The 64,236-nt window shown below is 48.3% G+C and overlaps 19 protein-coding genes across 19 annotated transcripts; 8 read left to right on the forward strand and 11 right to left on the reverse strand.

Annotated features, from left to right (window-relative positions):
* Nucleotides 1–2,187: 2,187 nt before the first annotated feature.
* BJY04DRAFT_192065 (mitochondrial 37S ribosomal protein mS33) lies at nucleotides 2,188–3,168 on the reverse strand. Its single transcript, XM_073711740.1, has 4 exons — nucleotides 2,976–3,168; nucleotides 2,715–2,923; nucleotides 2,617–2,666; nucleotides 2,188–2,561 (listed from the first exon to the last, which is right to left on the reverse strand). The coding sequence occupies exons 1-4, from the start codon at nucleotides 3,012–3,014 to the stop codon at nucleotides 2,530–2,532; spliced, it is 330 nt and encodes a 109-aa protein (XP_073569803.1). The 5' UTR covers nucleotides 3,015–3,168; the 3' UTR covers nucleotides 2,188–2,529.
* BJY04DRAFT_192068 (ribonuclease III) lies at nucleotides 3,169–4,507 on the forward strand. The gene is made up of 2 exons (XM_073711741.1): nucleotides 3,169–3,288; nucleotides 3,343–4,507. The coding sequence occupies exons 1-2, from the start codon at nucleotides 3,220–3,222 to the stop codon at nucleotides 4,339–4,341; spliced, it is 1,068 nt and encodes a 355-aa protein (XP_073569804.1). The 5' UTR covers nucleotides 3,169–3,219; the 3' UTR covers nucleotides 4,342–4,507.
* A 139-nt stretch (nucleotides 4,508–4,646) lies between these two features.
* BJY04DRAFT_83422 (uncharacterized protein) lies at nucleotides 4,647–6,792 on the forward strand. The gene is made up of 2 exons (XM_073721160.1): nucleotides 4,647–4,837; nucleotides 4,917–6,792. Exons 1-2 carry the CDS (start codon nucleotides 4,815–4,817, stop codon nucleotides 6,505–6,507), a joined length of 1,614 nt encoding a protein of 537 aa, XP_073569805.1. The 5' UTR covers nucleotides 4,647–4,814; the 3' UTR covers nucleotides 6,508–6,792.
* Nucleotides 6,793–6,932: 140 nt separating this feature from the next.
* BJY04DRAFT_192070 (ER lumen protein retaining receptor-domain-containing protein) lies at nucleotides 6,933–8,488 on the forward strand. The gene is made up of 6 exons (XM_073711742.1): nucleotides 6,933–7,216; nucleotides 7,287–7,345; nucleotides 7,401–7,467; nucleotides 7,560–7,765; nucleotides 7,811–8,061; nucleotides 8,118–8,488. The coding sequence occupies exons 1-6, from the start codon at nucleotides 7,195–7,197 to the stop codon at nucleotides 8,152–8,154; spliced, it is 642 nt and encodes a 213-aa protein (XP_073569806.1). The 5' UTR covers nucleotides 6,933–7,194; the 3' UTR covers nucleotides 8,155–8,488.
* A 345-nt stretch (nucleotides 8,489–8,833) lies between these two features.
* BJY04DRAFT_208284 (integrase zinc binding domain-containing protein) lies at nucleotides 8,834–10,354 on the reverse strand (the record flags this gene model as incomplete). The annotated part of the gene is made up of 5 exons (XM_073713969.1): nucleotides 8,834–9,284; nucleotides 9,364–9,503; nucleotides 9,571–9,625; nucleotides 9,705–9,827; nucleotides 9,912–10,354. 5 exons carry the CDS (start codon nucleotides 10,352–10,354, stop codon nucleotides 8,834–8,836), a joined length of 1,212 nt encoding a protein of 403 aa, XP_073569807.1.
* A 2,774-nt stretch (nucleotides 10,355–13,128) lies between these two features.
* Nucleotides 13,129–16,535, reverse strand: BJY04DRAFT_83650 (putative cytokinesis regulator (Byr4)). Its single transcript, XM_073721162.1, has 2 exons — nucleotides 13,902–16,535; nucleotides 13,129–13,837 (listed from the first exon to the last, which is right to left on the reverse strand). The coding sequence occupies exons 1-2, from the start codon at nucleotides 16,273–16,275 to the stop codon at nucleotides 13,263–13,265; spliced, it is 2,949 nt and encodes a 982-aa protein (XP_073569808.1). The 5' UTR covers nucleotides 16,276–16,535; the 3' UTR covers nucleotides 13,129–13,262.
* A 1,325-nt stretch (nucleotides 16,536–17,860) lies between these two features.
* On the forward strand, nucleotides 17,861–19,138 carry BJY04DRAFT_219528 (uncharacterized protein; the record flags this gene model as incomplete). Its single annotated transcript, XM_073716602.1, has 4 exons — nucleotides 17,861–18,017; nucleotides 18,081–18,298; nucleotides 18,348–18,654; nucleotides 18,708–19,138. The coding sequence occupies 4 exons, from the start codon at nucleotides 17,861–17,863 to the stop codon at nucleotides 19,136–19,138; spliced, it is 1,113 nt and encodes a 370-aa protein (XP_073569809.1).
* A 126-nt stretch (nucleotides 19,139–19,264) lies between these two features.
* On the reverse strand, nucleotides 19,265–22,235 carry BJY04DRAFT_192096 (putative NADH-ubiquinone oxidoreductase, subunit G). The gene is made up of 7 exons (XM_073711743.1): nucleotides 22,011–22,235; nucleotides 21,928–21,951; nucleotides 21,817–21,868; nucleotides 21,740–21,754; nucleotides 21,659–21,681; nucleotides 19,718–21,599; nucleotides 19,265–19,660 (listed from the first exon to the last, which is right to left on the reverse strand). Exons 1-7 carry the CDS (start codon nucleotides 22,123–22,125, stop codon nucleotides 19,555–19,557), a joined length of 2,217 nt encoding a protein of 738 aa, XP_073569810.1. The 5' UTR covers nucleotides 22,126–22,235; the 3' UTR covers nucleotides 19,265–19,554.
* A 168-nt stretch (nucleotides 22,236–22,403) lies between these two features.
* BJY04DRAFT_192098 (putative ER to Golgi transport protein (Sly41)) lies at nucleotides 22,404–24,956 on the reverse strand. The gene is made up of 2 exons (XM_073711744.1): nucleotides 24,285–24,956; nucleotides 22,404–24,225 (listed from the first exon to the last, which is right to left on the reverse strand). Exons 1-2 carry the CDS (start codon nucleotides 24,642–24,644, stop codon nucleotides 22,966–22,968), a joined length of 1,620 nt encoding a protein of 539 aa, XP_073569811.1. The 5' UTR covers nucleotides 24,645–24,956; the 3' UTR covers nucleotides 22,404–22,965.
* Nucleotides 24,957–25,179: 223 nt separating this feature from the next.
* On the forward strand, nucleotides 25,180–28,124 carry BJY04DRAFT_208288 (uncharacterized protein; the record flags this gene model as incomplete). Its single annotated transcript, XM_073713970.1, has 8 exons — nucleotides 25,180–25,297; nucleotides 25,358–25,924; nucleotides 26,062–26,484; nucleotides 26,515–26,516; nucleotides 26,588–26,666; nucleotides 26,724–26,801; nucleotides 26,854–27,008; nucleotides 27,057–28,124. The coding sequence occupies 8 exons, from the start codon at nucleotides 25,180–25,182 to the stop codon at nucleotides 28,122–28,124; spliced, it is 2,490 nt and encodes an 829-aa protein (XP_073569812.1).
* Nucleotides 28,125–28,592: 468 nt separating this feature from the next.
* On the reverse strand, nucleotides 28,593–31,476 carry BJY04DRAFT_219532 (putative kinesin family protein (KipA); the record flags this gene model as incomplete). The annotated part of the gene is made up of 2 exons (XM_073716603.1): nucleotides 28,593–30,658; nucleotides 30,726–31,476. 2 exons carry the CDS (start codon nucleotides 31,474–31,476, stop codon nucleotides 28,593–28,595), a joined length of 2,817 nt encoding a protein of 938 aa, XP_073569813.1.
* Nucleotides 31,477–33,402: 1,926 nt separating this feature from the next.
* kin28 (TFIIH complex serine/threonine-protein kinase subunit KIN28) lies at nucleotides 33,403–35,014 on the reverse strand. The gene is made up of 2 exons (XM_073721163.1): nucleotides 34,644–35,014; nucleotides 33,403–34,566 (listed from the first exon to the last, which is right to left on the reverse strand). The coding sequence occupies exons 1-2, from the start codon at nucleotides 34,671–34,673 to the stop codon at nucleotides 33,553–33,555; spliced, it is 1,044 nt and encodes a 347-aa protein (XP_073569814.1). The 5' UTR covers nucleotides 34,674–35,014; the 3' UTR covers nucleotides 33,403–33,552.
* A 276-nt stretch (nucleotides 35,015–35,290) lies between these two features.
* Nucleotides 35,291–36,040, forward strand: BJY04DRAFT_219534 (mitochondrial 37S ribosomal protein mS41; the record flags this gene model as incomplete). Its single annotated transcript, XM_073716604.1, has 1 exon — nucleotides 35,291–36,040. The coding sequence occupies one exon, from the start codon at nucleotides 35,291–35,293 to the stop codon at nucleotides 36,038–36,040; it is 750 nt and encodes a 249-aa protein (XP_073569815.1).
* A 435-nt stretch (nucleotides 36,041–36,475) lies between these two features.
* On the reverse strand, nucleotides 36,476–41,038 carry BJY04DRAFT_208291 (cytochrome P450; the record flags this gene model as incomplete). Its single annotated transcript, XM_073713971.1, has 9 exons — nucleotides 36,476–36,556; nucleotides 36,611–37,675; nucleotides 37,730–37,927; nucleotides 37,997–38,193; nucleotides 38,843–39,486; nucleotides 39,588–39,718; nucleotides 39,774–40,366; nucleotides 40,424–40,940; nucleotides 40,997–41,038. 9 exons carry the CDS (start codon nucleotides 41,036–41,038, stop codon nucleotides 36,476–36,478), a joined length of 3,468 nt encoding a protein of 1,155 aa, XP_073569816.1.
* A 234-nt stretch (nucleotides 41,039–41,272) lies between these two features.
* On the forward strand, nucleotides 41,273–48,636 carry stt4 (1-phosphatidylinositol 4-kinase STT4). Its single transcript, XM_073711745.1, has 11 exons — nucleotides 41,273–41,991; nucleotides 42,044–42,230; nucleotides 42,300–44,993; nucleotides 45,043–45,151; nucleotides 45,231–45,368; nucleotides 45,417–45,789; nucleotides 45,849–46,220; nucleotides 46,277–46,532; nucleotides 46,591–46,788; nucleotides 46,834–47,121; nucleotides 47,179–48,636. Exons 1-11 carry the CDS (start codon nucleotides 41,984–41,986, stop codon nucleotides 48,436–48,438), a joined length of 5,883 nt encoding a protein of 1,960 aa, XP_073569817.1. The 5' UTR covers nucleotides 41,273–41,983; the 3' UTR covers nucleotides 48,439–48,636.
* Nucleotides 48,637–49,683: 1,047 nt separating this feature from the next.
* BJY04DRAFT_219538 (uncharacterized protein) lies at nucleotides 49,684–50,598 on the forward strand (the record flags this gene model as incomplete). The annotated part of the gene is made up of 2 exons (XM_073716605.1): nucleotides 49,684–50,491; nucleotides 50,558–50,598. The coding sequence occupies 2 exons, from the start codon at nucleotides 49,684–49,686 to the stop codon at nucleotides 50,596–50,598; spliced, it is 849 nt and encodes a 282-aa protein (XP_073569818.1).
* An 836-nt stretch (nucleotides 50,599–51,434) lies between these two features.
* BJY04DRAFT_84178 (putative YT521-B-like splicing factor) lies at nucleotides 51,435–53,966 on the reverse strand. The gene is made up of 4 exons (XM_073721170.1): nucleotides 53,844–53,966; nucleotides 53,114–53,781; nucleotides 52,500–53,041; nucleotides 51,435–52,424 (listed from the first exon to the last, which is right to left on the reverse strand). The coding sequence occupies exons 2-4, from the start codon at nucleotides 53,700–53,702 to the stop codon at nucleotides 51,897–51,899; spliced, it is 1,659 nt and encodes a 552-aa protein (XP_073569819.1). The 5' UTR covers nucleotides 53,703–53,781; nucleotides 53,844–53,966; the 3' UTR covers nucleotides 51,435–51,896.
* Nucleotides 53,967–59,697: 5,731 nt separating this feature from the next.
* BJY04DRAFT_83723 (uncharacterized protein) lies at nucleotides 59,698–60,059 on the reverse strand. The gene has a single exon (XM_073721166.1). It carries the CDS (start codon nucleotides 59,973–59,975, stop codon nucleotides 59,739–59,741), a length of 237 nt encoding a protein of 78 aa, XP_073569820.1. The 5' UTR covers nucleotides 59,976–60,059; the 3' UTR covers nucleotides 59,698–59,738.
* On the reverse strand, nucleotides 60,060–63,978 carry BJY04DRAFT_83722 (putative ARF GTPase activator (Csx2)). Its single transcript, XM_073721165.1, has 3 exons — nucleotides 61,721–63,978; nucleotides 61,559–61,649; nucleotides 60,060–61,506 (listed from the first exon to the last, which is right to left on the reverse strand). The coding sequence occupies exons 1-3, from the start codon at nucleotides 63,447–63,449 to the stop codon at nucleotides 60,144–60,146; spliced, it is 3,183 nt and encodes a 1,060-aa protein (XP_073569821.1). The 5' UTR covers nucleotides 63,450–63,978; the 3' UTR covers nucleotides 60,060–60,143.
* Between the last annotated feature and the right edge of the window lie 258 nt (nucleotides 63,979–64,236).

The raw sequence follows: 64,236 nt of genomic DNA on the forward strand, positions 1-64,236 counted from the left end.
AGTATACTAGAATATAATATAAATTATTATAGTTTAATAGCTTATAAAAATATTATATAAATAAAATAATAATTATTTACTTTAAAGAGTTATAAGAAAAAAAAAAAAAAACTAACTCATTACCCTAAAGGGCCCTTATTAAAGTAGTTAAAGAAATATTTATTTTATATTAGTTTAATCTTTTATAATATAATTATAAATATATTTAAACTTACTTAAAAAAGCTTTAATAAGTAGGGATAAAATAATAAATAATATAAAAATAAAAGTAACTAGTAAAAAAAACTAAATAAAAATAAGAGTAACTAGTATTATATTTAAATAATAAAATAAGCCTTTTTTATTATATAAAAGTAGCTTTATATGTAATAGGTAATAGCTTAGTATTTTTTTATAATTATAATAATTTAAGGGCCCCCTAATTAATTAATTATATAAGATAAATATATAAAATATAATAATTATTATAAAATTACTAATATACTTTCTTACTATACTTCATAATATAATATAATTAATATATATAGTTATTACCTAGCTAGAATAAGTAATATACTTTTAAATAAAAGTAAAAATAATATTAAGCTAATATATTTATTTCTAGTAAGATAATAAGGATAGATACTAAAATATAACTAAAAAAATAATAATAAGGGTAGTAAAAGTAGTAGTAAATATAATTATAAATAATAATATTATAATAAAAAAATATAATATAATAAATAATATAATATAACATAGGTAGTCCTAATAATATCTAGATAAATAATAACAGGTAATAAAATAATATAATAAAGAAAATAACAGGGATAATATAAAAGAAATAACTTAAATAATAAAAGATTAAAAAAATGAAAAATATTTTTATAATTCTTATTTAATCAATATTTATCTAAGGGATAAAAAATATTTTAAATATTATTTATATATTATAAACTAGCTAAATTAAGCTAAGCTAGTATTCTTAAAAAATTTAAGACTATAAAATAATAAAGGTTATATTTAAATCTTTAAGCCTTAATAAAAAAGAAAAAAAATAATATTAATTATAATAATAATAACTAATAACTAATAATTAATAAATTTATATCTAATTATAATAAAAAGTAACTTATTTAATTAAACTAAAATAATAAAATAAATTAATTAATATTATATTTAATAAATTTAAAGTAAAATTAGTAAAGAAATTATAATTAAAAAAATTGATATAAGAATTTAAAGAGTAGCTAATACTAAAATAAAATTAATAAAATTAAAAAAAAAGGAATCTAGGGTATTTTAATTTAATTGATTAAATAAAATAATAAAAATAATAAAAATATATAAAATAGTACTTAAAATAAAAAAATATATATTAAAATAAAAAGTATTATGGAGCTAAAAAAAGGAAATTTAAAAAAAAGCTAGATAATATTAAAGTTTTAAGTATTAAAATCTTTTATAAATATAATATACTAGTAATATAATTTTAATATTATTATATAAATATAGTTATAATAGTATCTTAGATACTTATATAGTATATAATATATACTAACTATATAATAGTTATAATAATACCTTAGGTACTTATATAGTATATAATATATATTAATTATATAATAATTATAATAGTACCTCAGGCCTTTATATAATAAATAGTATATGCTAGATATATAACTAAATTATAAGAATATAATTTAATAAAAGGAAAGAATAATTATTAAGTTATTATAATTATTATAATATCTTAGGCATGTAATAATAATAGCCTAAGGTATACTTTTATTTGATTAATAAAGTTACTTAACTATGGGAACCTCAATAATTAGTTTAGTATAAATTAAAGCCCTACCTTTAACTAATATATCATGTCTCTACACCCTTTATAGCGCACTGCGGCTATTGACTTACAGGTAGGCTGTCACAATATACATATAATAAATATTAACTGCCTTACCATATATTTAAGAAGGCAGGTAAGTAGTCTAAAGTCTTTATAGCATTTATTAAAGTCCTTACCCAGCAATATAAAGGCTTTGCAATTACTAAATAGATTGCTATTATAACTTTGTATTGAACCCCTTTCATATAATTAGGCATAGTTAGCTGGAGGCCAGTTGACTGTCCCTAATAGTTTGTAGTTATTTTGATAATTCTGATATTCCTTCTATCACTTGTTTAAGAATCTAATGAATTCATATTCTCACTCTTAATCAGAACCATGGTTATCAGATAACATATTTGGTAGTTGTCAGGTCTTTAAGCTGCTTGGCCCAAGGCTATATACATATTAAAAACCTTAAGTAATATGTCTGCCTGCCTGCCCTTGCTAAGGGCAAAATACAGGTATTTCTAGAGGGCACATTGAGCGCCAGTAGCTTTGCCAGAATTAAAATTCGTGTCGAAACCACTGAGATTGAAAACGCTGAATAGGCCAAGTGAAGCTCGTCTAAATAACACAAGCCATGCACAGCAAGCCCAACAGAAACAGGTATTGTACAAGTAATGTTCCGAAGAGTAACATCACGATCTCTGAGGTGCCTCTCATTTCTTCTTCTTGTTGGCTGTTCTTGATTCTGCAAAGTAGTCCGACGTCAGAGCTAGCAATTGATCTCTCAAAGAAATACATACCTGCAGCCGTTCGTTTCTTCTTTGGCCTTCCCTTCCCGCGTAGCTTTGCACTAGTGAAAAGTCAGCGGAATGAACCAGGACAGGCACAGGGGACGCACATCTGGATAGCTTCTTCCCTATCGTCCTCAGCCTCATCAAAAGTTGTCAACCCGACAGAACTACAAGTAGTCCGCAAGTCCTTGAATGATACCGTCTTTCTTGGATACCATGCTGCTAATGTCGGGCCCCGTAGCTTCTGACGCAGTATTTTATTCCCTAATCGGAGGCCCTCGGGATTATAGTTCAGCGAAAAGACCCTACACTGTACCTGATAATACATCAGTGACTGGCATGGTAAGTGAGTAAAAGTAATAGATTACCTTGGCTAGGTCCAAGAGCCGACTGTATTGTGCTGCCATAACAAAATGACAATGACCAGAAATTATGGTTACTCACTTTCAGAAACTACCTTAATCACACGGGTGTCATCGGACAAACTCCTCGTGAAGGCCACGTGACCGAAAAAGGTGATGGTATGGTACGGGATCAGGACTATTTCGCTGATCGGAGGTATCCCGACTGATCAATTATCCGGTTTCTACATCACTTTCTGCTTTATCGGTCATGGACCGCAAGCGGAAGTCGGTTTTCTCATCGCACCATGATGATCGGTCGCCACCACCAACATTGAAGGTCAACCCCTCAACCAACGGTTGTTCCTGTTTGCTGCCGCTGACACCCGTTTAGAAGAAACCTTTCGACCACAGTCTCACCAGACCTCTATTCCGCTCACCATCAGACTCTGATCTGGAAAATGATCTAACCAATCTTCGAATCTTAGTGGAAAAGATTCCTTTTTACTTCGAAAAGTATGCCTATAAGCTCAACCCTGATATCCTGCGGACGGCCAGAGACCTGAATCGCGCACTCAAAGATGCCCCCCTATTTGATAAACATACTACCCGTCGAATCGACTCTGACCCTAGCCCACTACCCGAACGGTCCGGAAGTCACAATGACTACCTACCACCTCTACCCCCTATCATGGATAAAAACCTGGAACTAGCTGTCTTTACACACCCTGGAGTGAATGGGGACTCAAAAGCAAACTATGATAGGCTTGAAATCCTTGGTGATGCCTACATAGAACTCATATCCACGAAGCTCATTTGCAATCGCTTTGAGCAGATACCATCTGGCCGAATCTCCCAGATTAGGGAACTCCTTGTTAAAAATGAGACGCTGGCCCAGTTTGCCACTAATTACGGCCTTGACAGCAGAGCATGCGTACCGCAGGATCACTCGAGCCAACAGAAACGGTGGACCAAAGTTCGAGGCGACATTTTTGAAGCATATGTGGCTGCCGTCATTTTGTCTCATCCCGGTGGCTATTTTGTCGCCGAAGCCTGGCTTTCACAGCTGTGGTCGTCGAAATTGGGAAGTCTGGAGGAATCAAATCCAAACATCCAGTTCAAGCAGATATTAGCAGGCAAGATAATGGGAAAGGGAGCCAAGCTCCGTTACATGGATGAAAGAGAATACGTGCAGCATGAAGGCGGAACACAGACATTCTTTGTTGGGGTGTATTTCACCGGATGGGGATGGGACAATCAACACCTTGGGTCGGGCCAGGGGACAAATAAGAAAGTAGCAGGGAATATGGCGGCTGCACACGCCTTGAAGAATGAAGCATTGATCAATGAAATTGTGACAGCCAAAGCTCAGCACGAAACACAAAAGTTATAGGTTACACTTCCTTCGATTACTCCATTCAACGAATTGTGTGTGGAAGTCTACCTCGCAAGACAACTTAGATATGCGACTGATTGATATATCAATGGCCAAAGCACTCGGCACTAGAATCGATGTCAAAGGCTTCTGTTTTGACTTCTTAAAACGCTTCTGGGTACTCATAATACTATGATTGGAATTTGGCACCATCAGAACTCCTATACTACATACTACTAGCGTACCGTTGAAGAATGATGATTCAGCAGCCGCTTCCGCCCTACGAATTCTAAGGAGTACGGAGTATGCTTTCCGCGGACAAACCCAGAGACTCGCCACTACGACCTCGGACCAACAGGCCAACAAAATTAGTTGACAATTTATCGATACTGGGGCTACATAAGGGTCTTCTTCAGCCGCCCAACCTCTACAGCCTACACGTATGCTTATCACACTAGTCTTTAACAACTGACTCCGAACATCAACCGCAGATGGACTGGGACCGCAATAGAAGGTCTGTCCGTACTTCTGGTTCTACCTTGATTTAACCAAAACCATCTCCTCTTCATTGCAAGCTAATCTTCTGTTTGCAGATTTGATGATCATAGGGGTGGGGAGAGTTACCGCCCAGGAACCTCTCGCGCATACAGCCGCCGAAGCAGGTCGCCGCCGCGAGTACGCTCTCCTCCAAACCGCCTTATTGCTGATACCTGGGTACCTTCCACTGGTCGGACATATAACCGGCCAAGAAGCCGTTCTCCACCTCCGTTCCGACGCCGTTCGCGAAGCCCTCAACCATACAATAGAGACATTGGTACCAACTCGTACACAAAACCGTACAACTCCCGAAGATTTTCACCACGTCGAGACATCAGGCCCAGGTCTCCTGTATTATCAACAAGACGTCCTAGGTCCCCATACACAGAAGATCATGGCCGTCAGGTTGGCTGGAGCCAAGGCAACTCAAACCAGAGGCATCCCAGAGACACGTCACCTGGCCGCGATTATGGATATTCAAGGAAAGAGCGCCGCTTACCTTCAGACGTTCGATATGCACGAGCTAGTTCACCACCCAGACGCATGTCGTCGAATGAGGACGATCCGCGGCCGACTATAACATCTCATGCCAGAAGTCCTTTCTATAATGGGCGAAGAGATATCGCCACTGACCGGTACTCAGGCCAAAGGCGAAGGTCTCAGTCCCCAAACGATTGCATAACAAAGCGCTCTTCTGCCGTTGGCTCTGGTCCTACTTCCAGACGGTCATCGCCTGTTCGAGAAAGGCTCAGTGCAGCACCAGGACTTGGAGGTAATAGAAGTCGATCACCACCCGCGAGTCAGCCGGGTCGGCGCCGTTCCAAAGATTGGGGAATATCATCGGGACATATTGGTCGTACCCCATCCGCCAAAAGCAACCTGAAGACGCCGGAAGCTCAAAGTAGGTCACCCACCACAGAGCAAGCGCTTGGAAAGTTGCCGTTGAAGCAGGATGATCATCAACCCCCTCGACCTCCTGAGTTACAGTCCAGGGTCAGTCACACAAAAACTTCGTATCCTAGCAATGCCCCAAGCCAGCCCAAAGCATTCTCAAACCATTACAACCACAGATCACCGACAACAGGAACTCCACATGGTCCAAAGACTCTACCATCCCACCCCCGCGCGGCCAACATTTCTCTCCTATCGGCTCCTACAAGGCCCCGCGGCGGCCCACTTTCCAAGGATACTGGCTGGGCGGGTGTCCCGATACGCCGCGCAACCTCTAGTACTGCTGGTTCAAATATAACCCCTACTGGCCCTCGAAATAATCAAATCCCAACCCCTGCCGCTGAGGCCCAACGTCCGCGCACTTATGGCCATAACACGGGGGCCGCAGCCTCTTTTTTCCATACACCGAAACAGTCAAAATATCTTCTTTCGCTCAACACAATCATCCCTGGAGGTAAACCCCTCCCTGCAGAAATTCAGTCTAGTACAGAGAAGCGCATCCTTCAGCTGGACACAGATAAAGATCGACTTTTCGAACAGATCGCGGAAAGTCAAAAACGCAAGCGTGCTGGACTGAGAGATTGGGAAAGATTAGATAGGGAAAGCTCTATTTGCGCTCTGAAAAGCGAACTCGCTGAAGGTCATTTGCAGTGTATAGCCGATACCAAAGGTACTTACGGCAAGGCGCTGTTTTGAGACTGACTTTCTCCTCAATCAACACTATCTCTTAGGAGCTACTGGTTTCTCCATGCAATTGGACGGCGGGCGCGTGACGAGAGTACCACGTGAATGAGTGTTGGTTAAAATCGCTGGCTGATGCCAGCTATACGGAGCTCCACAACTACAAGTTAATAACCAACGACAACCGTAAAATACATACACCTGGTCTTCATCATGTGTATACTATATACCTTACGTAGTCAGTACTTCATATCAACCTGCATTAGCCTAGACCACGGAGTAGACATTGAAGGTCGAAGCCCTTTTGACTGGCTGGAACAGTGGCCAATATACAAATCAATCACCTGGACACCCACCGCCCGCGGTCGGGTGGAATCTCTCATTGCCCAGTGCGTGCTCACCCAGGCACTAATGCCTCAGGCTTTACTACCTTAATTAAACCACCTGCAGACTCTAAAGGCTGCGTGTCAACATTACATAACCCGTATCTAACTAGCCCAGGAATCTCGCATACCGCCGCAAAATATTCTACGTATTCCGTGATTTTCGTTATAAGTCAAACCAACTCGGCTTGTAAACAAGTCAATGAGCCATTCGCCTGTCCGAGTTCAAGCTCCATTTCTGAAAGTTCAGCTTTCACTTTTCCAATTCCTGCTGTCACGCAAAAATACCTGAGCTGTCAACAGAAGGATCCTCATCACCATGAATATTTTCAGACTATTAGGTGAGTTTGAGCTGAACATGTTGAATGTGTTGACCATATCACTGGTTCAGTAGTTCTAATACCACGCTAGCTGATTTCTCCCATCTCGCCTCAATTTTCATCCTGCTGCAGAAGATGAAGTCTTCTAGCGTATGCACGCCAGCCGTCTTTTGAGAGGTTGTTTATTATCTAACCGTGATTCTAGAGCTGCTCCGGGTTATCTTTCAAATCACAAGCCCTATATTTGATGGTGTTTGTGACACGATATCTTGGTAGGTTATAATCAAGCTATAATCAATTGGGAGCCATATCACGCCAGAATACCCCAGTCAATCTCTTTGAATTGGTGGCTAACATGTACTAGATTTGTTTTGGGCCTTCACAGATTCGCTATACAACTCGACATTCAAGATTTTATTTATTGGTTCATCTGGATATATTCTCTACCTCATGCTTAATGACTATAAACCCACGCACGACCCGAACCTCGATACTTTCAAAGTACAGTACCTCCTCGCGTCCAGCGCAGTTCTTGCGCTCATATTCCCCCACGACTATAGTATTTCAGAAGTAAGTCAAAGATTGATCATGTCAGGCCTCATCTAACCTGTTTAGATCCTTTGGACTTTTTCAATTTGGTTAGAATCCGTGGCAATTCTCCCTCAGCTATTTATGCTTCAACGGACCGGTGAAGCGGATACCATAACTACGCATTACTTGTTCGCTCTAGGTGCCTATAGAGCCCTGTACATCCCTAACTGGATCTATCGCTACTTCGCCGAAGGACACTTTCAGCCCGTTGCAGTTCTAGCGGGTATTATCCAGACTCTTCTTTATTCCGACTTTTTCTACATATATTATACCAAGTAAGTCATCATCTTCTAGAATATATATGTGTACCAAGTGAGTAACCTGTCGGTAGGATCATGAAAGGCAAAAAGTTCTCTCTTCCCGTCTGAAAGAGTGCTTGTTCACTACGCATATTGTTTTGCGCCCGACCTCTTGCAGACAAGGCATATATTTCGCGCTGCCAACACTTTTAAGCATACCTCCCGGGGTTTTGTAGGTAGCCAGGGAACTTATGACATGTGAAATTTGGCATGCAGAGTGTGCCTGATTCGAGGGGCACGAAGCGAAGCCCGGGGGCGGTGTCACTTTTTTGAATCCATTCTCCAAGTTACTGTCTGCGGCCTCTATTGGTCTCTTTTTTGTGTCGGCCAGGATGACACTTCCGGTCGCCTGATTATATGTATCCATATGATGAAACACCAATAAACCTGCATCCTTTCACTACACCGATAACCACCATTAGTGAGAATCCCCCCCTCCAACGGACACTAGTTATACGGACTGACTCTGGTGGTAAGAACCTCAACCTTGTAGAATGGACTAAATTTGAGTGGCCGCTGACGTATATATTTTCATCAGACTTATCAAAACAGATTACGGATGTTAGCACTGGAGTTTCGAAGGAAAGACAAGTACGGTTCTCATTTGACCACATTTGGACAAGCGGTCTCTAGCCAAGACATGATCACCGCGGCACGAAACTACGGCGCCCCACCCCAATTCCAATCAACTTCCGGACCCCGATTAAATCATGTGATCTACATTGCGACATGGTCTTTTCTCGGGCCACTAGCAGGGAAAATCCCGGTGGCTGGCCGCCGATCCATGCGCCGAATACCCATTTCCATAGTTCAACTGAAGCGATGGGACTGGGAGTTCATTATGAAACGAGTCCAGAGTATTTGGTATGGAAGCTGGGAGATGGCTGAGCATCCCCCCGCTCACAGATCGTACAGCCCCCATACCCAAGCTGGCGTGTCGCTGCGTTTTGCGTCCTGGATCTACCCAGCTGTTTTGCTGATGAAAGTATTCTATCTGGGGCCGCTCCAGGGAGGCCGCTCCAGAAATAGCTGATTGGCGTCTGGATATGGGAGGGGAGGGCAGCTTGGGAGAGCGCGAGGATATTTCTAGGCGAGGTGAGCTTCTCCTTGAGCTTGGCGGCGTCAACCGCCCACCACCGCGGCGGACCTGGCAAGTCGGACATATCTTCACGAAGCGCGATATAAGTTCTTTGGGTACCCTTCCGATATGTCAACGAGTGGGTTCGTGTTTCTCGCAAGGAACGGAGTGTGGGGAATAGTTATAGGTCGACCACCTACCATGAGTACACCTGTCGGACTTGCGCAGAGGTCTTGTCTCGACCCCCATGCTGACACTGCTGATGTGCCTTTGTGAGTATCTTGAATAGCTTCTCTCTAATTGCGACTGGCTTTCCCTCGTGGCAAATCATTCTCCTGCACTGGATATTGAGACAACCTTGTCAGTAACAGTAGGTTTTGGGACACATTTCAGCGCGGCTTACGGACATCTGAAGACGCTCCACCAATTGCCTGGAGTTTGAACATTTTCTTGACCCAGAATCTGGTATTATGATTCAGCGTTTCCAGTTCCCCATGCTGACAAAATGGGGCGGTTGAAGAGAAGGTTTGTGATTGCCTACCGAAATTGGGCAGATTCTATGGCCGTATCCTTGGGATCTATCAGGACTGTTCTTATGTTCCGCGCCCTTTTGGCGTGAATCAAAGCTTTGTCTTGCTTCTTCACAGACAAATCGTCGACATAACTATGCAGAGCATCGTGAGCATAACTCTTGCTGCTATGGTATTGAGGTGAGGCTGGAGTGATATGTTCACACTCGGATTGTTACCTTTTTACTAATTTATCAAATTCTTTGACATTTGGGAAACCCTCTAGAGGAGGGATGATTGGTTCCGAGAGCATCGTGTCCTCGTTCCTAGAATCTTGGCTCTCAAGCTCTGTTTCGGCCAGCGCTTCATGAAGAGGCAGGTAAGGTGATGTCTGGAGGTACCGTGGCTGCGATACACAGTGCGCTGGTGAGTGATGCAGTGATGCGTGGTCTGGGATTTGTGGCATCGCGGTCCCATGTGGGTGATGGGTAGAAACGCCTGTATGGTTGTATGGCAGACTGAAATGCGGCGAGTATGAGCTAAAATGATGCTGAGCGAAATGATAGGGTCCTGCTTCAAACTCGTGGCTATCCCCGTGGCCTCCTGGTGCGGGCAGGGATATATGCGGGTTGATGAAGTAGCTATCTTGCCCCTCATTGCTGCGCCTCTGGATACCGCTCATGACTGCGGAGTTGAGTGGCAGCTGGTCAATTTTGAAGGGTCATTCAATTGCGAGCCCGGTTTCGAGATTCCGGAGAGCTGGCTCTAGCGTTCGCAGGTGGTCACCCGCCGTAATCTATTCGATGATAATGTAAAGCGCGGGTGTCCGTCTTCCTCCAAGGCCGGCACTGGTGAAGATGAAAACGAACCAGTGTTAATACTTAGGGTAATATAGCTTCGAGGGAGGCTGTTGAAACTGGGCATTCGGGTCTTGGGATTGCAACTGTGAGGGCAAGTTCGGTGGACTTCGGGTCAATGGGGAAATGTCTGGAGGGGTGCTTTCCTGGTTCACGATTGAGTGTACAAAAATGGCGGGTATAGGGTTGGATTTAAAGGAAGTATATTTTGGTATGCCACAGGCCCTCGATGTATGGTAGATTCTCCGCCTTGTTTCTTTTGCATCTTGTTCTCTCCCTCTCCCTCTCTTCTTTCTTCCTTCCTTCCTTTCTTTTTTTTATTATTATTTTAGAATCGCCAGTATGCATGTACAATGGACATGATGCCCTGTCGATAATGATGCAAGGTAACCGTCAATCTGTTACAGATATCCAAAGGGGCAAAAGGAAATTCTGGAATTGGAAGTCAAGTCACTACTTTCACCTCTTACAGAATGGGACAAATAGACGGAGATCAGAAGGATCGGGCTGCAAATAGCTGATGAATGCAGGAAGAGCAATTGAGTGGTGAGCAAACAATGAGTTATCGGAAGAAGAGAGAGACACTGCAAAGGGCGTAAATAGAGCGCAAGCTGCAGCAGAATGTGCAAAAAAAAAAGCGGGCGCCGCCATGGATCTGATAAAATTGACCAGGATCAGGCATCTCCAGCAAGCGCATCAGTGGAAGGGGCGGAAAGACCTCAGGTAGTGAAGATGCTTGATAGTGGGTGGTCGTGGCAGCGGGAACCCAACCCTAATTCGCGAAAGCAACCCCCCCACCAACCCGAGGTGCTCAGTACCTAGGCCAAGAGGATGTCTATACTCCTGACGGCATTACCTCGCTCTATCTGGCATTGTTGGCGGTTGTCTGAGCTGGGTCATCGAATAGGTTGTCGATGATGGAGCTGTAGAAGACCATCTGCTGTAAAAGCACCAGCTTTCAATTCGGCATTCCCTGTGAAACAAGGATCATCCCACATCCTGGTTGTAATGCATTCTAGTGCATGCTACTATGGGTTATATGACCAGGGTGCCCCGTCGGGCCTCATTCTCTCCCTCTTGCTTTTCCTGCGGACCGACGCCCTTCCGCATATAGCCCGCCCAGACAACTCGCCCCTGTCAGAAACTACCCCGAGGACAATAGTTCCTCAATCATTGATGCAACCTGCTTTGTTTACTTATTCCTGAGCTACCTTTGCTCCGCCTGACTTGGATGCCCTACCTGCAAAATTGACGTGCAGATGCTCATGTTTCGGCGACGAAAATAGTTCTTTCGAGTTCGCCATATGAGAGATTCTTCTGGTTCTTGCCCAATACCTTCGCGAACCAACAAATTTACTACAAATGACTGATCCTGTCGTCACTGCCCGAAGAGCGGGCACCTTCTATGGCGGTCGGTTCACGCCCTGCACCGCATAGAGCGGGACGGACGGTATCAAAGGGCACTGAGCATCATCATAGGTCGCGCTACATCCATTGGTGTGCTGGCACCTGATTTATCTGGACGAACTCAATTGGTCCGGCGTGGTGTGACTTGCATACAGGCATTGTCAGCACCGACCCAGCACGATGCTTCCGCGAAAACCCACTGCATTGAAAACATGCCAACCCTCGACTTTCTGAGTTTGACGCGTGGTACGTCTTAACGCGGGCGTTCTGGCACAACTAAAATCTTGCCATATCGTTTGCTCCATATCGTTCCGGAATGCAAGCAGGGGGCGAGATGGAGACAAGATTGATGGTTCTCTTTGCTGACGGACCAGGATGTCTTAAGATGTGCATGTCGCCGTATATAGATAGCCGAGCACCTAGACCGCCACAAGGATGGCTGGCTACCCGGTGATAGCGCTTTCACTGGCATTGAACAGCCACCAGGAATCCGTCCCAGCTGTGACATCAAGCGCTTTGACAAAAGAGCTACGGCACGTCGAAAAGAAGAAGAGGAAGAAGACGCAAGGTCAGAAAGGCGAATGAATCAAGTAGTACCACCTTTGATCCAGATGCATTGCGACCCAGTAGGTATGTTCAATTCTGGGGTGACCTCTATCTCTGCGCCACGAACTGAGGAGGCTCTCTGATTTCGTGTCTCGTCTCCATGATCGAACCCATGCTGTCGAAGCACGATGTTACGGCTGTGCCTCTTCTCTGTACCCTGGCCTCAAGGTGTCGTGTATTTGGTACTTTCGAACAAAGGGCACAAAGGTGTTCGGCAACATTCTCACTGAGCCTATCGTGGACTGACAATGCTGGTGCATGGCTAAGGAAAAGGAAGTAGTAGTCAATAATGTCGCACCAATTCCCCAAAGCTCCTGCCGCAGTCGATCAGCTATACCTAAGTAACCTACTAGCAACGATGGCGCCAGAGGAAGGGTCTGTGGTGGATCTGGCGTGCAACAAGAGTTGCCACCCGCTAGAAAAAAGCAAATGGGGCAAGAATTAAACCTCATAATGTCTATTGCATCAGCTCGTACAGCACAATGAAAGTCGCCGCTGAAACAAGGGAGCAGGGATGTAGCCACGCAAAAGGAATATTGATTGCAATGCCAGGACAAAAACCACTGCAACCATCATATTTGTCGCCACACATTATGAGAATCCGAACATGTCAATCGATAGGAGAAGCTTCTTGTAAATTCATGGGTATCATCATTATTGTCTCATTTCGTCTCAACTCAAGTCTTGGCAGGTGGTGTTGGAAACAGCCAAGCCAAATAATCATGCATCGCTGAGCTCTTGAGCCCCAAGCGTGCTGTTGAACCTGACCAAATCCCGGATAGCCCACCTCCAGCTGCTTCCGAAACCAGCGTGGTTATGATTCATCCACTTGTCGACCTTACGTCTCCATTTTTCCTCTTCCGTATGCTGACGTCTAATAAATTCCGGGCCAACATCGAACTCCTCTGTGATGGGCCACTCATCTGACGAGTCCTCGTTGCTCCGGTCATCTCCGCTCACTGTAGGACCAGAATCCTCAAGGGGCCCTGTAGCCCTTTTGCCGGAAGCACCATGCTCCTCCAGATCGGCCAGACTGGAAAAGACATCGTCTTCATCTTCGACCGCAACGACCCCATCTACACCAGGCTGTGAGGGTGCTAGCTTAAGCCAGCACATGCGTTGCGGATCAAAGACCATTCCGCCGACCACTTGTACATTTTGCATCGCTCCTACATGAGTGATCAAGGCGGGGGACGGTTTCGGCGATCTGGGCACAGTTGTATCGAAGCCCTGTATTTGGTTTTCGTTTCCTTCCCAACGGAAAGACGCAGGATTGTAATGCATACCATTCACAGCTTATTATACGTTAGTAGCGTAATCCCACGTAATGCGTATAACAGGGGGCTCGGGGGAGCTTACATTTCGGTTCTTGGACCCCCGCACCAATAGGTTTGATTAACTGAGGTCTGGACCCAGAAATTGAGCCGGATTTTCCCTTTTTGCCCCTTACTGATCCGGTGCTTGAGGGGACGCGTGAAACGTTTTGTGTTTTCCAATTCGAGTTGATCGGCGTAAGCGGATTGTTTTCTCGGAGCTTCGGAATTGACGACATTGACGCGATCCGTTGCTCTCTAGCATTTCGTGATGCATTGGTATCGCGTGCAAACCTAGGAATAGAACCCTGCTGTTGTTGATGTTGGACTGGAGTGCTCATCGTCGACACATGCTGGGTCGGACCTTCCAGCTTTGGAGGCGTCGACTGACTCATGCTCAGCTTGTTTCTTAGTGACCGTGGGACCCCTCGCCAGCTCGGCTGCTTTACAAATCTGCTCTCCGCTACAGTGGAAGTAGGCAGGTCATCGAAGGAAGCTAATTCAGTGCCGTCACCATAGTTCCGGCGACGGGTTGGCCGAGTAAGTGTTCGTTTGGGGGTGGTATTCAGTGCTTCCAAAGTCGTCTCGTTACTGTTGTTGCTTGCACTGTCATGACGATTCGACCGGGGCAAACGGAGAATAGTGCCATGAGAGCTTGTTGTATCACTAGTACCGTCGGAGCTTGTGCGGCGCGTATACCGATAACTCTTGACACTAGCATGATGTGACTGCTTATCAGACACACCAGCGGGTAGGAATGGCGCCTGGGACTTACGGGCGGCTGGTTTCGCGTCTAGCCCCGCACGATCAATAGGCGTCCACAGCCGTGCATTTGTCCATCCCGAGCCCGTTTGGCAGGGTGGACATGGAATGGATGTGGCTGACGCCGGTTGCTGCGAATTTCTCATTGACGGCATCGACCGTTTTGTCTTCAATAAATGCCTCCCAGCCCCACGATCACTCCCGGTGGCAGGATCTTTAGAGTTGCGGCTCCCAGCTAGGCGTCGCGTAGGCGTAAATGCAAGCGATTGTATGGTTGTTGAGGCGGATGTAGGAAGACTTGAATGAGATACATGACCTGGCCTGCGTGGCGAGGTGCGGAACTTTGATAAGGGAGCACCGCTCTCAGATACGGTTTCAAGGTGCGTAGAGCGAGGACGGTCGTGGCCTGAAAGACGTGGAATGCGAGTTTTGGGTGAGACCGCAGCATTTGTGAATGTTAGAGTAGTCGCAGAGCGGCGCGCTGGACTTCCGAGGGGCTCTGTTTTAGATTTGATGTTCGGATTGACTGACGCTTTTCTCAGGTTAAAAGCCTCCCCGCTATTGATCTCAAGGTCAGAGAAGAAGTCGTCCGTGCGAGATTGTTCCTGGAGATTAGTATCAGGCACATGGAGAGGTGCGCCGAGAACAATCCCAACCCCAGGCCGAGCCAAACGTCTACCTAAATTTAGAGGCCCCTCGGGAATCACAAGGCCCTCAAGCCCTTCATCGTCACTTTCACCTGTCAAGTAGCTTGAGGCGCTGGGGCTGACTATCGAGATTGAGGAGCTGGGATTTGAGCGATGGTCTCGCGCGGTGCCGCCAAATCGCACACCGATACTGCCTTCCGACCAGTCAACATCAAGCTCGTCTGGTGTTGGGCTCGATGTTCTCGTGGAGGGGCGGCGTAGTCGAAGCAAGTCATCCGTCGGCAGTTCAAAGTCAATTTCAAAGTTATCGGCCGAGGTTCCTTCTTCAGACGTTGGGTCGCTAATGATGTTAGGTAATTGTGGGCAACGTTGCTTGGTGGCTTTGACTGTTGGGACATCCTGAGCGTCGTTGCCGTCGAAGTCATCGACAAAGTCATTCGAGATCGCGTAAGTATTGAGTTGGCGTGCTACATCGTCTGTTGAGGCGGGCAGCGCTGCTTTCACTGGGCTCGCTGTGTTGGAGCCGAATTGCAGGAGAACCTCGGGAAGAGATGTCTCATGGAACCGCTTCAGCTCTAGGGCGACATCAGGGCTTGGTAGCTCTAAGTCGTCAGACCAATCATCAATAAATTCTCGCTTTGTCTTTTTCCTCCCAAGACGTTTAATTGTACCTCCGACAAGAGCTGATCGGGGTACATTTGCAGGTAATGGGATGCCAGCACCTTTTACGGATGCTATTGCCTCTTCATTCACGAGTTCATCGTCGTCTAGTAGCTGGACTTGCCAATCCTCATCTCCACCAGTCGTGGAATCCAAGTCGGAGCGAGCGGAACGACGTGAGGAAATTGAATCGCGATGCCCAGATCGGCGGACAGATGAGTTCGTCACGGAATTTGCGCTGGAAACAGCGCGAAGCTGGATGTCTTCATAACACTGTAATTCTTCGTCGTCGTCCCAGCATTCAATCGCTCCATCACCATTCGGTCGCACCTCAAGCGCAAAAGGTGCCATAGCGAATCGCTTTCTGGCGCTATTGACAACGTATAGCACGAGCTCATCCGAGGTTTATATAACAGGCATTCGCTTTCTCAAGTATGTTTCGAACGCTCTGGTGCTAATAGAAGGTTACAATAAGGATACAATTTCATGCCGCGCTGTTTTCAGTAACGTTGGCCTCGCGATGTTAAAAGCGAGAATGGATGTAGGCGTGGCGGAGTCACATCAGGCGTAAGGGGTGGTAGATTGACTGCTGGTGGCTTGTGTTCTCGGGTGCAGGTGGTCAGTTGGTACGTTGAAACTCGGTAAATCAGGAAGATACCTGCAGGCGAGGTTGGGTGGGTGGTATGACGGAGCAGACAGGCGAGAAGAGAACGTGGGGAGAGGTAATAGAACTCGAGATGACCTCGGTGTCGAGAATCGTGACGGGACTCGCAATCGTCACGGTGTGTCGTGACAGGGATGGGTGGCTGGTGGAATTGCCATAAGATGATGCTAGCTAGGCGAGCATGTACGGAGAACCCCTTATAATCATGCTAATAGGAGAAGACAAAAGGCAAATATGACCGAAAGCAATCATGCATGGTGAGGTGAGGATACCGACAGACAAGGGACAGACGCTCTCCTTGCTTGGAACTGGTGAGATCTTGAGGGGGTGGATTGAAATGTGGATTAATACTCAGGAGGTCGCGGAGTTCGACTAGTTCTATAACTAGAAAAGTCTCCGGTTGCTCGGACAGTAAGTCAATCCATTTCATACGTGCCCAGCGCCCCAGTCTGGGTACTCATCATGCATCACCCAGAAATGAGATACATTCTATTTCTGCATGAAGTACCTATAATTGAGATGTCTCACCATCATCAGCCTCACTGTCTGACGTATGTTTTGAAGCGCCGGTCCTATTTTCTGGGGGACGCCTCACGCCGCACGCCCCAACCATGACTCGCAGGAATAATACTTAATACTCGTTTTGATTCTGGCACCTGGCCTCTCATGCCTCATAATCTCCTCTGCTGCCACTCGCCGGATTGTCGGCAGCTTCACTTGGGACTCAAGTCGATTTAAGGAGATTCTTCAAAGTAACGGCGACTTGGGTGGCCTACCTACCTACCTAGGTAGGTAGATACGGATAGTATCTCTATGATCATAGTGATGTGACTGAGCCTGTTGCTTATGACTAGGTATAGGTATAGAGTACATAATACAGCATGGTGTACTACTATATGACAACTTCACATTTGGGGTGTTGCATTCTGGAATCACCTGTGGGGTCAGTCCTCTATCACATAGTTAGGTACAGTAGTTGTGATTGACGGTATTTACCAATCACTGCTCACTTCAAACAACCAATTGGTTTTGTGCCTGCTTATAATAGACCACATACACATTCCAGAGCAGCAGAATTCGGAGGATGTTTCTGAAATGATCAACTATGCTTCCGTGCCAAGCCTACAGTCGGTAAGGCTGCAGTCGGCACAAGGCACCAGCTCCCCACAGGAACTGGATAAGATAAGAACTGCTTGGGGCTCTGGAGTCTGAAGTACATCTGTCCTACTAACCAAAATCCTAATGCCATATCCTCATGTGCTATCCAGAAATATGTCTTCCGTCGAAGATAGTAATACACCCCGCGTCTCTCGCGTACGGCGATCAGATGAGACTGACTCCTATGTCATCCTTAACGTCTTGCGCAAAGCGAACACACCTGAAATGATGATCACCGCGACAGAAGGAGAAAGTCCTTACACCGAAACAGGTGAATGACTGCAATATTGCACTTTTTGTCACTTTTGAGGCACTGCTAATGTGACATGCGTAGTGCATTTCTCTCAACTGAGGAAGTTAAGAGCAAAGGGCTATCATGGCACGGACGATGAGTGGAGAGACATAGTTCTCTATGCCCTTGGCCTTTCAGAAGGATTGGGAGTGACTTCAGAAACCTTGACGGGAGTTGAAGCTTCGGCCACTATAAACGGATCAGGAGAAGACGACAAGGAGCTTGTGATAACCATCAGAAAAAGGATACAAACCATCACTGTAGGCCTCTCAGACAACTCACCCTCAAACAGTATCTGACACTCATCAGCGAAAACTGGGCACGATAATCCTTCATCAAGATGACGAGCAGGGAATTGAACTTTTCGAGTGGTTCAATATAGCAATTGCCCGGGCCGACACCCTTGAGAAGCGTGTTGAGTCATTGCTTGCTCGCTCGCGCAAAGCAGAAGATACGATTAAATCGCTCAACGATCAGTTGGAGGAGTTCATTAGCTCGAAGAAAAGTGATGAGCAGCAGCTCATGTCGGACTTTGTTCAGCTGTTGAATGAGAAGAAACTCAAAATCCGCAACCAGCAACGCCTGCTTGCCTCTGCCAGTGTTGACCCTGAAAAACGTAAGAAATCTCATTCTGGCCAATCTTGTGATAAAGTGTTTGACGATGCCAAGTTTCCACACTACAAGCAGCAACAAGTGCGGACAATTCGATGGCGAATGCCAGGGTCAGGGCGTTGAAGCGTTCAGCGACCAGAAACATAGATGGATCTGAGAGCGAAGATGGATTCGAGGAATTGGACGTCGAGAAGGACAAACAGCTGCCAGACGACAAAATAGATGAGGATGGTCGAGCGACCCCTCAACCTATTGAGGACAGCGATAATACCACCACCGACGATGAAAGCCCTGCCCGATCTGTTGAGTTTTGGAAAGAGGACGACAGGCTAAAGCAGAGAGCACCCCGGCAAGTTGTAACCAAATCCCCCCCGCCGAAGCGGGCGCTCCCCTTTACGAGAAAATCCCAGAGAGCGTCGGCCCCCGCAACTAGAGCGCGGCAGGACTCAGACGAAATGGGTGGGGAGACAGATGACGATGAACTATAGGTCATTTTGTCAGTTTACTTCATTTGGTTGCTTGCTACTGTGTTCTCTGGTCACCGGCAGCGTGGGGCATTTTCTTTGGTCATGTAGTGGGCGAAGCTTTATGCATGATAAAATGATTGCTAGTTCTTGAAAGCAGTCTACTATACCCATGGACCTTGACTGCATAATTTAGACCATCCCAGAAAGCTTATCTATTCCCTAAAGCCGATCATTTTAATCTTATGTACAGATTGGTCCCTTTTGATGGCTTTGACCTCGACCAAAAGGGGAAATGGAAACACTTGGAAAAGGCGTAGAAGCAAAAAATACAATTAAACAGAGACCAATAACAATGGTTAGGTGTTACAACAACGCCTGGATAAAACACGAACAAACAAAGTGAGCCACAGTGATCGTGGCACACGAGGTTTTTTTTTTTAACCATACATGTGTTGAGGAGACACTTCACCACCTGTGGATAGGTAGTTTACATCAGGGTTTCCAGAAGCCTTGGCCGCCGAGCAACGAGCCATTGTTGGTGAACTGTGACGTGGTTAGTGACATATGTATCATGAAAAGTTGATATATTGTCGGCCTTACCTTCTCGAGATAGAATCTGTAAAATAGAAATCTTCAATCACCTTCTTGAAAGGTGTGTTGGTTACCTGGGTCCCCTTGTTTTGGTCGACCAATTGAACCTTGCTCAGCTGGACTAGGGAAGCAGGCTCAACAACATCATAGCGACGCATAACGGGACTAATCTCCTCCATACGATCGCGGAGAGCTTCGATATCATCGTAAGCGAGAGGAGTGTTGAGAAATTCGCTGGCGGCACGGATGATCTTCCAGTCGTCACGGGAAGCACCGGGCATTGAGACGGCCGCGCGCGTGACCTGGACGCGGCCTTCTGTGTTGATATAGGTGCCTGATTTTTCAGTATATGCGGCGCCTGGCAAAACAACATCCGCAATTTGGGCACCGCGGTCACCATGGTGTCCCTGGTAGACTACAAATGCGTCATTAGGGATTTCAGACTGGGAAACCTCGTCTGCACCCAATAGCCAAACCATCTTGGGCTTTGTCTGCGCAACCTCTGGAGAAGGCGTGGTGAAGCCGATCTCGTATGCAGCCGCACGAGATGCAGCGCGCTGAAGGACGTTATAACCCTGCCACTCCGACGTGTTGAAGGTGCTGGCATGCTTCTCTACAAAGCTACCCACTGCCTCAAAAATCGCCTTGGCGTTCTCATGCTCAGCTGCAGCACTGCCGACGATGATCATAGGCCGCTTAGCGGAAGCCAGCTTCTTGCCAAATTCACCAGAAAGAGCAGCCTTCAGAGCAGCCACGTCGACACCGAGGTATTCAAAATCGAATGTGCTCTCAAATGACTCTCCCACAAGACCAACCTCAAGATCAGAGCGGAGGTATTGCTTGCGGATGCGAGCGTTGAGAACAGAAGCCTCGTGACGTGGATTTGTTGCGACTAAAAGAATGGCATCTGCCTCCTCAATTCCGTATATCTTAGAGTTGAAGAGGTAGTTCGAACGGATGTCGATACCGTGGGCAATGGGTGAGCTTCCGCCGGGTTGATCCAAAGCGAGATTATCAGAGCCAAGTTTGTTAGCCAGGTCCTTCATGGCAACCATGGTTTCGGCATCCACGAGCTGTCCAGTGATGGCTTTAAACTCGTTTTCCTTTAATTGAAGTTTCCGATGGGCGGAAGCGATCTCACTGAGGGCCTGTTCCCAGGTTACAGGGACAAACTTCCCTTCCTGGCGAATCAAGGGAGTGGTAAGTCTTTGGGTCTTGAGACCATCGCATGCAAAACGAGATTTGTCGTTGATCCATTCCTCATTAATATCATCATTAAGTCTGGGCAAGACACGCATCACCTCCATACCGCGGCTGTCTATCCGGACGTTGGAGCCTAGAGCGTCGTGTACATCAATGGATTCGGTGTGCTTTAGCTCCCACGGGCGAGCACGGAAGGCGTAAGGCTTCGACGTCAGGGCGCCCACGGGGCAGAGATCAATAATGTTACCAGAAAGCTCGGTGTCTAGGTTCCTTTCTAGATAGGTTCCAATTTGCATTTCGTTTCCTCGGCCGGAAGTTCCAAGTTCGGGGGCACCAGCAACATCGTTCATGAATCGGACACAACGAGTGCACTGAATGCACCTATTCATCGATGTCTTAACCAAGGGACCAATATTCTTATCTTCGACAGCACGTTTGCCACCTAGTTCGTGGAAACGTCCGCGGTCTGCACCGTAGCGCATTGACTGATCTTGCAAATCACACTCTCCTCCCTGGTCACAGATTGGGCAATCAAGAGGATGGTTGGCCAGCAAGAACTCCATTACACCCTCTCTGGCTTTATGTACCAATGGGGAATCTGTTTTGACAACCATACCGGGCTGAACCGGCCAAGCACATGATGCAACGGGTTTCGGGGCTCTTTCGACTTCGACGAGACACATACGGCCTAGAACAGTCAAAGGTCAGTGCATTCGCGGTAAAAGGAACACCCAATACGAGACATACAGTTTCCTGCGATCATTAATTTTCTGGAAGATGCATTAGTAACTGAAACTTCAGAGTAGGGGAGGAGGGATAAGGTCGTACTCATGGTAACAGTATCTGCCCGAGAGTGTTAGCTTTTTATCCAAAAATAGAACTGTGTGGCATGTCTTGAGATGTACCTAGGGATTGTCGCTCCAGCCTTCTCACATGCTTGGATAAGAGCTGAGCCAGCTGCGTAGTAGAGTAAGTACCGTTCTCCAGGCACGGTTCACACCGGAGATCAACGTTACCTTCCACTGAGACCTTCTTGCCATCTAAACCGTAAATAGTCAGTAACTGAGCTAAGTAGCTTGAATAGGGGCCAGTTGCGTACCAATTGTGAGTTCCACCTCAGCAGAGCGAGGGATTGTCGTTGCAAAGGTCCTGCCAGCGTTGACCTTTGAGACCCGGGCAGACCGGGCGGCCGCGCGGAAAAGCTGCGGCCGCATATTGTATAAGATGGAGGCAGGAGGGGAGGAAGAAGATTGAGAGGGTGTATGGAGGGGACGTGTACTCAAGCGGCGAATGTGCAGCTTGAGGAGCAGCTGGTATCTCTTGGTCAAAGCACTTTTGGCGTTGGGATTCTCTCCAGCCGGGCCCAGCGTCACTCGCAAATTGCCGCTCCATGATTGGCTCGGGAATTCGGGGCAGCTATTAATCCGGACCAAAGCCTTTTTATTGTTTCTCAGCGAATCTATTTTACATTTCTTTCTTTCTTTTCTCTCCCATCTCATTTCACGGGCATGTTTTATTGTAGGTGGCAGGGCAGTTTTAGTCCCTACTTCCTCTGCATCATGATCCAAGAGCAAGATGCACTGAGCTGGAGCTCCTGAGGGTTGTTCTCACTGGTTTACTGGTAAGAGCGCCTTCTGAAGATCAATCTCCTTTACCACAGCGCGTACATTTTACAGAATAATCCCCCCACATTATTTCCATCTGCGCGCTATCAAATAGAGACTCCTCAGATCAACAAGATCACCAGAACACCGAAAGTCTTGATAATTACCTATGTTTAGTGAGGTTGTTTTTTATACGTATCTGCCACCGCCCACTGGTCTATTATGCGCGCCTGACAGAACAGTGGTATATTATGACATGCTCTAAGCTTTACCTATCCCACGCCTACAAGTAACGATGAACACATACGCGCAGTTGGAAATGCTGCGGGAGTCGAGATTCTTCAAGCCTCTATAATGCCATTGATCCATATGATTGTACAATAAAAAATATTCCTATTCGAACAGAATGAGTAGGCAATGATGAAGCGAATGGCGGAGAACAATTGGGGCTTAGGAGTCACTTGCTTGCCATGTCGTCTGCTGTTTCGTACCCGGCGGCAGCCATGCTTTTGTGCTGCTACTTGCTCGTGGGCGAGCATGGCCAATGCCATCCTCCTTCTTTAAGCTCCCAGGGGTTGGTAATTGATGATCCGGGACATGATGACCGTTTGGCCGGCCTTGAGGGAAAGCGTAGCCATTAGAGTCCCAGGCCTTGTTCGTCGTGCGCGCATTAAGAGGGAGCACTGTGCTTTTGGACTGGAAGTGATCGGCGTTCGCCCTTTGGTCTGCAACGTCGTCATGACTATTGCGATCGTAAAGGTAAAGTCCAAGGAATGTCAAGGCAATACCGAAACCTTGAATGGAGGTAGTGGAGTTGCCAAACCAGACGATGGCAACGACAATCACAAACACCCTCTTGATGAGTGATGCCACAGAATAAGACACTGGCGAAATCATGGAAAGGAGGACAAAGGCCAGGATATTCTGAGCGAAGTGGGACACTCCATTGAAGACAAACTCCAGAAACAGAGCACCATGGTCCAAGGATCCGGCTTTATTGGTGAGGGAGATGGCGCCATCCTGCATCACGTCGAAAAACAAGGGATATCCCTCGGTGACGAACCAGATGGGCAGCGTCAGTAGGAAAGCCAATCCAGAGCAATAGTAGAGAAGGTTTAGTTTGTCCAGTTTCCGACGGCCAGCGGACTGCATATCTGTCTCCGCACGTTCTGCCTCGTTGAAGAGCTTTTTTGAGAAAATATTCTGGGACACAAAAACTAACGCGGCAACCAGGGCGCAGAGGATGCCGAAGAAATTTGTGGAGAATCCAGTGGAGCAGGCAAGCATGACGCCTAGAGTTAGTGGCACCAGTGATAGATATGTTGCCCGGGCATAACGGATGCGAAAGAAGAAACGGTACGCTATAACGGTGAACAAGGGCGAGAGGCCCTTGATAGTATGCACTAGTGAAACAGGGATTTGTGAGGTGGCCATGGAGCTCAGAATATGGCCTGCTAGTTGAAAGACCGCAAGCGGTAGCGCGGTCATTATAACGTCGCGCGATGGGGGACGGATATTGTTTTTGAGTGCCGGTACACTAGTCTTGAGCCACGGTAGCACAGAAGATAGGTACGAAAGTAGCAAGCACCAGAACGATACGAAGGCGAATTGGATAACTGTCAACGTAATTGGCTTTGGTAGCGCGTTCAGGATAGATTTCGAAGAAGTGTTCGTTAACGCCGACGTAGTATACCAGACAAGGCATAGCATCTGCGGAGGAGTAAGCGCTTGCTATCGATGGAGACGCACACGGGGGCATTGGATCGTACTATCAACCTGTAAGAGACAGGGGCTTTGAGAGCTTGCGCTAGATCTTGGGCATTCGCGCTGACACTGCCATTGCGTGTCCTGATTGCACTGATGGTTTCACTGATGCTCTTTCTCGGCTTCCGCTTCTGATCCCGGCCTGGTCGGTAGTTCCAGCGATCACTTGGTGCATACTTGATTGTGGAGTTTGGATGAAAGACTTGCGACTCGTTGGGGTCATGATGCGTATCGTGAAACGGTGGGAATTTGTCAATGGGGCTGGCCATCTGTTGTGAATTGGACACTTTCACCGAGGTTTGCAGGTCCGGTTGTCGTATTGAAGCGCGCCGCCCTGTAGTGCCAGTCACAGTCGTCGTGGTCATTTCCCCTGGAAAGTGAGTGTCCCACGCAAGGAGCGCCCCGCAAACCGAGCGCTTCGCACGACACGACGCAAACTCAGAAATGCGATTCGGAGTCGGGGATGTTAAGTTGTCCGGGGGGCAGTCCTGGGTGATCGATAGCTGAATGAGACGCTGCAAGCGTACGTAGTTCTCGGTCAGGAGTTGCTGTGTATCAGGGTCAATTCAAGGTCCGTGTAGATTGGTGACCTAGAGCTGCAGGGAGTATGCCTTGGAAGAAATCCTGGAACTGAACATACAAGTGACTATTTGGCCAGATTGTCGCATCGTTAACGGTCCTTAGGTAGTCCACCCGACCCGGGAGCGTACGCTTTGGTACTAGTGCGAGGCGAGATGACGAATCCATAATTGGCCAGTCATACTCGAGTAGATAGCAAGCAAGTTGGCAACAGGCAAAATAGCCCCAACTTTCTATCTACCCTCCAAGCAGGTGGTTGTGAATATGTTCTTCAGAGCTAGTACCATCTGCATACTCTACGGTATTCTGTGGGGCATAATAATGCTATATGCACCATCCCACACATCATTATTTCACTCTCCATCCAACACTAAGCTCTTCAATGTTACACTCTCGAACGAATGGCGTATTCTTGGTGTTTTCCGATGCGGGACACGAGGTTAGTACTCGACCCAACTCAAGAACTCGCCCAAAGTACCAACCCAATTTGCGCTTGAAGAAGCTATCTGGGGAGCAGACCCGCTTGAGTACTGGGGCGGATTCAGTAAAATCTCGTTTGAGGAGAGAGCAAACTTCACTAGTCCCCTCGCCAGTGGTGGGCACGTGGAATGGGGTATAGCAAGGGCGAACGTGACAGACAGCCCTGGAGGTAGGAGTAGAGCCACTCTTCAAATAAGTTTTCCAAATGTGGAATGGGGATTTCTTCAATCGGTCTACGGATGGTCAGCACTACAGTATCAGGACTGGAGCCGTGGCTATCTACACTTGAATGGGTCCGATAATCAGACCTTTGCAGTTTTCACAGACGGTATCCTGGAATTCTCCATCGATGGGCAACGGCATTTCGGCGGCGACTTTTACAGCTACCGCAGGGCGCCGCTGATAGTAACCCTCGCTCCCGGCGAGCATGTTATCGAACTACGGCTCATTCGTGATGTTCGAACTATGGGTGGTGAAGGTCATCCCGTGTTAGATGCCGTGCTCGAGGTAGAAGTACGCCATGGAATGCTGGCCATCGATGAGCAAAGCCTTCTAATACCCGAAGCCACTGATTGGAAACTCGGGAGCACTTGGGCGTCAGTAAACGTACAGAACAATGCCGCTGAATGGGTAGAGGTCATTTACCTCGATTCTTTAAATGTCAGTGACATGATCTTCCTCGTTGTAGAAAAATGAATGATAACAGGAACTAGTGTCCCATAGCTCTAGACGCACCTTTGCTCCTTGCACCATTTCAGATTCGACCACTGGCTTTTCAGCTTGCACCAGAAACCGGGACACGCGGTGATGCCATAATCAACATCCACTACCGTGCTTCCCAAGGCATACCCCAGGTCCAGTCGTTTCGTGTGATATTTGAGACAAGATCATTATCTCAGGTACAGAGACTCACTTATAAGCACCCAGCAGGTATTGTTTCCTATGCTACTTTACGCCCACCACCTTCAGATTCCGCCTGTGGCTTTTCCCGAACCAGTGTATCTCTACCTGTTATGATAGGTCTGCATGGAGCGGGCCTCGACGCTGATAGTACACGAGCACGCGAGATGCTGGATGCGGCGTATGGTCTCTGCGCGTGGGTTCTGATCCCTAGCGGCGTTACCTCCTGGAGCGGTGATGATTGGCGTGAGTAGCTTTAAACCCTCTATTTTATAGCTGTGATTAACAACACTTCACTCACAGATATCTGGGGTGTTGCTGACTTAAAGCTGTCCTGGGGGCAATTTAGCCCTGGATGGAGGCTGTCGGCTGGAACGGCCCTGGGGTCTTGGTTGAAGATTGGATGGTTGTTGGCCATTCAAACGGAGGTACATAGAACCTTCTGAGTATACAGTGCTTTCTGCTCACCTAATATGTATGCCAAGGTGCGTGGTTTCTTGCCACGCATTATCCTGATAACGTTTTTGCCGTTGCCCCTGTGTCGGGGTATACATCCATTGAAAGTAAGCCATAGTAGCACTCACTGTCGGCCGTTACTGGTACTTATTATCATAGATTATGTCCCGTATAATATGTGGCACGAATCCGAGCCTCTGCTCTCATCAATCCTCTATCGGTCAAGGGGTAGTTTCAAGCACGAGCTTTTGCTAGACAATGCTGCCGGTATCCCGATATTGCAACAGCATGGAGCGGCTGACACAAATGTTCCTGTTTACAATTCACGTCTTATGCATGACCTACTCGACAGAACAGGCTAGCCATCCGAGTATGTCGAGTTGCCTAATACAAGTCACTGGTTTGACGGTGTCTTAACCTCGAGACTTCTTAGATTCTATGAGAAATCGTTACGGTTGAAAAAGAACAACATCCCAGAGTATTACACTATCAATATACCGCCTTTGGGAGACTCTATCTGCAGAGGAATATGTGTAGACCAGCTACAATCTCCAGATAGGTTTGGTCGACTGCATGTGCAAAGGAACATACGGCAAGGTATTTGGCAACTTCGGACGCAGAACATCCATCGTTTTCACATCGCGGCTAGGGTCTGTGGGTTTCAGAGGCATATTGTCTTGGTCCTTGAGGATGCAGATACCCAGTTCAAGATCACTGCGACGGAGTGCGAATCTACGTGGTTTGTTAGGGACGCCGATGAAAGATGGACGAGTTCCAGGCAAATTCGCTGGCAGGCCATTTCTCAAAGATATGGCCGCCAGGTCGGCGCATTGGATGCCATCTTGCGCACTCTGGGGAGCTTTACTATACGAACATGCTCAGCTGGTACCGACCAGGTAGCCCTCCAAATCTGCCGCAATCTTTTGCAATATTTCGCTGCCGATTCAAGCATCACGGCCGAATGTTCTCCACTCAATGAGACCATGCCTGGAAATGTCATCACCCTATCTTTGGCTAATGAAGTATCCCACTCGACCTTCTCGGGCTATCCAATCCGTGTGTCCAATAGACGTGTGATCATCCATCAAGGATGCTCTCCAGCTCAAATAGAGGCTAGCGAGAACTGGCATATCAGACCTGACCAAAACTGCCAAAAGTTCACCTTTGAACCCAAGCCGGCCATGGGCGCTCTATTTCTCCACCCTTTAGGAAACGAAAGGCTGGAATTGATAATTTGGGGCACAGATTTGGACGGCCTCAAGCAGGTCGCACGTCTCGTCCCTACACTTACAGGCGCCGGACAGCCCGAGTTTGTGATCCTCGGTGGCAATTCCCGGTGGAAGGGCCATGCAGGGCTAGATGCTGCCGGCCATTTGACAAGTTCTGGCAGATCTCCGCAGCATCATATATCGCAAATGGCTGGTAGGTAGTATTATGTATACCTGCTGCCAATCTTGAATAACGGGTCTGAATGGTCTCAAGTGCAACTCTTAGCAGGGGTTCGTTGAAATACAAATAATCCACTAAATTTAAGGACGAAAAAAAGAGCAGCAGAAATGTGCAGAAAACTGGACTGATGATAGTTAAATTGGTCATTGTCTTCATATATGTAATTATCTTCGTTTTCGTCAATAATGAGCTCAAAACGTAGGAAGCTGGGCTTGCAACCGAGATAGTATAAGAACAATAATCATTCAACGAAGCAATAGGCATATAGAAAGACAATTTGGGTATCTGGTGACATAAAAGAAGCGAAGAAAGATAACATCGACATCAAACATCGGGCGCGCAAAAAGATATGGACAAGAACTTGGGGGTATGATAGACACCGAGTCTTGTTCTGAGTTTCGACTCATAGTCATTGCGACGAGTCACACCTTATGAAAGGATAGGCGGAACTAGGCTTCCTGACGATGGTGTGGCAGAGTTGAACTCGGGGGTGCCGTGTTGAGGCCAGCGACGGGGGCGTTGGACTCTGATGTCCTTCGGCTTTCTGGGGCGACTCGGACGCTCCCACGCGAACCTTTTATCAAGTGACCGCTCTCAACTCGATCTTGAATCATTTCATCGAGTATTCGCGATACTTCATCCATACTCTTCCTCTTCGCGCTCGTGTCCACCTCAGCTGGCGGAGTCAGACGGTTAACAGCAGAGTCGGGGACCGGCGATTCCTGAATTGGAGACCCAGGCTTGTCCTTGGTGGTAGCCGCTTGGGTATCCAGGGTGAGTTGAGCCAGGTCACGATGGCGGGCGGCAGACCGGAGGGCTGTGAGCATCCGGTCCTTGTCGTCCAGTTGAAGGCGAAGTTCATTGATTTCCATATCTTTTTCTCGAAGTTGCGCCATGAGGTCGGAGTTGTCTATGGATGAAGTGGTGGATTTGATACCCATAGACATACGGGAGTGACTCGATCGCCGGGCCTGAAGCAAACGCCTCTCCAAGGTTGCAATATACCGGTTCTTATCGGTCAGGTCGGCCTGAAGAGCGGTAATTTGTCTTTGAGCGCTTGCCTTCCCGTCCGCGAACTCGCCCATTGTATCCTCCTCATCGTCATTACCAAGAGGTATATTCATGGAGAAATCTTGGCTATTGACGGAAAGGAATGAAACTGGGCGCATAGATGGATGTCCATATGCCCCCAGTGTTGACTGACTCACGGACGAGCGTAAAGAGCGGGACCCCGGGTCAAGAGAAGATAACCTGGACAGTCGGCCAAGGGCTTGAATGGCACCCTGCGTGTTGACGCCTGTGGATTTCGAACATAGAATGAGGCGATTAAGATGCTCTATACGCTCCTTCAGCGCAGTTCGAGCTAGTTGCATTTCAAGCATCTGCTCCTCATGCCGTTCGTGCGCTTCCTGCTCTAATTTTTGTTCTTCCAGTTTCAACTCCTTTTCTGCTTGAACTTTTGTCTGGCTCTCGAGCTGGCCGCGCAGAGCCTGAATTTCCATTCGATAGCGCTCGAGTAGTACACGACTGCCTGCGTCCCCACCGCCACCGCCAAACGCCTCCTCTGCCCGTTTGGCATGGCTGACAATGTTGTTTTTAGCCCGCGCGGCAAACTTCAGGGTGTTCAAGGTTTCGCCGGCATTTGCATTTGTGGAACTGCTCAATTGCACAGTGCAAAGAATACTGACAAGTGAATTCCCGGATAAGGCTGGCTGTAGTAATCTTGTGAGTTTACTGTCACGGAAAGGCAGGTGCTTTCCCTCCTTATCGGCCGCAGGACCAGACTTGTCTTTCGTCTCTGATAGCCGAGATATGATAGTTCCCAGGGTAAGAAGGCTCTTATTAATGTGCGCACCCTCCGTGCGACGTTCCTTGTCTTCAGCTGCCCGCTCTGAACCGGCAAGATCGATCAGACTGAGCGTCGATACTCGAACACCACCTGGGGCCAGACCTGATCTTCTGTCCTGGGTGGTCCCCGCGGGCACTCGCTCTCTACTCTCGACAACAATCTGAACCACTGCATGGCTTCGCGAGCTACGAGCGTTGAACTGAGTGCTACCGGTCCTTCTTGCATGATCACCCCTTGCGATAACGCGAAGAAGTTGTGTTGGGCTTTGGACAATCTCTTCTTTTAGAGGTGTTGCATACACGCCTCGTTTGCTGTCTTCACGCAGCTTGATCTCTTCTTGCTGGGCAGCAGCTCCCACAGTGGAAGCCGAGAGCAAGTCGTGGATCTTTTCATTGTAGATCTCAAGATAGCTGACCCTAAGCAAGAATTCCCGATGCGGCGTTTCCCTGATAAAGGAGAAGATATCCGTGATAGCCAACGGTATCACTCCAGGAGATGTCGCAGTTCCTTGCATAGAGAACGTCTTTCCAGTTCCTGTCATACCATAAGCGAAAACAGTGCCGTGGTATCCTTCCATGACCCTCCGTACCAGGCGTTTGGCAGCGGAGTCGTAGACACGAGCGTTGTTTTCAATTGCCGAAAAAAGGTTATCTGAACGGCGGAAAGCTGAGTATCAGCGAAGTGCCCTTAAGGACTAGTCCATGAAAACTAGTACATGGATACCAGGACTTACCATAGTAATAATCGCCGCCTTCTTTCCCATTATACACAAGCAAGCCTCTACGGGCATCAACCATCCACTCCGAATTGCCTGAATTTTCGCTGCCGACGTTTGGACGTACTCTCACGCTGACTATAACATTTCCTTTCGTCTCCTTCGACTTGGTAGTATTGGACTTGGATATGCCGGTCGCCTCATCGCCGTCCTCAAACGTGGTGGCGCTTGTTGAGTATGACCCTTCGGCAGATGAGCTCCTGCTCTGTGATGGTGAGCCTTCAAGGTCTGCGTGGGAGATAGATCGACCCTCCCCTCCAGTGCTCAGCAACGAATGAGTCTTCGAGCTTCTTTGGCTGGTTGTCCCAACACTGGGCCGAGAGCCCCTCTTTGACCTCACACTTCCCGATGACTGCAAGCCTTGAGCGGCAGTCATTGAGGATGCCGTGGAAGGGCGACTCCCTGGCCTAGGCGGTTGCGGGAAGGCTGCAATGCTAATTGTTCGCCGCAGAGACTTATCCGGACTACTCGGAACCCTAGCGCCAGATGTTGATCTTGCTGTGCTGACGTTGGTGGATGAGGTAGAGAGCGGAGATTTGCTGATTGTCGGCCTGGGACTGGAAGGAGTGCGCAATTTGGAGGGAGAAGCCGCCCTGGAAGACTCAGATGATGCAGGTAGACTCTTCCTTGATTTCGGAGCTGGGAGCTGGGGCAATGCGCCCAGTGGGGGGCCGGCAGCCGGCTTCGATGGCTGGGGTAGTGTAGACATTTGGGAGCTTGGCGAACAACAACAGCGCAATTTGTGTAGTACGCGATGGATGATGAGAGATCGGAGTTAAATTAAGTTTCCCCTCATGCACGAAATACATATGAGAGTAAACTCTGGCGTGTGGAATCTGCAATACGCGCAAAGTTAGTTGACAAACTGTTCCAGACATAGCTGCAGTATTCCGTCTGCGACCAGACGCGGCATAAGAGCAGAGCTAACAGACTGCCACGCAGCTTTCGTTACTCTGTGTAGGGGTTTGGTCCACGCGGAAGATCCGATTTGTGGGTATTTCATCTTCGTATCGGATATGGAAAATGATAACAAAAGAGGTTGGTGGGGATGAAAGGTCGAACTTCGGACCAGCGCGAGGTTGTTCAGGACTGTAGGTAGATCGAGATTGTTAACTCACCCAGGCGGGAACAGAACAGAAGTGAGCAGCAAAGTCCAATCCTTCAACCGCTTGCCGAGCGTAGCGAAACCTCCAAGTTGGTTATAATATTGAGCACCTGCAATTACGCGCTGTCGATCGGTTGCGGTGGCTGATCGAGCCTTTGCGACTGCAGACGCTGGAGGATCTGAGAGATGGGTTCTGGCAACGAGTGAAGAAGGGGGTGATTGCTGGAATAAATGCAGGAGCTAACTGTCCAGCGGGCTCAAGCAACGAGGACCGTGTCTCGCTGTAAATGGCCAAATAAGGTGGTGCTGTTTGGCCTTGCGAATCGCGAGTGGGATTAGACGGTCGCCCCTGGTCAAGGGCAGCGAGGAAACCTCCAGGGGAGAGGGGGTGGAGGATTCGCGCGTATGCCTCAATCTCGCGATGTTGAGTGGGAAAAGACAGGCTTAAGGAAGCTGTGACCGAGAAGAGTGCTAGATGTATATGACATTGCTGTGATATGTACAGTGGTGGATGAACAGCAATAATGGTCGTCACCCCACACTGGCTGGCTGGAGCTTGAGAGGCCAACTCTGATTCTGACGATGATTTGATTCCCCTGAGATTTGCCGTAACTAACTAACTACTGTACTAAGTTAGTGCTCCTCGACTAGGTAAGGAGCGCCCCCTTTGGAGATTATCTACAAGCTTTTCTTCCTTCACACGCGCTCTCTTTCATTTCCAGTCTTTGCATCTGGAATGTACTCCGTCCAATACTACGTATCTCCTTTCGAACTCATCCCTCTGTTTTATCCTGTCCGACTTCCCCGACAGCTGATATTGAAATCCTGGGAACACTCCGATATCATTCGAGGACTGGATTTCGTATTATGGTAGATACGGTTCACCACGCACGGTGATCTGGTTCACGTAGGTAGATACATATTTTGCGTGGAAACCGGTGCAATTTCAAATTGGGCTGGACCGTTTAGGTCCACCGTCCTGGTGTCTTGGGAGCACATTTTCATCATCTCCGTTGAGCTGTCGTTTTACGAGCTTTTTACTCGATCGGTCATAGATATGTTGATCTCATTTATGCTAATGAAAGAAAAAGTCATTTGTGCCTAGCCAAGTCCAATGAGAGGACAGTCGCGCCTCGACAAGCCCCCATTTTACCCCTGGCGCCAGGCGGAATAGGATACAAGAGAGAAAGGGGGGCCAATCATCGCCGTCCCGTTGTGAACGAGCACAACTCTCACCTGCCCAGGTGCACTTCCTCGGCTTCCTTCTCTTGAACGCCTCAAGGTGGCGTTGTTCCAGTTGCACCATAGCTTTAATGGGCTGCGCCATGATATCCGATATGATTTTCCTACCTTTCAATGTACACAATCCCGACAAACTCATTGTCTCTTCGAGTCTGCCTTTAGAGACGGGTCCAAATGACCTTTTGCTCTTTGATAACTAAAACTATTCTTCGTGTGAGCGCACCACTTTGTATTTTAGCGTGTCGCTTCTCGACTCTGAGCAGTAGTTCTCAGCCGCAGCATATAATAAAATATAATTACCACGTTTTGAGACCACCGAGTACAATGCAAACCCTAGCCTGAGCCTCTTCATTACTCCGTCTGGTTCCAAATCTATAGACCTCAACCTAGAGTCCGACTGCGTCTCGAACTATTCGCTCAAAGGAATCGATGTTTGGACTACCCTCTCATTGCGCTAAAATCTAGTTGTCGCGCAGCATTTTTGAACTGGTCATCAAGTTCTCCGCCACGCCTGGTTAAGTCGTCGCCCATTTTCTTTGTACCCCCGGATTTTTGAGGAAGGTCTTCTTTGTTCGTAGGACTGGGCTCTGTAATCCACCAACTGTGTTGAAGGGCTTGATAGGCGGTGCTCCGCCTCCTTGGATCTAAGGTACACATGGACATGAGCAGGTCTGCGCCAACAGAGCCTGCTGTCGGAAACTGCCTGAGAAAGAAATCCCGGCCCTGCGTGGGCACGAGGTGATTCTTATCGGACGGAATATAGTTCGGCAACTTCGACACACCAGGCCAATTCTCCTCAGTTGGCGTCCCGAAAGCTTCGCAAATCTTGGTGACTTGGTCAAGATCGGAGTTCCCTGCAACGAATGGAACCCGCAAGAGTAGTTCAGCGAAAACCATTCCCACGGACCAGATATCGACGGCCCCAGAATACTGGCGTGCGCCATAGAGAAGTTCAGGTGGCCGGTACCACCGTGTAATAACTTGATGTGTCATGTTCAGATAAGGGTCTGCAAACGATCTTGCTAGGCCGAAATCCGCTAGCTTGACTTCACCGTCTGAGGCAATAAGCAAGTTGTTTGGCTTGATATCGCGATGTAGAACAAAATTCTCGTGACAAAACCAGACACCCCTGGTGAGCATTCCCATCCATGCTTTCACATCGGCAGCACCGTAATGTATATTGCTGTCCTTGATCAGCATCTCTAGATCACCGCGCGGTAAATACTCGAGAACAAGATTCAAATTCTGGTCTTTAGACGAGAAGACATCGTGAAGCGCAATGACGTTGGGATGGGAGAGCTCCTGCAGATACTTCACTTCGCGGATTGCGTCCATTGATAGTCCGTCTCTGTATTCTGTGTTGACTTTGATTTTCTTGATAGCCACGAATGAGGAAGGATTGGATCGAAGGTGACCGAGAAAGACTACGGCGTATGTACCCTCACCTAGTTTCTTTGCTGAAATAACGGTTAGTATGTGCTATCTAGAATGACTTTGAGATGGGAATCGAGTTGAGCCAACAAACGTGCCTTTGATGTACTTGTGTCTGACCTCATCATTCATCTGTTCGGTGATCTCGCGATCAGAGGCAGCATGCTGCGATTGTTGAGACGGAGGTTCATGCCCCTGAGCATTGAGCGAACCCCCGTTGCCAACAATCTTTCGGTGAGCTGTAGCTGAGGGTGAGGGGGGAACCATAGGTGAAACAGCCATTGTCTCTTGAGTCTCGAATAATTTGGGTTGTTGTTTATCCGGGGTATTTTTTTAAGACAGTTGCGCCAAGTAGCCCATAGAGAAGAAGAATGAACTCGATGAAACTCAGTTGTAGCAGTTCCTAAATCAAAGTTACGAAATGCATTGGTCCGAAGGTAAACAAGGCTATGACCTGGACTCGAATTTGATATGCGTCAACTGATTATGTGGAAGGTCGTCGGGATTTCATTAATCCCGGAGAGTTCTCAGCATCCGCCGAAATTTCCTCCGCATCTGATACACCTGGTATACCAACGACGCCCAGGTCGTCTCACCCTATCTTATTTACTGATACTTCTGTCTGGCCCGGAAACAGTTTTCCGCTGAACACTACTCTCTGGTGTCTTGCTCCGAAGGCGAACCCTTCGATCCCTCAGGCAAACTCCGCCCCGAATCAGTAAGAGACCTGAAGAAACAAATCACAATGGCCATGCATCATCCCTATTCAATCACCCGGGCGATCAAGTCCTTCCAGATACCTCGACAACACATACGCGCAATTCACAAGACATCGTCACCCCTAATTTCCGTCCCAAAACCGACGCCGTTTATCCCTGATGTCAAAACCTTCCTCACGGTGATCGGCCGCGACATGACAAAGTTTGAGAGCAAAATTCCCTCCTGGGAAAAACTTTTCACCTCAAGCTCTACCGAGCTGCGAGAAGCAGGAGTCGAACCAGCAAAACTCCGGCGCTACCTCCTCCGACATCGAGAAAGGTTTCGGAAGGGCATATACGGACCAGGCGGAGATCTCGACATTGTCGTGGACGGTGTTGCGCAATTACGAGTGGTAGAAGTTCCCGCCGGTGTATCGGAGTCGGTTGAACCAATTACGAGAAGAGAGCCCGATCCCAAGCGCAGGCTGAGGTATTCTGCTTCTCTAACTCCGGGGATGCGGCGCGTTATCGTGAATCTGCCACCAGATGCCACCGATTATACATACGACCCGTCGAAGCCGCTCAAAAAATACCAAGGCGTGAAAATTTTTGACACCGTCAAGGTCAAGGGGAGATTTTTAAATCCCATCAAGAAATCAAAGGGAACGGCAGCTTTGATCAAAGTCACTCCCAATATGTGGGCGGACAGGCCGGGACGCAAGGTTGATGGTGGCGAGAGACGACAGGCAGAAGTCAGGGCAAAGAAGAGGGCTGACGAAAGAAGGAAGGCTGCCTGAGTTATGCTGGCTTGTCTCTGGGTTTGTAGAATAATGCTTACATGTACTATAGGCTGTTTTCAATCAAAGTGTATTGATCTAGATCCTGTCCTATACATATTTCAAAGTGCCGTATAGAAATCTTCTTTGCCCAAATTTTGAGTTGCAGAAGCTCTCGTAAATCTGCCTCTTCTTGATAAACTGATGAGCTGTAGTCCACGAAAATCCGCATAGGTTGACAGTGGTAGATCACCGGCGTTCTCATGTAAAAGCTGGATCCAGTATTATTAATATATCTGTAAGACCTCTAAATATAGACGGATGAAGCAAAACTAGCTTAAAGTACAATAAGTGTGCATAGTGCAGATATCCTTGTTTCATTCCAAGAGAATGACACAGAATTCAGTTTTCTTCGAGGAGACAGACGTGCTTAGGGCGAGATCTAGCCAAAAAAACTCAAGATAATCCCTCTTTAGTGTCGCGGTCGCGCTTCTCATATTGCACGAACGACTTTCCAGCGGGCCTTGAGAACAAGGACTACGATCAGATTAGCAAGGGTACAGAGCTGTTTCTAGTACAGGTAGTACTTACCGAATAGTCCGTCTCGGGAATACTTTGTTTGTCAGACTCTGAGACAGTGTTGAACTTGAACAGCCTCACAAGAGCCGTAGTGATTGTAACGAGCTGGACATAAGCAAATTGTTCACCAATACACCTGTGTCGCCCGGCTCCAAATGGAAGGTAAGGGCTATTGGTACCCTTGCTGACGAGGCCGTAACCATAGTCAATTTTCTCCTCATCCTCTGCAGTATTGGCGATAGCATTTCCGTCCCAACGGTGGGGATCCCACTTTAGAGGATCCGGGAAGAATTCCTCAGATCGAGCGGTAACGCCAGGTGATGAAAGAACGTTGTGAGAGGTGGGAATGACGTAAGAGGTGCCCGGGACAGGCATAGGACTCTTGACCGCTCTGATGATTGAGTGGATAGGCGCATGGATGCGAAGAGTCTCTTTGATAATCTTGGAGTGGAGCTCCAGCTTCTGCAAGTCATCGTAGGTCAAATATAGGTCGGAGTTCAAGACATTGACCTGCTCCTGATAAAGTTCCTCCACAATATCAGGGTGCCTGGCGAGGTGCAGAAGAATCCACGAGAGCGTCGACGATGAGGAGTGTTGTCCAGCCATCAGGAGTGCGATCATCATGTGAGCAATTTCCTGGTCTGGGACGGGTGTGCCATTCTTGTAAACGCAGGACATGAGGTTCCAAACCATGTCCTCGGAATCTTTCTTATCACCGGCCTGGCGTCGCGCTTTGATAATTTCCGTGTACGTCTCAGTCATCTTTCTCTGGGCAGCGTCGCGTTTCCGGTTGTGCGGAAGGGGGGCATAAGGGAGCATGAAGTTGATCGGGGCGAAGCCCATGTCGAGGTCATGATATAGCTCCGCAAACGTCGAATCAAACTTGTCACGGACTTCCTTTCCTTGAAGCGAGCGCGAAGCGGTATAGATTGTGATCTCGGCAACTGTTTTCGAAACATCGAAGACGCCTTTCACATTATGGAGGATTGGCGATTTTTTTGCAAAGTCCTCGACTTCGGCGGTGATCAACCGAACGTAGGAACGAAGGGCGTCGGAGGTAAGGCCAAATTTCACGAACTGGATGTGATTAATCTAGGCTGTTTGAAAAGAGTTTGATCGAGGTCGTCTTACCTTCTTCTGCTCCATAAGCTTCGCGTTGGGACAATCATACACAACGTGACGTCCAAACACAGGGGTGGTTAAAGGCGAGTAAACCTCCTCGGCACAAACGTCTTTGAGCTTCCCATTCAGAATAAAGTCATTGCCCTTGGTGCCAAGATAAACTGTGGTCTTCTTTCCAAGAAGGATAAAGGTGAAGATATCGCCATACTATATTAGAGAAAATAGGATTAGAGTCAATAGAATTGAGCCCATAGATGCCCCAAAGTACGAATATACCTTTGCGCGGCTGCTGAAGAAGAATTTGTAGGGGTCGATTCCGTAGCTAATGGTGCTGCCGATGAAGGGAAACCAATGGAAAACCAGAGGGGGTTCGTTTGAATTTTTGAAGAGAATTTGTCGCAGTACATTGAGCACAACAGCGAGAACAATAAAAGTAAGAAATCCCAGCCCAGAGAGCGCCCAAACAGAAAGGGCTGAGCAACGTTCACAAACGCTCTCGAGGAGAACGGCGACGAGCCCCATGTTGGTTGGTTTGAATGAATGAAGGTGTGGCTAGCGACTTGAGATTGGCAGGATGTGACGGTGAACCAATATCCTCAACGAAAGCTATCCATTCAAAGGCGCGGGTGCTTTTGGGACCCCGAGAATGCGTAGCACAGGGTTGCGAAGGGTGGCTGCGTTGTCGAACTCGAAGCGTGAAGGTCTGCAACCTGTGGAGTTGGGGAGGAAAAATGTAGGCCCCCCAAAGCCTGATCGGCGCCACACTTGCCCCTGGCCCTGACGGGAATCCTGGAGGTCAACTTTATTAGGTACGGAGACTACGCCACAACAGGGGCTGCAGCCTGCGAGTCATCCTCTTGTCTTTACTAATGTTCCAACTTCCTATATGTCTAGTTAGCAGTACATAGTATATGTTTTGCAAGTAAGGGTGGGATTGACTTATATATGTACCAGCAATAGAGCGCAATTTATTTTGAATTTTTACAGTTCTGCAAATAATTACTAGAGTCCAATGCGTATGTACACCTAAACCCAGCCTATTCCCAAACCCAGGCACCCCAGAAGTAGAACAGTTGCAAGAAACAAAACCCAACTTCATCAAGAAACCCTATTTGTATCGACTTGTTGGGTCCTCTTCAAATAAGACTGGATCACCGCGCTCACCCAAATTGACAAAGTCTTTCGGGCCGCTATTCTCATTGGGAGAACCTCCATGCTGTCGAGCTGGGGCCTTCTGATTGTGCTGGCGCTGATCAGCGATGTTTTTGTGATAGACTTTCACTGGGGCGCCAGCTCCTGCGTTTCGCTGGCTAATTTCCACGTCATTGATACTGCTGAGGAGCGTCCGCTCTCGTGCGATCTTCCTTTTAGAGAAGTCAAGTCTCCTCAAGGTGTCTGTGAGACCGTCTGTACTGTCGGCCAGGCTTGGATACTTGCCTGTCAACCATGGATGCTCAAGACATTCATCCACTGAGATTCTTTTGTCCACGTCGACCGTAAGCATCCTATCTATGAGGTCGAGGGCTGGGTCTCCCACGGAGTCCCAGTATGGGGATGGATAGTCAAAGCGCCCCATCTTTATCTGCTGCGCCAACGTGTAGGGGTTCTCGGGCGTGTAAAGTTCGTCAGAGAAAGGCGGGAAGCCACAAAGACAGATATAGAGTACGACACCGAGTGACCAGATGTCGACGGCCTTGGAGTATTTGCGACGACGGGTTTCCTGTAGTATTTCAGGGGCAACGTCTATCTGGTTAGCACCAGACCAACTAAAATCGGGGCTTTATGTACTTACAACTCGGTGTACCACAACTGTTGATAAAAGGACCTCGATTAGCCATCTTATAGTAAAGCAAGAGGGGTAACTCACAGTGTGGTTGTGAAAGAGTCTTCCCCAATTATCTTAGCCAGTCCAAAGTCTCCAAGTTTTACGCTTAATTGCTTGTCAGCAACAAGTATGTTCTCGGGCTTGATGTCTCGATGAACAATCCCACGGTCATGCTGCCAATCGACTTAGTCCTGACCCACAACATGCGAAGAAGGTGATTGGTTTTACCAGATACTTCAAACCCTCAAAGAGTTGGAGGAAAATGTGGCGAGTTTCGTTTTCGGTGAACTTCTGTTTGCTTATGATCATGTTGAACAGTTCACCTTCAGGCGCAAGTTCTAGCACGAGATATACTCCGTCGCTTTCGTCAAAAGTATCTTTGAGACACAGCAGGTTACGATGGCTGACGCTCATTAGAAGGCCGATTTCCTGCATCAATGCGTCGTTTTGGGACTTTTGCGAATCACCAGTACGCTTCTCAAACATTTTCACCGCGTATTGTGTTCCGGTTGCGCGTTCCACGCAAAGATAGACTGTAGCAAAATGACCCTTGCCGAGTTGCTGTAGGACTCGATACTGCTGTCGAAAGCCATTGATGTTCTTTGTACGGGGACATCTAAAAACGAACCGCACCTCGTCCAGGATGGTGACTTCATCACCGTCTTCGAGTTCACGATGCTTGTTTCGGCCCACGATTGCATCATTGATGAAGGTACCATTGCTGGAAAGATCCTCTAGGATCGCGACGGTATCCCCTCTTCTGTTTTCTGGGAACACCAGAAAATGGCGGTTGGATATAGTGGGAATATTAAGCACCAGATCTGGAGGATACATTTAGAAAGCCAATACCAAGAGCAGGATATAGAAGCAGAACTCACCACACTCTGGATGGCGTCCGACCAAATAACCTCCAGGGCGCCGACCAGGTGCTGGTTTAGAATTGAATTCTTTGCTCTGTTTTTGAGAAGGTTTCTTGACTTTGGGCTTAGAAGTGGGGGGCTCGTCCTCACAGCTATCACGCTTCCGCAAGACTAGAGCATCCCGGACCTTATCGTCAAGTGGAATGAGATAGCCCCAGACTCCCTCCGTAGCTTCATCCTGGACCTCATCGGCGAAGGCTCTCGGCGGGTATACGAATTGTGAAAGGGCTTGGGTATCTCCAGGAGGAGACGAGATCGGCTGGTAGATGTCCGAATTGGAGGGAGACTGGAGGCGTGCTTGACTTGGCGGAGTAGCGGTTACCTCCTTCCGAAGATCCGTAGCGGTCGAGTCAAGATGCGTCAAGGGTGTAGGGAGGTATGACTGTACCACTGGAGTTTGGGATTGCTGCTGCGAGCTGATTCTCTGGGACCGCCTGGGTTTCTTTTGGTCTTGCGGCTCGTGCTCTGCGGAAACCTATGCAAGAAACATCTTAGTAATAGGGAATAGGGTATAGAATAATCGAGACCTACACGGCTGCGTTTGAGCGAGCTTTTCTCAGTGCGTGGTACCATGTTTCCACAGCTCACATTCTACTGAGAAGTGCTGTGGGAGACGAGCAGCTCAACTCGCCCGAATAGCGAGGTAATTATCTATAGCAGAGATAATGAAGAAGAGCTCGATGGGTCTAATGGTATTTAAGGATTGAGGCCGACCGAGAAGCGCAGAGAGGAATCGGTTGGAGAAAAACAAATAAATTAGAGAGACTGGGTAACTCAAAGTTGGAGCTCTCCAGGGCTTGAGCGTGCGCACTGGGATGGTGGTTGACCAATACGAACAAGGAGGGAAATCGCGGCTCTCGGAGGACCAAGTCCAAGTCGCGGCTGCAATAATCAGGTACATTATTCTGCCGCAACTTAAAAAAAAGGGCAGGCAGGTTACGTAGCAATCCGTCATCCTCCAGGATGGAGGAGGTCCCGCCACCATCGACCACGTTGGAGATAGATATGACCGATGAGGACAAAAGCGTCATGAAGAACTAGATGGAACAGCATTTTGACAATCTCGAAGTCATATTCATTGACTAGTTAGCCTATATCTCCTTTCACTCGCAACTGTGGTTGGTGTTCTGGGATCCTCTCGGCGCGTTCGTCTCGATTTTGCGGAGGCCCGAAGGGGATGGATGATATGGATACCGACCTAGCTATACCCCGTACATTTGTAACTTGACGAGCATCCGGTTCTTTCATTGTCTTCACGACCATCATACATTTATCCGGTGGACGAACTCGATGTAGAAGGTCCGACGCGACGGGGCGTGCGTATTCGTCCATCATTATTTACACGGAGGCCGAGGACCTAGGCCGCTCGCTGCATCTATCGCCCCACGTGGATCTTCTCCATAATCATAATATCGGACTCTGCATCGCTCTTGGTCTGTAACCAGGATCAGGGGCTTGCGAGAAAACAGCTCTCAGTCAAGAACACACCACGCTCAAAACCGCGCCTTCAGTCCCGGAATGGATGAGTGCGCTTTACCTGAATCCTCTTCTCGAGGCCACCAACTGACCAAGAAACAGCTTCAGTCCCAATATACGAGCCTCTGCCCTGGAGAAGCTCGCGAAACTAGCCGTCCATACCCCCGAAGACACCCATGAATCCGAAATCGATCATCTTACGAGACAGTGCCAACATCTTCCTCAGCGACCGAACGGTTCACTCAATGGTGTACTACATAATCAATCCCCCGTTTCACGGGTGCCTATGGTTCGTCTGGCCCTGTTCCTGTGAAGGCGATTATAGAATGAAACAGAGAGCATGGGCTAACTCATGAAGGATATACGGGAATTGTCTGTTCTAGTAGCTCTGTGCAAAGCAGCCCCTTCAGTCGGCAAAGAAGAGCATGCGTCACGACTGATTTCACAGCTGTCGCAGTACCTTCCAGAGTCTCATGGCCAGCTCTTCCGTCCATCGCCATTCCTTCACGATATAAAACCTTCGCCATGGGAAGCGCTTTCTTATAACCTTACGTTTGCTCTTCTCCGGTTAGGAACCGAATACCCTTCGTCGCGTCAAATAATTCTTAGCACGGTGGACGAGTACCTGTACAATTGTGCGGAGGCAGTCGCTGCTCTTGTGTCCGGTTCAGACTCTTGCTCTAAAGAAAATGCGCTTGGTGCCCCTCATGAGTCTGTCGATGTCCTGGTCATCTGTGTCTCAATGGTCGGCTTCCTCGAAGCCGCAGCCAAGTTCAGTCCGTTTTGGTCTGCCACTCAAAAGCTCAGAATGGTCGACCACTTGCAATCAATATTCTCAGAGAATTTCATGGTAGCCATTGAGACTGCTTCCTCTATTGTACGCAGTGCGGGGTCCTCGGACCCTACTCTTCGCGATTGGAGGAGGTACGCTCGACGCTATACTACCGAAGGTCGTCCACTAGGGGCCATGCTCTTGCAAGAAGGTTACATGAGATTCATCAAGTCGTGCGTCACGTCCCTCATTGGTGCGCAATATATGTCGGATGATGATCTTCTGGATGATTACGTTTATGGTGTGGGAATTGCTCGAAGTTATGATGCGGCTGAGCTAGCCCTCATCAATCGCTTAACCGGTGTCATCGCGGACGAAATTCAACTCTTGGAGGATGGTTCGGACTACCTGCAAGTTGGCTCGCCGTGGCAACAGCGGCTTGCATTTTCTGTCAAAGCCCTCGCCCTGGTAGGCTACCTCAACTGTATAATTTTAAGTGAGGATACAGCGAACAGCGATGACTTTCTATCATGGTTAGAAGACACCCTTATCGACCCGAATCAAATGTCAAACGAAGAACTCGCAACTATCGCCCTGAAATGCATAACTATTATCTCTCGGATGTCCATCAACAGCGCATCTTCGGGAAGTCGTTCCCTCCTTCGATTCATTGTGGAAGGTGGAATACCTGCAGTGGGCATAGGCTCTGTTGCTGCTCAATGCCTTTCCCAGGTCCTTGGTGTTCTCTCCCAAGATTCTGTCATAACAACACTTTATTCCTTAGGGAATGTTTTAAGTCCTGGCTCTGGGACTGAGAAACCGTATCCCGGACAGTCCATCGGAGAGCCGGCAGGCGTCACCCTCACCCCTTTCCAACAAGCGAAAAATGGTAGCATAACCTCTCTATCTGTAAGCGAGTTGGAAGACAACACACCTTACCGCAGCGTTGTACATGCTATCATCACGATAGCGACTAGCTGTCATGATGAGCAGATCAGTGCATTGGCGCAGTCCATGCTTCTACAGAAGATTGGCAAACTGAACATCATGGTCGATGCATGCATTATCAAAGAGACAGCAGCATTGGCTCTGACTACTGGTCATGCAGAATTTCAATTACTTCTGAAGTTCTATGACCGTGTTTGTCGTGATGGCCTTACTAGGGGCTACGGTATTGTCGTCAATGCGGTCTTGAGCGCTCTGGCTTACCTTTCAGTCTCCCTGGATAGAAGGTCTCCTTTGTACAGACTATATCTTGTCCATCTGTTGGAAAGTATAGTGAACAAAGGCGATGCAACAAATCTCGAGCATGAACGACACCGCGATATTACCTTTGCGCCCGAAGAAATTAGCTTGCTACTAAAGCCGCTAGCGCTACTTATTTCATCCGAAAATGGATCTGTTCAGCACTTGGATTATTATGACCAGGATGTCTCAACCTTGTTTCGTGATGCATGGTTCAATATCGCTATCCATGGAATCTCACTTAACTCGGTTGTCGGCCGAACCCACTTTGAAGAGTTGCGCTTGCTCGCAAAGTATTCTCCCACACTCGTGGCCGAAGACCGCATGGATATGGTTGATAGCGACGTGGAGCTTAATACCGTCCTTAGGCGTGGAAATGTACCACAACGGCTTCTCGAGCAAAAGAAGGCACTGATTGGTGAAATCCCGCATCGCGAACCCGAAATCAAGCGCCTGAGCTATCCCAAAGCGGTTTTTCTGAACGCTGCTCTACTAGTCGAAAATCTTCGTGCATTCTCTGGAGACTGCACTAAACCCTTGAACTACTTCCGGGATCCAGCTTTGGCTGCTACTGATATGGCTAGCTGCATGACATCCATTGCCGAAAAGGTTGTCAGTTGTTACCTCGAATTGACTCTATCTGGAAAGAGAGAGGACTTTTCTGTCTCATACTTGTCCAAAGAATTAGCAGGCTTTTTTGTTGCTTGCTGTCACCGTATAGAGAGAATTCAGAAGGTGGCCATTCTATGCGCAAATAAGATTATACAAGAATGCCCATCAGCCTTGTGTGAAAAACACTCGCTTTTCGCATTGCTTGAGCTCTTGACTGTTGTGTGGTGGTCCTGCCTTGAAGAAGAACTTGACGAGTTTGAGTGGAAGCCATCATTTACCTCTCCAATTGGTCTTGTCCAGGTTGATCTTCCTGACAACTATGGCTACAGAAGGAAAACTCTCGATGTACTACTTGAACGGGCAAGGGCGTGGATAACGGCGGCTATGGACATTTCTTCTCTTGATGTCAAGGGTCTACTTCAGGTACGCAACCTCAAGCCGGTGAATACTCACCGTCAGCTAAGGGAGTCAGACATATTTATCGGCATCCGACGACAGCGATAGCAACGGTGATATTTCAATGGGTCGATCGTTCGCGCTTGAGATGGGGTCTCTCATACCCCAAACTGATCATCGGCTCGGTAAGCCTAGTCATGCTCTGTTGCGGGCATCTTGGAATATGTAATGAGGCTCTGACTAAGGTAACTGACTCCGCAACAGGGTCTATTGAACCTCATGGCTTGACCAAACTCAATGCTGCCTCAACCTTCATCGCACAACACACAGCCAGGCAGAAGTATCGCTGTACCAATAACATTGAAGAGACCAGCTTTGAGCCTTTGACTAACCAAAGCATCGGTGAGTCCAGCGTATACCTACAGCACTTCGAGAGCTAACGGCATCAAGGCTTCAGTTATAATCTCAGCGCAACCCCATTATCGTCTGTAAATTTTAGCGAAGGCTTGGGAAATATCTTATCAAACATTCAAAAAGCAATCATATCGGGAAGTGAGATAACTCTTCCTGAGATTCGCGACACATTGCAGCGTGCTGCTGCTATATTGTGCAGTAGTGATACTGCCCACGCTTCCATTGCTCACTACATAGTCTCGTTGCCCTTTCATATCTTCTCAAAGGAGTCCATAAACATTGGCGTCTCTCTCTGGCTGGGTGTGATTCACGAAAACCCCAAGCTGGAACCAGCTATCCTTTTTGGAATAGTTGAAGAGTGGGAGAAAACGGTATTACAGAGGCAAGGGTTATTTGACCCGTCGTTCAAGTAAGTTTAGCACGTCCACCCCGAACAACTCAATATTGATGTGGATGATTGCCTGTCAGCCATGTCGACCCCATGTACGCTAAAATCGAGCTCCTGCCAACGGACAAGGACTCCATGCTTCAGCAGCAAAGACTGGCACAGAACGTTCTCGCACCACACTTGCAGATTATTCGTTTCTTTGAGAGCCATTTTAACGCCGTGCGCCTAGGCAATGCTCAAACCGAACATCTGTTCTGCCGCTTCATTGACCGTACGATGACAGGCCTTTTGCATGCTAGTAACCACCCACTAGCTAGAGAGCTACACTTTCGCATAATTTGCTTCTGTCTCAGGGTACTCAAGCATTGCACCTCCCTTGATAGTGTTACGCTATGGAGGCATAAACATGCAGTTTTGTCGGCCGCCCTCAGCTGGTTCAACCACCCTCCCAGGTAAGTCATTCTTCTCCATGTTATCAGGGGCGCATCGCTGACATTTAGGTCCTCAGATGGTCCTTTGGAGGTAATCGTCTTCAGCTCAAGGCTGAAGATAAAATCCTGAGTGACGTGGTTACTGCTCTGGGCAAGGTCTCTAACGTTGGGTGCAACACCCGATGGCCTTATACGTCCTTGCAGGCCAAACAGGACCTGCTCCAGGTCCTCTTAGAAAATGAGAGAGCGCGGCTCAAAGTGTGGCTTTTCCCGTTAGATCCTGATCGGAAGCATAACATATCTCAGTCCCCTCTCAGTAAACATCTTACCGAGGTTTGTGCCAGAATTATACTCAACAATAGCTGTCTGCGGTTTCTAATATAGTCTCTAGGAGCATATGCTACGGATCGCATGGGCCGAGAGTCCAGGCTTAGCAATTCAGCTCGCGATGCGATTCCCTTCTGGAAAGTTAAGCAGTGATATACGCAAGTTACTTCTTAACTTTCCTGAAAAGGCCATTGATGAGCCTAGCAGTCTCGAAATCTTGTTTGGGTCCGCGTTGCCGTCCGACATTTCCTTCCAGCTAAAGGTGAGTTTCCACGCCTCTATCTGCGCTTCTAGCTAACACGCGTAGTATCTTTTGTACTGGGCTCCTGTCAATCCCATCGAAGGCTTGACCTATTTCTTGCCTGCGTATGGCAACCATCCATTCATTCTACAATATGCGATGAAAGCTCTAGAGAGCCATTCTCTCGAGGTTCGGTTCTATTTCGTCCCACAATTGATACAAGCGCTTCGCTACGACGCCCTAGGATATGTCGAGCGATATATCCTTGAGACTGCAAAGCAGTCACAGTTGTTTGCGCATCAAGTGATATGGAATATGAAGGCAAACTCATATAAAGACGAGGACTCTCAAGTTGTAAGTGAAAAGAGGAGGTCAACTATGACGTGTCATTTTACTAACGGTGCTCTATAGCCGGATCCTCTTAAGCCTACTCTTGATCGATTCATGGATACCTTGATCACAAGCTTCACTGACGAAGAACGCGACTTCTATCAAAGGGAGTTCTCCTTCTTCAACGAGATCACTGGTATTTCGGGGAAACTTCGTCCTTATATTAAGAAGAGCAAACCGGAAAAGAAGGAGAAAATTGAAGAAGAGCTGCGTAAAATCAAGGTCGAGGTAGGTGTTTATCTTCCCAGCAATCCAGACGGTGTCGTGGTTGGAATCGATCGCAAGTCCGGAAAGCCTCTGCAAAGCCACGCGAAGGCGCCTTATCTGGCGACCTTCAGGATCCAAAAGACCCGAAGACGGCGAGATGAGGATGGTGCCGATGGAGCTGCATCCGACCAGAAGGAGTTGATCAACACGACGCAAAACCGCCACTCAAACTCACATCAGGAAACTTATGAAGTCTGGCAATCGGCTATCTTTAAAGTTGGAGACGATTGTCGTCAGGATATGCTGGCTTTGCAGATGATTGCCGCCTTTCGCAGTATCTTCTCCAATATCGGACTCGATGTGTGGGTGTTCCCGTACCGGGTCACCTCTACGGCACCGGGATGTGGAGTCATTGACGTGCTGCCCAACTCGATCTCTCGGGATATGCTCGGTCGCGAAGCGGTCAATGGATTGTACGACTATTTTGTTTCCAAGTATGGCGGCGAAGACTCGATCCAATTTCAGGAAGCGCGGACGAACTTTGTCAAGAGTATGGCTGCTTACTCTGTTATCTCGTACCTGATGCAGTTCAAGGATCGACATAACGGTAACATTATGTTGGATGATGCTGGTCATATCATCCATATTGATTTTGGGTTCTGCTTCGACATCGCTCCCGGTGGTGTACGCTTCGAGCGCGCGCCATTCAAGCTTACTTCGGAAATGGTAGCCGTGATGAGTGGGACTCCCCACTCTCATGCCAACAGCCATGGTAGCCACAATCCGACACAGACGCAACCTTACCGATGGTTCGAGTCTTTAGTCGTTAAGGCATTCCTAGCGTCCCGACCGTACTGTGCCAAATTGTCCCACATTGTATCTCTGATGCTGGACAGCGGCCTTCCGTGTTTCAAGCCAGAGACCCTGAAAAATTTCCGTGATCGATTTGTCGTTGAGAAAAGTGAGAGGGAAGCGGCGGAATTCATGCGAGAGCTGGTGCGCAAGTCTTATTTGAGCATGTCTACAAAGGGGTATGATCAGTTTCAGCTCCTCACTAACGGCATCCCGTACTAGGATGGCTGTGTATTTGTTTGCTTAAGGGGGGGCAAACACCCAGTATAAGTATGATCTATATACACATGAATATCGTTGTAAGTCTAAGACTACTACCATCCACCAGCACAACCACATTATATCAACATGAATAAACATAATCAGCCCCAGTGTTGTATCGAATCAGGGGCAAAACAAACTGAGAGCCCAGCGAATCCGTGAGGATAGATACTACTCTAGGTGTAGGAGGTTGGAACTATTTAGATGGATTTTTCCTGACGTCATCACTGCTACACCACCGTAAGGTGAAGGCTTCGCCTAACTTATTTGTTGCAAAGGTTGATCGACCCTTGATGGGTTTACTACTCTCTCTTGCTCTTGCTCTTGTATCCTTTTCCGAATCTCGGCATTCCGAGAGTCGGTAGGAGAAGTGAAACTTGAGTGGAGTCTGGACAATGTATGAGACTAGGTGTCGCCAAACGAAGAGAACAAACAGCAGGATACGAGTACCTAGGTAGACCGTGCTGCAATCATCTTGACGTGAGCAGTCCGGAGAAAGCCTAGCCCCGATTTGGCCCACGGTCAGTACCTCTAAGTTAGTAGGTATTTTGTGGGGTAAAAGGAGATCACTGGAGAAGCTGAGCTTCTTTCTTCTTAGACACCTACCTCTCTTTTTGAGTCTTGACTCTCCTTTCATCGCTTAGTTTGCTTTCCTTCTGCTCCCAACCTCCGCTTCCCTCTCGAATAAGAAAGCCACTAAATTGCTGTAGGTATCAAGGTTTGTACTTTGTACCACACTTTTTCTTTTCTGACCTCTCTATATTTCGCCTCCCCGCTCCTCCCTCCCTCCCTCCCTCCCCTTCTCCTCCTACACCCTAATAATTGATCTCCCTTTGTTTCTGATCATCAACATCCCCCGCTTTTTTTTTCCAGCATTCACATTCGGCCTACATTCCCCCCTGCCTGATTGACCTTTTGTACGACATCACGCCACTCGTCTTGTCAAATAGCCCAACTAACCCCCCGGTCGATCTACGCAGCCTTTTGCCTAAGAATTCATCTCCTCTTTGCCTCTCCCAAGCTGTGCTTGTCCGCCTTCGTGCAGCATTTTCTTACCTGGACCATCATTGCTCCTTTGATACTGTCTTCAATCCACCCTCTCAACCTAGGCCCAGGGATTTACTATTTCTACCCTTTTCACTGCACAAACCGCATTCTCAGCCATCTCTTTTCACCTATCATTTCTCTAAACTCTCTCCTGCCAATATGTCCAGCCACAGCTCGACTCCTCCTATTTCAGTCCCCCCTGCCTCCTCGCGCCAGCGTCGAGCATCCATAGCATCACCAGGGCTCTCTTTTCCTGAGTACAGATCGGGCAGCCAAAGTCTAGCTGGTCCTCAAGGCTCCATGGCCAACGCTATGGCCGCGCAGCCAAATCACGGGCGCCGACTATCCATCACAACCTTGGGGCTGTCCGGCTCACCAACGCAACCTTTGCAATATGGGGGTCGGAACTTTCGACAGAGCAGTATCTCCAGCTCTGTGGGATCCAGCCCCGGAAATGCCGAAGAGGCTGTTGCAGAAGATGTTGAGAACTCTCCGCCCGGCGGCCTGCCGAAATCCCCGTTTGCTCGCCGTCTCTCATTCGGTGCTCAAGCATTGCGAGACGCCCGCGCTGGAAGCATTGGCAACGGTAGATACCACCTTTCTTACCCTATGTCACCTGAGACTGGAAAGTGCCGGACAGCATTGTCTGCTGGTGCACCCGGCTCTTCCGTCAACAATAGTGTGTCAGGGAAAACATCTGCAAGTACATATACAGGTCTTCCCCAGAACGATATGTCTAACAAGTCTCGTCGACAAATAGGCGAGGGCTTTAACTGGTCTGAAGCTCTTCGAGCAAGGGCTGAACGCGGTCCTATATCGCCAGCTTCGGTGCAAACCCAACAGGGCCAGCAAGCCCATCACCGCAGGGCAGCGTCCATTGCGTCCATGGATCAGCCGGCTCGGGAAATGCCGAAGCAGCCTAAACAGAACAATAAACCCGACTTTTTCCAGGAGAAGATCCTCCGGGGTGATTTTATGGATTAATCATCTTTGATAACAGAGTGAATTTGTCAAAGCGTGCTTGTCGCGCTAGGCTTGACAATTCCTCGAGATACGGCTACCGCATGTCAGTGATTGGCACCAGTTCTCAGTATATGTCTCAGAGCATACATATCAGGCATACTATGACCCTTATGAATATGGTCTGGGGGGCTCATGTTGCCTTCTCAGTCCAAACAGTAACACCCAGAAACATGTATTCTCCTCTGGAGCTGCTTACAACTGTTTCTACTTTCGAGTCCATTTCATGCCGTTCTGTATTAAGTTACTGGGACACTCACACTCTATTTCTTTTCTATAACTCCAATCGGCTTGGGACAACATCACTGCTGGCCGGAGAACCAAGTCGCACGTGATATCACACCCCTTCCCTTTCGCCTTACTGACTCTCCTTGTTTCATTCGCTGTACTCGGTTGGCGTTGATTTAGTGGATGCTAGTCTGTCATTATCATTGCCTACTATTACTATAACATACCTACCTACATATATGTCATTAGATTGCCCACTGGTTCAACCTCGGCGCGGACTATGAGTCCAATATGCTCTAGTATACATTCAAGTTTCCGTAATTGCCATGTACTATGTAGGCAGGATGTCGTCCACTTATTGTTCCTTTGTCTTCCCCCTTCTATTATCTTTCCTTCCTTGATTACCTTATAAGCTATTCTGAGGCATACCCCCGGGCCTCGAAGTTGACATGATACTTCGTCCGAACGATACTCGTTCTACGGTATCACTGGCCGTTACGGTGTCACATTGCATGAATGCGTAACTATCAAAACGTCGCGTGCCCATTCAATGGGATTCTTGCCCGTCTGGGCTCGAATCGCCAAACCAGGAGGACTTAACACAGTGTTACTTGTTAGACTAATTATAAATGCAAGAAGAGATGCCAGGTCGTGCGCGCGAGCCTGAGGGCTGAGATATCAGGTTTTATTATTTCACACAAGCCATGAGAATAGCAAGACCTGATGAATGCTAACTACTGCCAACTGTATCATTTGAGTCAAAACCATAGGACTAAACCTCTTGTCAAGAAAGATTAGGTATAGTAAGTTTTATCTTCAATGATGCGATTTCAAATCTCGCCACTCATAAGTAAGATAGCTATAATGTGAATTATATTTTCTTTATCTCCGATTCTATACCTCATATACTGTATATATCGCTCATGCTATGTATATTCCATGTCTTCAGGTCTATTCCGTTTTGATGCCGTGTTCGTGTTCGTGGTTATCCGTTTTGATGCCGTTCATTTCTTGTCGTGTTTCGAAGAAATCTCATGGTGGGAGGTGAGATGTGTGTGTGTGTGTGTTTATGTGTATGCGTGGAGTATAAGATATGCGTGTTTCGAAGTTTTGTCAATGTCAAGTTATCCCGATGACTCGGGATGGAAAAGAAGCACCAGCTTCTCTCCAACAGAGAATTCCAGCTCAGTGCCATCGCGTGCGATCTTGACTTCACGATTGGCGTTCCACGGGTTGCGTAACCCTCGGGTGCGGTGGAAGGGCACTCTCTCGGTGGAGAGCCACCGGATCCGAAACGGCTTCCCAATTAGCTGGAGCTCAGCAGTAACCGGCGTTGGTTGATCATCCGCCAACGCTTGATCAGTGCTTTTATGCGGTTGCGCAACCCCCTCTTCATCCTCTGACGTGTCTGCTTCCCAGAAGATTGTGCCCCTTGCTACGTCGTTTATGATGCGGCCGTTCGGGGCTGATGTTGACGCGGGTGTGGGTGTGACGTCTGGGCTGTCGGGTTCGTTGGACAGATTATGATCCGGACGTGGCGGCATCTCAAGGGTTAGGCTTTCATCGTCTTTGATTATTGACATCATCCGAGCATATCCATAGTACTCGCCAGACTTATTTGCGGAGAAGATAAGATATACATTATCTGCATTCTATTTCTGTCGTTAGAACCGACTGACCTTCTTGTTTCCATGGCACATGTTACTCAGAGAGCTGGAAACACTCACCTCAAAAGCCCGGTTGAGGTTCTCTTCATTGTGGGTCTGAGTAGCCCAAATGCCACTTTGCCAACTGATTTCGAGATCCTCAACCGCTAAGCTTTTCAGAATGAAGTAGCGGTTAGGCACCCGTGTGGAGTACGACCCTTCCCGCCCTTCATCCTCTGTAATGTTCGATTTTGACAGCTCTTCCGCCTCTCTGATCGAAGATTGGTCGGAGAGCCCCGTCAATTCGCTATGCGGACCAGGCGACATCAATCCTCGGCGCACCCGACAAACAAGCCGCGCGCCCCGTAATCTAGTATCGTGAAATCTCGACAATGCCGCAACGCAAGCTTCCTCGGATTTGTAGTTTACAAACGCACAGTTGCTTCTTGAGATGAGAAAGACGCTTTCCAAATCCTTCGTGGCGTCTTGTGAAAAATAATCCTTGAGTTCCACGATACTTGTTCCCGGTGCGAGATTTCCGACCCATAGAGCGTTGCCTGATTGCTTTGGTTTTCTCGGTGGACCTTTCGGCGTGTTCGACTTCGGCGGACGGGAGGCAGATTCTGAAAATAGCGAAGTTAGTTGCTTTACCCCTGCTTCCAACATGCCCGTTAATAAAGGCTCAGCATACTTACCAGCTGAAGAGCCCTGCACGGCAGATGAGCGCATGTGCGTTGACCCATCAACGATTGTGATTCGCTTTTGGCCTTCTCTTTCCCGGTCGTCGTTCGCTTTTGGGGTACGTGAATGCGATTGACCACGTGGTTGCGGAGAAGTTGATGATATACTCGAAAGCATCGCATGACGACCCTGTGTCGTCGAATACAGATTCGGATTATAGTAGTTCTGCCCATATACATCCATCTGATTTTGGATCAGCCCGCCGCCAGTGGCACTGGGCGTGATGGACGAATAGCTTGTTCCAACAGGGTGGTAGTTCCCTGCATGATGCTGTTGTTGAACATAAGGCATGTACATGTGAGGATAGGGCGCATTGTAGATCATGTTGGGGTTCGTCGCCGGTGATGGATAAGATTGAAATTGCGGCATCTCATACACGAGCCCGGGGTTGTGACCGACGGGGACATACTGCTGCTGCTGCTGCTGCTGCATGTTCTGCTGGTTGAAACTAGTTGGTCCTGGCGGATAGCCAGGTAAAGCCGATGCCATATTCCCCATTCCGAGCGCCGACGGTGAGTGTCCATAGTTGCCCACCGGGGTCATGAACGGATGCGCCTCCGGATAGTGCTGAACATCGTCGGGTCGAGATGTCTGACGGTAGACTGGGGGTCCTAGGCAAAAACTTTAGCGCACAAACGCTCTCCCATCTATGGTCAGCGTCTTTGGGGAATCAAAAACTCTTACCCTCTTGGCCATGAGCACCGCCAGGGTTATTGTTGCGGTCCCCTGGTTCTGATGGTGCCCGGTTTCTCCCCTTTGCCTCTCGAGCTGCTTTTGGTCGGTTTGGAGGAGTACCGCCGTCCATCGGTTGCGACCTGTCAGTCCTCAAGGTTGACAGTAGGCACAAGCAATATTGACAGGATCAATAACGCTCTACACTATCTCGCCGATTTCTCTGCTGACGTTTAGCTGATGAGAACCGCTTTCTGTCGGAGCACACGGGCATACCTTGTTCAAAGGGCACTCAAGACAAAGTCTCTTCAGTGCGAGACGTGATACAAAGCGAAATGAGGCCTGATGTAAAGATGAGAGAGTGAAAGCCTTAAGCCATGTTAGTGCCAGGTCAATACCAGGTCAAAACACAAAGGTGTGCTGTGCTAATCAGATAATGTGCTAGAACGTGTGCTCGCTCAAGCAAGGCAACAGTTTCACCCTGGCAGCAAGATTCATGCAGTAACGGGATGTGTATAAAGTCTGTGTCCTGACTGAGCGTATGTGTGTGCGTGGTGGAGGCCTCCAAAGGGGAATGCTGGGGGCAAAAAAAAAAAAAAAAAAATAGGAAGAGACTGGGGCTGAGGGTATAGAGCCACATAGTAAAGGACTCGCACAAATCGAGGTGGGAGATGAAAAAGAGTGGAGAAAAGGAAAAGGCACATAGGGGGTTGGATATCAATGGGCTAATTTGGTGCAGAGTGCTCGAAGAGAGGGGCATTATGATCACTGCTGCTGTGGCTAGAGAAGCCACGAAACAGAGCCAAGGTCATGAGAGCTGGGAAGGGATGAAAGGGAAGCTGATGGAAAAGAGCTACCAGCTTTGCGAATCGAACGCCTTCAGTAAAGCTTTCTGTCCCCCATTGGGATGGGAGAGAAAGCGCGTCGAGCGTGCCATGATGATGGACAGCGAGCGTAGGTAGACAATAATGTAGAAAGATGGGCGGCATCTGAAGCCGACAACCCGCACTGTGCATGAGCGCTTGGCTCTTCAGACTTCTGGCTCCTTCTTAACCAACTACCAACAGGAGAATCCAAGGATTGGGCAGGAAAGGCTAGAGAGGATTGAGCCGCTGAGACCAGGAAATTGGGGAGCTCCCCTATTAGGCATGAGGAGGGTTGGAGCTTGTGTTTGTGTTTTGTTGTGCACGCGCCATCTTGATCCTCTTGTTGCATGGGCCCTGGGGTGCATGACAAAGACTGCCAGTAGCACCAGCAGCATGGGGAGGAGAGGGGGAAGAAAAAAAATAAAATAAGAAGAGAAAACAGCAGTGTGTACTCACCTTGTCTAACTAAGAATAGACGGAAGGATGGGCTTTAGGTCCAATTCACTAGAAAGCAAACAGATCAATCTTCCGCAACTGTGCAGAATTTACCAAGGGATTAGTAGTAGCATATCATAATAATGACTTACAGGAACAACGGGTCATATAATAAACAATGTAGGTAGGTGGTTTAGTTACAGTTCGACAGGTGAGAAATGGGATGTTGGTCAAAGAGAGCTTGGAATCGATCTGATTCCGTCTGGGTGAAGGGTGGGACTGATCTGGTCTGTCTCCCCTTGGTCTTGTCCCCTGTGTATAAACGAGCTGCTGGTCCGTCTCTTCTAGTAGTTACCTGACGAGCAGGAAACCGAGATTGAAAAGAAAAGAGAGAAAAAAAAAGAAGAAAAAAAAAAAAAAACGGATAGGGCCGCCCTCCTTCGGTGCCTGTCGTCGTGTCAGCAGATCCCCAGCCAAAGCAGCAGAGTGATTCGTTAAGACCTTGGAGAGCCGGCAAAATAAGCCCTGCACGTCCGGTGTGGGTAAGGCTAGAGAGGTATGGCCCCGGGTAGTGAAACCAATGGGCAAGGTAAATAAAGGAGCAGATGTACCCCAGCGATGGGGCTGGCCGAGTGGGTGGCGCGCAGGCAGTACTCCGAATCCGATAGAGAGCACAGAGTCAACAGACCGAGCGATCTGACTTTTGACTGCTGACTTGTGATCAGACAGTTCGCCTCCGGAGAGCCACAGTAGTAGTAGTGGTGTCAATCTCTATTCTCGTCTCCTTTTTTGTGGCTGTGGCCCGTTCCTGAATGGAGATTACATCCACTCTTGATAGATCGGGGCCCCGTTCCTAGTCCGGGCTTTGCTTTTCAACGGTCCAACTTAGACAGGCATAAGAAAGATCGACAGCGCTGGATCGACGGATTCTGCAGTTGGCCTCTGTAGATGTTTAAAGAACCAGCCACGTCCTCCAGGGAAGTCAACGGTGGCGAATGATATCGATCAAGTACAGAGTCGAGGATAGGGAAGAGAGACGTAGACTACCTCCTGCACAGAATGTTCTTGAAGAGTCTCGAACAGTCAAGGGCGTGATGCACTCTGGTGCAGGCAATATTCGACGAGGCAGGGATGTCGGGATCGAGCCGAGCAGTCAGTTCTTCTTCTTATTATAATATTTGCCTGCGTGTGAGCCCGAATGTCACAACGATAATAGGCACCGAGGCAATGCCGCGAAAAATTGGCGACATAGATGGCTTGATCGTGCAGGCGTGATTGGGTACCGCTGGCGTGTATCTAGGCCGGCCAGATCCACGGAGGCACCGTTTGACAGATGATTTATTTAAGGAAGGAATTTAAATGTGGGCCACTTAGGAAGAAGACGATGGTACGGTACTCCGTAGATCGGGATATCAAGCCTTAAGGTAAGGATGGGAAATAATGCTGTGGGCGAGAGGGAGCAAGCAGCGGACGGTGGCAATCTGCCCACGAGCCATGTGTCTTCGGACTTCCTAAACGGCGTGGGACCGAGTAAGTGGTGGCAATTTCCCTGTGGCTTTTATGCTGGGGATTGACACTCAAATATCCTCATAGATACAGTTTGATAGGCGAAGCACGAGGGCGCCACAGAACCCAGGAGTGAGTGAGTGAGTATTATACTGTACTGTACAGTGTACATAGGTATACTACCCCAAATATCAGCATTCACAGCAATTATCCAAAAATACATACATAAAAAAAAAGGAAAGGAAAGGTAAAATGATACGTGGTAATGGAATTAAAGGAATTTTGTAGGTAACTGAAGAGGAGCTAACGTGGATGGATAGCGGGGACCGACTGTTTCTAGAGCATGCCGGCAGTGGGCACCCATGGAAGAACTAAGAGGCGAGCATTTCTTGTACTCCGTACTGCCCGTGCATCATAGACCGACGGATGGGGAAATAGAGGGAAATAGACCCTAACGGGTCAGACGCTGTGGAATTGCCCAAAAGACGCCATTGCGAGGATAGCGAAGTGGGGTAGAAGGATGGCCTGAGCCTCCACCCCCTACCGTCGGAAGGAAGAAACAAGCGCATCTAGATAGGGTACTGTATGGACATTATTGGAGTCTGAGCAAGCGAGAGAAAGTTGCTGAATTTAGACAAGTTGGAAGATGAATAAAGGACCAGGGACTCGGGAGAAATCAGAAATCAGAAATCATGAACGCGCAGAACGGCAGCAGGGCCGAGGGTTGAGGTTGAATTCCCACTAGGGCTGGTTGAGCTCCATGGGTCTGAGACTCTGGATTCTGTAATCAGTGGTTATCACTGGCCAGACTACTGGAACAGTGGAAGCGAGGAAGGAACTGTCGGAATTTCGAACCTAGGTACAGTGTCAGGAATAATCATATTATTACTACTATATTATGTGCTGTGTAAATTATTTCCCAGACTCTAGATTCTAGAGACTTCGACAGCGAGATTGACCAGAAGAAAACTCGAGATGATTGGCTGAGAGACAATTGCAGTGGCGCAAATTGGGAGCTTCGTGCTTGATCTTCTGATTGGTGGATTCGGTATGAGATGCCGGCCAATCACCGCCAAGCCCACTACTTCGGCCTCATCCTGGCCGGAAGGGGAAGTTCATGATTCAGGCCCATGCCTCCAAGGGAGCAAATGCTCCACATAAGCCCACTATAGCCGGCTGTGGAGCTCTGAAGATTCCGCTGCACTCCGTATACAACGTACATCTTCTCCAGATGCACCCTCCCCCACCACAATGGAGATGGTGAAAAGTTTGATACAAACTCATCTTACTCATCAGGAACAGCGAGGTGTAATTCGGCACATGCATTGCCTTCGTAAGGCACGCATGAAGATCAGGCGATCAGTACCTTGCTAGTAAAGTATGGTCCGTTACTCATTTAGCATTAATCACAAGAATGTAGATTCATGGCAAACTGCAGCAAAGAGCGCGCCACAGAGCACGCCACAGATCACCGCATGTCTGATACGCCACATGACATGCCACTGTCTGTGGCACTGTCTGTGGCACGTCGACACACTAGAGCACAGGGATAGTGCTTCCCAAGGCCTGGAGCAGATGAGTTTCATCGAGAACATGAGTATTTATGTACTCCAGGAGTCCAGAGGGAGGCCATACTTGGTGCCGTGACCTTAATTCCGGAAGCCGCTGCATGTGATTGGCGGGTTGACCAAGCGCAGGTCAACTCGCATCAGCCACATGTTATTAGGTATACTGATTGAAATTATTAAGAAGTGGTAGCTCACGCAGACCCTTTGCGCATGCAAGATGGCAATGACCACCCTCCATTTTGTTTGATGTAGCAGATTTGGCTCCAAAGCAATGGTAGGCCCTAGTAATCAGCATGGGCTTCAAATAGGGCACCACCTGCAGAATGCCCTTCACCACCAATCGGCCTTTCATTTGGCATGGATTCTTTATCCGACCAGTGCTCGGAAATGTTCCTTCGCATGACTAAGGGGCATGGGGTCATCACCATCCCAGCGGGCAGCACACTTACCTAGGTCCTAGTCCTACAGACATACAGGTACTCCGGAGTCCGTACTACTTCTTAGGACAATTTGCCACTCAATGGGTCTTCTAAATCAATCGTCGGGCTATACGTATTTGTTATTATTTAAATCCACAGTAGTCCATCGAAGTCTCCCGAGTCCCGAGTCCCAGAGTCCCAATTATGCAGCCACCAAGAAGACAGAATCATCCGCCTGCCTCACAATAATGCACATACACGCTTTGCTGTCCTGTTGGTCTGACGCTGCAGACCAAGATCAGTCACGGTCTTAGCTAGAGCCCAACTTACTCGTTGATATACCTAACTCGAGAGGACAGCGCCAATGACGTCGCTGGCTGAGGCTCACTGCCGGGTCACGGGACCGCGTAAAGGCCGCCTGCAGCAGCATATGATATCATGATCGCGGCAGATGAAGGTGAGGTCCATGCCCGAGATTTTGCAGGTGGTACCTTCATCACCGCAGCTTCGAGTGGGTTATATTGACTGTCATTGCAATCATTATGAATACTCCGTGCTGAGCAGTAGTAGTGGTGGAAGCTGGAGGAGTAGCAGACTAGCAGTACCTACTAGGCTACCAGTACAGTAGTACTAGGTACCAAGACCCCAAGAGGGCTATGGAAAGACGACCTCAACTTCGATTGGCGGGTTCTCCGGGTGTGCTTGGTAGTACTACTAGGACCTACCAGAAGCCCACTTGGTTCCACTCGGCCATCCAGAGCATACGGAGTACACAGTACTCTGGACTCTGGAGTCTGAGACAACCTACAGATCTTGAATCTCCGGTTCTTGTCCAGAAGCGGATATTTTATAAGGTCCCATCGTACAAAAATGGATCGTGCCTCTTGGGCCCTTTCACACCTGAATGTGAAGGTCGTACTCAGGTACTAGGTGACGGGAGTTCCTACCCAAGCGGACGGGTTGGGTCACCGGCAACCATTCCGAGTCGAGGTTCTTCCTCCGGGAGGAACTACTGTCTGACTATCAACTAGTATCCAGTAGTTAATGTAGCTTAACATTCCTACTGACATGGCTTTGCCCTGTGTGACAGGTAAAGCTACAGTGCAGATGGATCTAATCGGCAGGCCAGAGGGTGTATAATGGTAATAATACTAGTATCATAGGTGCTATGTGCAGGATTAGTGAGTCATGCCAGCCGACCCTCCAAGACTCGTAGAATGTCTGTACGTGAAGTTGAAGCTGCCACTTGCAGCAGCAGTAGCAGCGCATCGGAGTAAAGCAGGATAAAACACGAGGAAGAGCCCTTCTTCCAGTAGCAATAATCATCATGTCTGACTGAAACCCCCTCATTAAGTGTAACCCAGTGTATGAAAAGAAAACGTCAAACGACGACCAATCCGCCAAGCTAGTACAGGACAAGAAGGAAAGGGTATGAATACGTCATGGAAAAAGATGGATATAGGTAACAAGGATAAGGAGGATGAAGAAAGGACTTAAAGAAGCGGGCAGGTAAACAAATCAGCGATCGATCCCCAGCGAGGCAACCTTACCGGCAAATCTAGCGCCGGCACTCCCTCTTTTGTGCAACTTTTCACGCTCTCTGCTGTCCAGCGCACTGGGAGCCTGGTCGCTGCTCGCTCCAGGGTCTCGAATAGTAGGTAGCGAGCTCAACGTATCTGCCGTTGATACAGTAGGGGCTGGATTGCTGAAACCAGACAACCTCGCCGTTCTCTGATTGAGGTATAGCTGGGCAGCCGACGAGAGAGGAATCAGAGGGGGCTGAGAAGGGATTTCGGCACCATTCTGGACGAGGAGTTCCGCAACGGGGAACGGAATAGCCTTGACAGAGGTATTTGATCGGGAGGATATGCTTGATGGTGTTGAGCCGGGGGAAGCCGGATCAGCTGCCGCAAGGGCGAGGAAGACTGCATGAGTGCTGCGCGACCGGTCGGCCACATTCACATTAGCGCGCAAGGCGATACCATAAAGGACACCTTGGATGTCATTCCTCTTGATTGAAGCGAGGAGGGTCTCATCCGGTGTCGGGAACCGAGAGAGAGGAGACGGTAAAGGCTGCACGAATGTCCTTTCAGCATATTTGGCTGTAATAAACCTCAGTCGTTGTTCTCGAGTAGACGTGGCTGTCGGCTTCTGAGATTGGTCTAAACTCGCTTCCCATACCATGTTGCTGACTCGGTTTCCAACCTGCAAGAGGATTTCGACGATGTCGTTCGAGAAAGAATGCACATCCAGGGTAAGGGACCGGATTTTAGAGATATGAGTGCCGAGGGATCGGTGAATGCCGCTGCACTCAATACACAAGACAATCCCCAGGTTTATAGAGACCCACTCAACCTTCGACGTGGAATTGCAATCCGCGCACCAGTGATTACCTTGGTCTGCATCGCGTACCGCTTGGAGAAGCTTCGAAGGGTTGTCTTCATAGCCTTGCGAATCGTTGCGCACATAGCTTGGCCGAGCGCCAACGGTGGTACGACGCGTCACATTGCTAGACATAGATGAATGTGAGTGGTGGGAGACTGAAGAGCTCTTGCCGGTCAGGACAGAGCCAATGTCACGACCCTTGTTCAGGGTGTCACCTTCCGAAGACACTGGTGGTGGGTACGTGCTGCGGCCCTCGACAGCGCTCTGTAAAGCGTTGTTAATCGCCCGAATCCAATTACCCATGTCATCCTCTGAGGTCGCCTGGTAGATACGCTTGAATTGGGGCGTGATCACTTCAAAGCAGAATCGTCGTTCTGCATTCCGAGCTTCTCTCACAGAGGCCATCCGTAGATCTATTGGCTCCATGTGTAGATCGAGTTTCTGCTTCCAGTTGCTGTACTCAGATAGCTTTCCCTGGTCCAGGACAATCCAAAACCTAATGAAAATCAGTAAATGTGTTACTGAAGCAGATTGAACATCGGGCTTACTTGTGCCATGCTTGTTTATTAATGCCCTTGGGATCAATATGCGACCCAGGTCGCGATAACGCCCACAATAGTCCCTCCTTTCTTTGCTGCCCTATGGCGGGTTAGCATCATCTAAACTATTCTCTTTCCTTCCCACGACCAGCAGTGATTTGCAAGACATACCACATGTGTTTCCTGTCGGGTCAAGAGCGGCAGTTCCCGTCGTAGGGTTGTTCGCAATTGTTTGAGTTGAAGTGGATGAATTATTGCTAGTAACGCTTCGTAGCTGCGACCCTGTGCTGTCGGCGCGACTTAGATCTCCCTCGGATTTTTGATTTCCATTGCTGCTACCGACTAACGTCGATGCGGCGCTTGCGCTAGTGGGAGCATCAGGCTCGAGATAAGTGTTGCTGCTCTTCTCCAAGGCCCTTCGCTTCTCCTCCCTTTCTGTTCTCTGGAATTGAAATTCCTTGTCCGCTTGAGTGACCTCATGTATCAGAGCATCAAGTTGCGGTACCATATCGTCCACATTCTTCGCGGCGGCGAGAAAACTCTTCGCTTGGGTATCCGCGTATCTGGTGAGGTGAGAAAGAACCTCTTGTTCTTTACGACCACCATGAAGATCTTGCATGAACGATGAGTAGTCAAATCTCTTCAACTCAAAATTGCGTCGTTTCGCTTGATACTTGGAGTCACTTTCTGCTCGCTTCTTTTCCTTCAACGAGTCTTGTCGCTGTCCAAGATATCGACCAACATAGGCATAATAATCACGACTTTCTTCCTCAAACTCCTTTTTCTTCGCCTCGGCTTGTTTTATGTCATTAGTATAAAGTTTCAGAAGTGGCTCGATTACAAGCCTCTGAAGCTGTAAAGCATTAAGTCGTTCGTAATTCAATATCTGCCGCGAAATTTTCTCAAAGTAGTGGTCCAGTGCCGGCTGTATAGCGTTCGAGTTCGCCGTAGACGCGTCGTTCAAGGCCACAAGGAAGGCTTCCACTGCCTCGTTGCAAACTGCCTGGGCTTGATAAGCAGCCTCGGCCTTTTTCAACACCTTCTTGATCTTTGCCCGCATATTCCCGGTCTTTTGCTCCAACGCCTTCATCGTAGCACGGAATAAAGGACCATCTTCGACCACGCTCATATCTTCGCCCGGTCGTGAATGAGGCAGATCTACCTTCACGGGGGGCGGGGCGACGGAAGTTTGAAGCGCATCATTAGTATCAGGGGGGGTGCCTGGCATGATCTGTATTTGCGTAGTTGACGACGCGTCTGCATCGCTAGAATGCGATAGAACCGAATGCGATGAGGGTACACGGTTGCGGATGGGAATTTGGACGTCTAAATGTGGTGAAGAAACGTGAGGACTTGGGAACGAGCGAACGGTGCTTTGGACCCAAAAAGAAAAGTAAGCGAGCGTGTTCAGACGATTGGCCCTCTGGTCATAGTCTAAGAAGCTGCAACTGTTCCGCCAGCCACCACCCTTATCTTCTGTAGGCTTTGGGGGTTTCCATTTCCAGGACCAGTCAAACTGAACCGAGGGGCTGCCTCCAGTCGAGAAGTCACCAACCAACTGGACATTCGAATTGTTCTGCAGATTGGGGTTTGCGTGAAATTCCCGAGTAACTAGATTATCAAGCTCTTTTGAATTGGGTGCATGCGCAAATGTGAGACCGGTCAAAACGGTGTCGGCTACCTCGGGCAGAGAAGTTGAAACTCCATTGACTGTTGAAGTTGTGACGTTCCCGGTATGGGTTTGTCTGAGGATAAACGTGAATTTGAAAAATAATTCGTCATCATTGGTCAGGCGCAGGAGGAACGAAGGTGTCGGAGCGGAGGGAGGAGAGTCCGGGTCCTGCAGCGTATTTGAGTGGTGAGCCGCAGAACAACGATTTATCATACATGGGCAGAACATCACATAGTCAGAAACCTACCTGTATATATTCGACGGGGCTATCATCGTTGATATCCCTCTTCGCATTGTACCTGGTCGCGGGGAATGAGTTTGGAACCAGATTCAGAAGTACACGGCGCGAATTCGATATCGTCACGGATGCGATCGTTACTGATGAAGTGTGTCAATACCAGTCCATCTAGTGAGCCAGCAGATACACGCACATCTGCTCTGATCCTTGAAGTACAGATTCCCCGAGTCGTCAAGGCGGCTTCCGACAATACCCATGATAGCCAGTTTGATCGTATGAACCGCCGCTCAATAAGATCAATTCCGGAGAGCAGACCGGGACAAATGGAAGGTCACCATCGGCGTTCTGCGCGCCTTCGGTTCGGGGGAAGGATTGGACTGCAGTCGAAGCGGGAAGTCGTAGTCGAGTACCGATTAGCTGCCACCCAGCTCAGATCATGAGCGAGTGGCCCGTGGTGGTCAAAAGCAAGGGTAGAAAGCCGCGAATAACGATCGGCAGAGGTGGAAGGACGTCGCCGGAGCAGGTGTGGGCGAGATAAAACGAGTTAAGTGGGGAAGATGGAGCCACACGACCAGTGTTTTACTCTTTTCTCGCCCTCAAGAAAGTATTCCACGATCGAGGGTTGGAGTAACAGGCGTAGTCCCTAGGTAGGTGAGAGGTCGAGTGAGTGATTCCAGAAAGCAGGCGGTTGGAGGGGACGAGGGGAGGCTGAGCACGCCAGCGGAAGAGGCTCAAGAGAGGAAAGCAGGACAGCTGCAGGGTGAGACGAGGGAAAGG

Source organism: Aspergillus karnatakaensis, assembly GCF_047715665.1.
Source record: "Aspergillus karnatakaensis strain CBS 102800 unplaced genomic scaffold BJY04scaffold_33, whole genome shotgun sequence".
In the NCBI taxonomy this organism is placed as follows: Eukaryota; Fungi; Ascomycota; class Eurotiomycetes; order Eurotiales; family Aspergillaceae; genus Aspergillus; species Aspergillus karnatakaensis.

Coding starts and splice junctions, on each gene's coding strand:
- BJY04DRAFT_192065 (XM_073711740.1), bottom strand. CDS start 3,014: ATGGCAGCACAATACAGTCGGCTCTTGGACCTAGCCAAG. Junction 2,924..2,975: donor GGCTCTTGGACCTAGCCAAG/GTAATCTATTAC, acceptor ATGTATTATCAG/GTACAGTGTAGGGTCTTTTC. Junction 2,562..2,616: donor GAAGAAACGAACGGCTGCAG/GTATGTATTTCT, acceptor ACTACTTTGCAG/AATCAAGAACAGCCAACAAG.
- BJY04DRAFT_192068 (XM_073711741.1), top strand. CDS start 3,220: ATGGACCGCAAGCGGAAGTCGGTTTTCTCATCGCACCATGATGATCGG. Junction 3,289..3,342: donor CGCCACCACCAACATTGAAG/GTCAACCCCTCA, acceptor ACACCCGTTTAG/AAGAAACCTTTCGACCACAG.
- BJY04DRAFT_83422 (XM_073721160.1), top strand. CDS start 4,815: ATGGACTGGGACCGCAATAGAAG. Junction 4,838..4,916: donor GACTGGGACCGCAATAGAAG/GTCTGTCCGTAC, acceptor TTCTGTTTGCAG/ATTTGATGATCATAGGGGTG.
- BJY04DRAFT_192070 (XM_073711742.1), top strand. CDS start 7,195: ATGAATATTTTCAGACTATTAG. Junction 7,217..7,286: donor GAATATTTTCAGACTATTAG/GTGAGTTTGAGC, acceptor ATACCACGCTAG/CTGATTTCTCCCATCTCGCC. Junction 7,468..7,559: donor GTTTGTGACACGATATCTTG/GTAGGTTATAAT, acceptor AACATGTACTAG/ATTTGTTTTGGGCCTTCACA.
- BJY04DRAFT_83650 (XM_073721162.1), bottom strand. CDS start 16,275: ATGGCACCTTTTGCGCTTGAGGTGCGACCGAATGGTGATGGAGCGATT. Junction 13,838..13,901: donor GGGGGTCCAAGAACCGAAAT/GTAAGCTCCCCC, acceptor ACGTATAATAAG/CTGTGAATGGTATGCATTAC.
- BJY04DRAFT_192096 (XM_073711743.1), bottom strand. CDS start 22,125: ATGCGGCCGCAGCTTTTCCGCGCGGCCGCCCGGTCTGCCCGGGTCTCA. Junction 21,952..22,010: donor TGAGGTGGAACTCACAATTG/GTACGCAACTGG, acceptor TTTACGGTTTAG/ATGGCAAGAAGGTCTCAGTG. Junction 21,600..21,658: donor ATTAATGATCGCAGGAAACT/GTATGTCTCGTA, acceptor TGACTGTTCTAG/GCCGTATGTGTCTCGTCGAA.
- BJY04DRAFT_192098 (XM_073711744.1), bottom strand. CDS start 24,644: ATGACCACGACGACTGTGACTGGCACTACAGGGCGGCGCGCTTCAATA. Junction 24,226..24,284: donor CTGTCTCTTACAGGTTGATA/GTACGATCCAAT, acceptor ACTCCTCCGCAG/ATGCTATGCCTTGTCTGGTA.
- kin28 (XM_073721163.1), bottom strand. CDS start 34,673: ATGATGAGGTCAGACACAAGTACATCAAAG. Junction 34,567..34,643: donor CAGACACAAGTACATCAAAG/GCACGTTTGTTG, acceptor ATTTCAGCAAAG/AAACTAGGTGAGGGTACATA.
- stt4 (XM_073711745.1), top strand. Junction 45,152..45,230: donor CCAAACTGATCATCGGCTCG/GTAAGCCTAGTC, acceptor ACTCCGCAACAG/GGTCTATTGAACCTCATGGC. Junction 45,790..45,848: donor TTATTTGACCCGTCGTTCAA/GTAAGTTTAGCA, acceptor ATTGCCTGTCAG/CCATGTCGACCCCATGTACG.
- BJY04DRAFT_84178 (XM_073721170.1), bottom strand. CDS start 53,702: ATGACCCCGGTGGGCAACTATGGACACTCACCGTCGGCGCTCGGAATG. Junction 53,042..53,113: donor CGTGCAGGGCTCTTCAGCTG/GTAAGTATGCTG, acceptor CGCTATTTTCAG/AATCTGCCTCCCGTCCGCCG. Junction 52,425..52,499: donor ACCTCAACCGGGCTTTTGAG/GTGAGTGTTTCC, acceptor CGACAGAAATAG/AATGCAGATAATGTATATCT.
- BJY04DRAFT_83723 (XM_073721166.1), bottom strand. CDS start 59,975: ATGAGGGGGTTTCAGTCAGACATGATGATTATTGCTACTGGAAGAAGG.
- BJY04DRAFT_83722 (XM_073721165.1), bottom strand. CDS start 63,449: ATGTTCTGCCCATGTATGATAAATCGTTGTTCTGCGGCTCACCACTCA. Junction 61,650..61,720: donor CCCGACAGGAAACACATGTG/GTATGTCTTGCA, acceptor AACCCGCCATAG/GGCAGCAAAGAAAGGAGGGA. Junction 61,507..61,558: donor AATAAACAAGCATGGCACAA/GTAAGCCCGATG, acceptor GATTTTCATTAG/GTTTTGGATTGTCCTGGACC.